At 39.1% G+C, this 72,089-nt stretch overlaps 3 protein-coding genes and 1 pseudogene across 3 annotated transcripts; 3 read left to right on the top strand and 1 right to left on the bottom strand.

Annotated features, from left to right (window-relative positions):
* Nucleotides 1–10,201: 10,201 nt before the first annotated feature.
* Nucleotides 10,202–11,201, top strand: LOC117080624 (olfactory receptor 8B12-like). The gene has a single exon (XM_033205818.1). It carries the CDS (start codon nucleotides 10,266–10,268, stop codon nucleotides 11,199–11,201), a length of 936 nt encoding a protein of 311 aa, XP_033061709.1. The 5' UTR covers nucleotides 10,202–10,265.
* A 21,470-nt stretch (nucleotides 11,202–32,671) lies between these two features.
* LOC117080351 (40S ribosomal protein S27) lies at nucleotides 32,672–33,037 on the top strand. Its single transcript, XM_033205338.1, has one exon. It carries the CDS (start codon nucleotides 32,708–32,710, stop codon nucleotides 32,960–32,962), a length of 255 nt encoding a protein of 84 aa, XP_033061229.1. The 5' UTR covers nucleotides 32,672–32,707; the 3' UTR covers nucleotides 32,963–33,037.
* Nucleotides 33,038–43,680: 10,643 nt separating this feature from the next.
* LOC117081385 (olfactory receptor 8B12-like) lies at nucleotides 43,681–57,104 on the top strand. The gene is made up of 2 exons (XM_033207201.1): nucleotides 43,681–44,455; nucleotides 56,986–57,104. The coding sequence occupies exons 1-2, from the start codon at nucleotides 43,681–43,683 to the stop codon at nucleotides 57,102–57,104; spliced, it is 894 nt and encodes a 297-aa protein (XP_033063092.1).
* An 85-nt stretch (nucleotides 57,105–57,189) lies between these two features.
* LOC117081384 lies at nucleotides 57,190–68,734 on the bottom strand (annotated as a pseudogene).
* Nucleotides 68,735–72,089: the final 3,355 nt, after the last annotated feature.

Raw genomic sequence — 72,089 nt, 5'->3', positions numbered from 1 at the left:
ATAAGGAACGTTTTGGATAGTAAAAGGACTAAAAAAGTGTAGAAACTCATTAACTTTGGAACCATACCAAATGATATAACATAGTTTAATTGGACAATCCACAGAATGGGAAAAAATATTTGCAAACTACCCATCTGACAAGGTATTAATAATCAGAATATGTAAGGAGATCAAACAACTCTATAAGAAAAAAATCTAATAATCTAAATAAAAATGGGCAAAAGATTTGAATAGACATTTCTTAAAAGAAGACATACAACTGGAATACAGGTATATAAAAAGGTGCTCAAAATCATTAATCATCAGAGAAAGGCAAATCCAAATTACAATCAGATATCATCTCACCCCAGTTAAAATGGCTTATATGCAAATTACAGGCAATAACAAATTCTGGTGAGGATGTGGAAAAAGGGAACCCTTGCACAATGTTGGTGGGAAGGAAAATTAGTACAACCACTATGGAGACTCCTCAAAAAATTAGAAATAAAGCTATCATATGATCCATCAATCAATGAAAAGAAAGGAAATCAGTATATCAAAAAGATATCTGCAATCCCATGCTTGTTGCAGCACTGTTCACAGTAGCCAAGATTTGGAAGCAATCTAAATGTTCATCAACAGATGAATGGATAAAGAAAATGTGGCATGTATACACAATGGAGTACTATTTACTGATAAAAAAGAATGAGATCCTGTCATTTGCAACAACGTGGATGGAACTGGAGGTCATCATGTTAAATGAAATAAGCCAAGCACAGAAAGACAAACATCAATCACATGGTCTCACTTATTTGTGGGATCTAAAAATCAAAACAGTTGAATTCATGGACATAGAGAGTAGAAGGATGGTTACCAGAGTCTGGGAAGGTAATAGGGAGAAAAGGAAGAGATGGAGATGGTTAATGTATACAAAAAAAATTAGGAAGGATGAATAAGACCTACTATTTGATAGCACAACAGGGTGAATATAGTCAGTAATAATTTAACTGTACATTTTAAAATAACTCAAAGAATGCAGTTGGATTGTTTGCAACTCAAAAGATAAATGCTTGAGGGAATAGATACCCCATTCTTCACAACATGCTTATTTCACATGGCATGTCTATATGAAGTCATCTCATGTACTCCATAAATATATACACCTACTATTTACCTATCAAAATTGAAAATAAATCAATTTATAAAAGGAAAACAAACAAAAATAATACAAGTTCTAAAGGAATACATAGAAGAACAAAAAAGCTTTTACAACCTTGGGCTAGGCAAAGAATTTTAGACAGAACAAAAGACATCACTAACCACAGTATAAATGGGACTTCATAAAAATTTAAAACTGTTTCTTGCAAATACTACTAAGACAATGAAAAACAGGCCACTGACTTAGAGAAAGTATTTTCAAAATGTATTTGACAAATGACTTCTATCTAGATGCAATAATAAGAAAACATAAGAGCCATGTAAGAAATATATAAATAGCCAAATTGGTCTACAAGAACATGAAAATAGGATTAATATCACTAATAGTGAGAGAAATGTAAAGAAAATTGTGACACCATTTCATACCCAATAGAATGGCTAAGTTAAAAATACTGACAACACCAAGCGTTGGTGAGAACCTGAAACTCAGTTATTGCTTATAGGAGTGTAAAATGGCACAACCACTTTGGAAAACATTTTGGCAGATTTTTACATAATTAAAAGAACACATTCTAGCTCATCTAGCAATTCCGCTGCTAAGATATTTATCCAAGTGACATGGAAGCATATGTCCACCAAATGACTTACATATGGATATTTGAGAAGCTTTCATTTACATTAGTCCCAAATTGGAAAAGATCCAAATTTCTCTCAATGTGCAAAGGAGTAAACAAATTGTGGTCTATTAATATGAATGACTATTATTCAACAATAAATACATTCATGTTGTTGGGTATTGATACACCCAACAACATGAAGGCATCAAAAATATTTATGGTGAGTGAAAGGAACTTGACAGAAAAGTGTACATACTGAATGATAACATTTTTACAAAATATGATAACAGGCAAAAACAATGCATAGTGACTGAAATCAGGCAATAGTTGGCTCAGACCAAGCTTGAAGGTCATTTATTATACCAGGGAAATTTTTATGGCAATGAAAACGCCATATATCTTGACTGAGTGCTGGTTGCATGAATATATACATTTGTCAAAAATTACTGAATTGTATACATCAATTGAGTTCACTTTATTTTACTTCAGTTATACCTCAATAAAGTATATATTTTATTTATTTTTATTAATTACTTTTAAAACTTATAGTCGACATATAATAATTGTATATATTTATGGGGTACAGTGTGATGTTTCAATGCATATATACATTTTATAATGACCAAATCAGGCTAATCATCATATTAATCACTTTAAACATTTATCATTTCTCTGTGGTGATAACATCCCAAATCTTTTCTTCTAGCTATCTTGAAATATACATTACATTGTTATTTGCTATAGTCACCTTACATTTTTAGCTTCCACATTGGAGTGAGAACATGCAGTATTTGTCTTTCTGTGCCTGGCTTATTTCACTTAACATAATGTCCTCCAGTTTCTTCCATGTTGCTGCAAAAGATAAGATTTCATTCTGCTTTATGGCTGAAAGGCATTCCATTCTGTATATATACCATATTTTCTTTATCCATTTTTTATTAGATGGGCATTTAGTTTGATTCCATATCTTGACTATTGTGAATAGTGCTACAATAAACGTGGAAGTGCAGACATGTCTTCAATATCCTGACTTCATTTCCTTTGGATATTTGCCCAGTAATGGGATTGCTAGATCATAAGGTAGTTCTATTTTAAAATTTTTGAGGAATCTCCAAACTGTTTTCCATAATGGCTATACAATAAAGTAGATTTAAATATTACTATAATGTGTGTAAATGGGTAAGTTCAAGAAATATAAAAATAAATTCCTAAAGCCTAGCATATAATCAAAGAAGTATGAATTAAAACAATGTGATGGCATTTTTAGTATGTATTGGATGTATTAGGAAATTGTTAGAAAAGACACGGAGAAAAAGATATACTCAGACACTGCTGGTAGGAGTGTTATTGCAAAAGCCTTTCTTGAGAACATTTCCGCAATCTTCTTAAAGAGCATATTTTTAGACTTAGCAATTTGACTTCTAGGAATTTATCCTCAAAAAATAAATGGTTAGGTTTCCAAAAATGCATATTCATCGCTACTGTGTTTATCATAGTGAAAACTGGACATAATAAAATGTCAAACAAAGAATTGACATACGAAATGATAGTACTCCCATTGAAGGGTATCATAAAGCTATTAAAAATAATGTTTAGGTTTATTTATTGACATAAGGAGATGCTGATCATATATAGTTTAACAAATATTTCAAGATACCATGTACAATATAATCTAACATCAAACATAATGCACCTAAATCTTAACAGTGGTTATTTGTGGGTGGTGGAAATATGAATAGTTTTTATTTCCTGCTCTATTGTAAAATACTATGTATAAAATACTACAAAATACTTTGTATTTTATAATTTTTCTAATGCATATGTATAGTACTTGTAAGAAATAAGTTGTTAAAAGGGATAACGAAGTTTTGCAAATTGCTCATTGTTGAACTGGGTTTTGATAAATTGTCCTGTTGGTAAGTTAACAGTTCAATGAACTGATTTTCAGGGAACTGGCCTGACTCTTTTAAAAGTTAGAATCAAATTGACTTTAGTATTGATGTAGGTGATTCAGCAGCTGGGAAAATGGTGTTGGTTGTTAAGATGGGATTACTGAAGGAGAAGTTTTTGGAGGAAAGATTGTGATATCAATTTTTTAATGTGTTGAATTTTAGATGTCTGTTGAGTGTTCAGCTGTGGACAGACATACAGATCTGGAAGTCATCAGCAGAGGGTAATAGGAGACAGGAGAGTAGACAATATTTTGGAGTGCGTAAGTAGAAAGCCAAGAGAAGAAGACTGAGGCTAGAACCCTGAGGAATATCCAACTTTTGTCCTTGAAGGACACTGAGAAGTAGCTAGAAGTTGAAGGAAGACCAGAAGGATGATGTGCCTTGAAAGAAGGAAGATGAGTGTTTTAAAGAGTTAGCTGTCCTCTGTGTCACGTAAAAAGAGACTGAAAAATGTTCATCGAATTTAACAACTGCTGGTTTCAAGAATGTTGTGATATATATAAGGCAGGTTTTTTGTTGTTGTTGTTGTTGTTGTTTTCCTGGTGAGCACACTTTTATTTATTTTCAAGTTAGAGTCCTCAGAATAACCTTGGGATCCTCATAATTGTCAAAACATGAGATCACAACTCAAAAAATCAATTTAAAACTTCAAATTTGAATTGATTTTTTACCTAGTAAGGGAGGGGTCTTGTCCAGCAAAGCAAACCATTGACCTTACAGGGATTTTTGAAGAAGAGTTTGTTGTGTCAGTGAGAGAAGTGGGAGTGGAATTATCTCAGCTTTATTTTGGATGTTGTAGTTTTCATACCTAGATCTTCCATTTGACTCTTTCTCATTTCTTCTCTCTGTTCATGTTTTCCTTTAACTTCCTGGGAACAGTTATAAGAGTCTTTTAATTTTTTTTTTTTTTTTTTTTTGAGATAGAGTCTAGCTCTGTTGCCAGGCTGGAGTGCAGTGGCACGACCTCGGCTTGCACATAATAGACATTTAATTTAATTTTATTATTAGTCAATTAAGATGTCTCTGTTATGCTTAGAATAATTTCCCTGCTTCTACTCATCAAACCACGTACTTCACTTCCAGTAAATTGCTTGAAGGTTTTTTATAGGTTTGTCCTGATTAACCCCACCATATTGTACTTTCTAGCACAGTCTTGATTTCTTTTGTACTCTTTACACTCCTCGTAAATGATAGATTTTACAGTATCTTTGCATACATTAGCACTTTTCCAGAATTTTAAGTCCCCTAGGAAAGAGAATTCAGTTTTGAGAAGTTTTAAGTTTCTTGGCAGCTCTCTAGCTAAAGCCTTCGAAGCAATTTCTGCCATTTAGCTACTTTCTTTTGCCAGCACCTACAAGAAAGGGGGAGATGTCTTCTACAAACACTTTGACCTTGACAGACAGAAATCTTCTGACATCATTGTCATTTCAGTGTCAATGAATGTCAGTATCAATGTTAACATGGTGAAGGCTTCTAACTTAGTTTCAGTAAATTTAATTATGTGTAGCTCATATGACTTTTTTCATGAGAATAAAATGTTTATCAAAACCTGTGGTTAATTATTTCAGGTAGTTAAGAAAATCCCCAGAATTATGGTTTTGCAATATGGATTTTTATTGCATTATAGTTACATGCAAGTTAATTACGTTCATCATTTTTTTGAAGATCATCTATAAAGTAGTCATCATCTGATAATGATTATGTTAGTGTACCCCCAAAGCTATAGGATTTAAAATTTTCCTTGAAGAAGTATTTAATCTAGTTGGGCCTTATGAAATATAGTCTTGAAATAATCAATGAATAGTATAAAATTTTATTAGACTAAGCACAGTAAGAGTAATATGGAAAAATGAGTCAATAGATACATGAGACAATGACTTAGTTTAAGCTCATTTTTCAGTTTTTCTTCCCATGAAACTCTTGGTAACATATATTCCTTACTCTTGAAATTCTGTCCACGTCTGGCTTCTGTGACATTTTATAAATTCCACGAAATTTACTAAGTGAATATTCTTTGGGGCACAATTTAATTCTCACAAACATCTGCAAATTCAATATTGTTATCCCTATTTTTTTTAGGTAGGATCACTGAGTCTTAATTGGGTTAATAACTTAGTCAAGTTCACCCAGGACATGAGCAACACAGTTGGAGTTTAATTCCCGATATTTTTCTTCTCAAATGCTTGCTCTTAGTTACTGCATTTGCTTTTTTATTTTTATTTTTTGACATTTCCTTTGGTCAGTTTCCTTCTTCCATTATCTATTTGTTGGTGTTTTTGAAAGAGTCAAACCTTGTCCGGATTATTCTGTCTTTAAACACTCCTCCTTGTGGCTATTTCCCCATTTTTCCATGACCACTTCCGCTCAGATGATTCCTCTATTTGTATCTGATCCCTTTACCCAAGTTCTGATTTTTCAGTTTTCTACTTATTTCTGATCCTTGTCATTTGGAGGTCCTGTTAATATTTCATATTTTTGTCTAAAACTCAGCTCTTTACCTTTCTCCCTCCTTGTTTCTCCATTCTTGTCATTCTGCTCCTGTTTCCCTGGGCTTAAAAATGTAATCAAACTTGATGTATGTCTCCTCGTCTCTGTTTTTCTCTTTCCAAGCACAGAGATGCCAAACCCTATTTTGCATTTCATCATAATATCATAACATGTGGCACTGTTCATCCTCTCTGTTTCTACTCTTGTGTAAAGCCTCTGGGCTGATTTCCCTGCCCTCAGTCTCTTCCTGTTCTAGCCCAATCTGCAATTACTTTTATCGAAGGAGATAGTAATTGTTATTATTTCTAGTAAATGATAAGTAAATTTTATTTATTTAATAAAATTAAATAAAAGTAATACACCTAAAAGAATTATTTATGAAATAATAATAAATAATAATAGATAATTTTCTGTGTGTCTTCGTGCCAGAAGGTGCATTATTTATTCATTATAACAATCCTTTGAATTACCAATATTTTTCTCATTTTAAGATTACAACACTAGAAACTCATAGAAGGGTTAAACAAACTTCCCAGGATCACAAGTTTGTAAGTGTCAGAGATTTGAGCTGAGTTCTGCCAGATTCCAAAGTTCATGCTCTCAACGCTTATTCAACTAGGACATATTTCAGAATGAAAGGGGAGATACTAGTAACTTTTCTGAGATAACAGGCATAAACTGGGATGGTTCTAGAAAAGCCAGGACTTAGATTAACTTTATAAGTTCTACATTCTACTTTCTCCTCATCGATTACAGCCAAATAAATAAAGAGAATGGTTGAGCGGATATTTACTTTTGGGGTAAAGAGTCGTATACTTATCTTTGTACTCAAGTTCAGGGATGATTGGAGAACAGCCTCTTAGAAATATCCAAAATAAATGTGGGATACACAGGAAACGAGCCTAACAGGAAACTGAGAACTAAAGACACAAATTTGGCAGTCATCCATATAGAGGGTTTGTTGAAGCCATGAAACAAAGTAACTCACTGAGAATTTAAGGAAGCAGAAAAAGCATGGAAAAAAGGCACAGAATTGAATCCTGGTAAATGTGAAATATGAAGGGACAGAAGTAGAAAGATGAGCCAATATGGGAGGTGTTTTCTTTCTGGCACAAACCATGCCTTTTGTATCCCTGACCTCGCATGTTACTGTACATGCTAAATACACTTATTAAATCAATTTAACATTAAGGACATTGCAGACTTATATGACTGGTGTTAGATGAATTTAATTTTGTCTTCTTTCTCAGGAGTTAATTAAGGCTATTTAAAGTATTGAAATGACTATTTCAAGTGCTGTCTCTCCTCTCTGTCCAGGTTTGTGCTTCTTATTGTGGTTGGGAAACTAGTAAGTTTAGTGATTGACCCCGTGCCATACGGTCACCACTTGATGATCTACCAGGAGTCTGAGCGCTAACACACATGCATGAGACATATATGTAAAGATATTTTATTGTATGTAAATGTTCACATGCTTTGTAATGTAACGTGTATAATACACAGTTTAAGTAAGAAATAGATACGAGAAGAAAACAAATTTTCAGATACGTTTTTTTTCTTTTTTTTTTACTTGCTGCTTGTACTGAAGTGAGTCATCAGGTAACACAGCTTTAGAGAAGCCTTGCCAAAGATGCATTTGGAAATGCAGTTGTCATGGCAACTGTCTCTGAAGTAACAGACAAAATCCCCCATCGAGCTTCCAGAGAACCTCCAATGTCTTCTTTGCACTTGGATCTCAAGGAAAGCCTGCTTTATGGATTTACGCACATTTTGTTTAATGAATTGTTTTTCTCCCTTTGTAACTTTTGTGCAGTGGGACTGAGACTGGGATTGGGATCCATTAGGGTCACTCCGGGGTGTGGACAAGTCTACGTGTATAGCGACAGATGAGGCAACCTCATTGCTGAGAGTGAGCAAGTCTTCACTGACATGTGTGCACTTCCTCACAAACACACGGGCTTGTGTGTGGTGGTTTCCCTTTAACTTGCCTGAAGATGGACTTCTGCTTTTGTGTTAAGATTTTATAACTTCTCCAAGAATATTTCTGCCATCGAAGCAGGATCAAAAACATATCTAACCTGTGGCCATACTGAAGCGCTAATTTCCCCAAATAGAGATGTATTTCTTGGCTATGAAATCTATCATCCTTAATGCACAAAAGCCCCTGGTTAGGGGTGTGAAAGGCCAGTTGCCACAGGAAACTATATTAGTCCCTGTATGAATGAGATCCTCTCCTGAAAATGGTTTTGACAATGTTTAGAGGAGCCAACTCTGGTGTCTGGAGACAAAATTGGGTGTTGTCAGTTATGCACATTAAGTGTCTTGTGATTGCTTAAGAAGCTCAGCAGAGTCCCTTGCCCCTGTGACATTTGGAGCTGGACAGACCAGGATTCTAGAATCTATTGGCTGCGTGTACTTCTCACTTTTAAAGTGGAGATTACATGTCTAATTTATGAAGGTACTGTGAGAAATACATGAGGTAAAATCGTCTGGACATTGTTGTTGGATCCTTGGTGTCTGTATGAAGGTGCTGGGTCAGATACAGTGGTTGCTACACAGTAAGCTCTCAATACAAGGTAGCAAGAAAAATTGTGCTTAAAACCATGTGACCTGAATGAAAGATCAGGTCATTAAAAGCCCCATGGAGCATTATCAAGTGTGAAAACAAACATTTCCTTTTCCTTAGGGAACTTGATCTCTGGCAGTGGCCCTGAGGGAGCCTGTAACTACTCTGAGGTCTCTACTCTAGAATAAAGCTCTTCAGATGCTTGTTATCCATGGTATTAGGAAAGACTGTTGTGTCATCTCTGGAAGCTGGGCAGAAGCCTCGGGGCAAAGCCACAATCAGAGATAGTGTTCTTCATCTCAGCAAAAGAACCAAGATAAATTGGAGGTTTTGATCCTCCAAGTGGAGAAGCAGAAGCAGTAGGGGTCTGGACTCCAAGCTGTCACATTCTTTTCAGCAAGGCCAGTTGGATTTCTGCAAAAGAGATGGGAGAGAGGCAGTAGACAGCAGCCTTGTGGCTCCAAGCTGAAGGGAGTGAGTGCCTGTCTGAGCCACTGGGTGCCACAGCAGAGTGGTTAAAAGCTCAGACTAGGGGAGCCAGACCACGGAGTTTTCCTGCTGCTGCAACTCATTTGCACTGGGGCTTTGTGCAAGTGGCTTAGCTTTGCTATCCTCATTTGTGCAATGGTGATGGTTGTAATGCCACACAGCATTCAGATACATTTGGTAAATGTTTCTCTTCTTTTTTCTTAGCCTTTAATGAATAACGTTCCACAATTACTCCTTCATTATTATCCTATACTAATTCCATAGCCATGCCAGTAAAGACTGTGGACAATACAACGTCATCTAACTGCTCCGGCTAGTACAGACCCCAAAGTAGAAGGTCTGGAAAGGTCAAGCAGTTCCCATCTCTCCAGAGAAGGGCCGCCGGTTTTACCTACTTGATCAAGGGCTGTAGAGGAAATGAAGTACACAGTGAGAGGGCCACGGCGAGGGTTGGAGGGTTGTCCCAGCACAACTCTGCTGACTGTCTCCTTAGTCACATCAGCCTTCACTCTGCAAATGTCACCCTCAGTTACTAGGATGGCTAAAGGCACTTGGGGAAGGTGAAAACAGAGACAAGGGAATGAGGAAATACCTTCTTGAAGTTCAATAATCTCTGCTCCAATGTCATTCTTCTTTTTTTTTTTTTTTGAGACAGAGTCTTGCTCTGTCGCCCAGGCTGGAGTGCAGTGGCCGGATCTCAGCTCACTGCAAGCTCCGCCTCCCGGGTTCACGCCATTCTCCTGCCTCCGCCTCCCGAGTAGCTGGGAATACAGGCGCCTACCACCACGCCCGGCTAGTTTTTTGTATTTTTTTTTAGTAGAGACGGGGTTTCACTGTGTTAGCCAGGATGGTCTTGATCTCCTGACCTCGTGATCCGCCCGTCTGGGCCTCCCAAAGTGCTGGGATTACAGGCTTGAGCCACCGCGCCCGGCCCCAACGTCATTCTTAAGAAGGGGGGGATTCTCTCTTTCTTGTTCTCTCAGTGACTTTTTCCTTCACAGCTCTTCCTAGAAGAGAATGGCTGCTGATAACTCCTCCTCCGTGACAGAGTTTATCCTCTCAGGCTTAACCGACCAGCCGGGACTCCAGATCCCCCTCTTCCTCCTGTTTCTAGGTTTCTACATGGTCACGGTGGTGGGGAACCTGGGCTTGATAACCCTGATAGGGCTCAACTCTCACCTGCATATTCCCATGTACTTCTTCCTCTTCAACTTGTCCCTCATAGATTTTCGTTTCTCTACTGCCATCATTCCCAAAATGCTGATGAGTTTTGTCTCAAGGAAGAATATTATTTCCTTCACAGGGTGTATGACTCAGCTCTTCTTCTTCTGTTTCTTTGTCTTTTCTGAGTCCTTCATCCTGTCAGCGATGGCGTATGACCGCTACGTGGCCATCTGTAACCCACTGTTGTACACGGTCACCATGTCTCCCCAGGTGTGTTTGCTCCTTTTGTTGGGTGTCTATGGGATGGGGGTTTTTGGAGCTGTGGCTCATACAGGAAATATAGTGTTTCTCACCTTTTGTGCAGACAACCTTGTCAATCACTACATGTGTGACATCCTTCCCCTTCTTGAGCTCTCCTGCAACGGCTCTTACATAAATGTCCTGGTCATCTTTATTGTTGTGACCACTGGCATTGGGGTGCCCATTGTTGCCATTTTTATCTCTTATGGTTTTATTCTTTCCAGCATTCTCTGCATTAGTTCTGCTGAGAGCAGGTCTAAAGCCTTCAGTACCTGCAGCTCCCACATAATTGCAGTTTCTCTTTTCTTTGGGTCAGGAGCTTTTATGTACCTCAAACCCCCTTCCATTTTACCCCTGGACCAGGGGAAAGTGTCCTCCCTGTTCTATACCATTGTGGTGCCCATGTTTAACCCATTAATCTATAGCCTGAGGAATAAGGATGTCAAACTTGCCCTGAAGAGAACCTTTTCCGGAATAAGCTTTTCTTGAAAAAAAATTTTAGAAACTGAGAAAAGAGATACTAGGATTTTTAAAAATCAGATTGTTTTTGTGATGATTTTTTTCAATGAAGAATCTAAGATTCCAGTGCTTTCCATCCTGTATACAGAGAAAATTTTAACTCTCTTTTCCGAGTGGATTTATTCTTCCCCACCCTCACCCTCATCTCTTCCTTGTTTTATGAAGAAGTGTCTACACCTATGGAATATTCAGTGTTGAATGGGACTTAGGAATAATTTTATCTTTCCCCTTTATATAATACACCACACATTGGAGACTCAGAAGTATTTGTGTATTTGCCCAGGAACATAAAATTACCTAGTGCCAGACCTGGGATTGGAATCCCAGCTTGAATCCCAATCCACACTGTTTTCCTTTATGCTATTCTTTATTGTCTCATCTCTTTTTGGAAGATTTCATTTCACATGCTAGTTGACCTAACCAATTTAAGTTCTAAATATATTCACAGTAATTTCATGCTATTTTTCACAGGATAATTTTAATGTATCACTTTTTGCAAGAACGTAGGAGGTGAAACGTTTTGTTGAGGTGGTCTTGGCAAAATGACAAGATCAGTGTTTGATGAATTTTATAATGGGTAAGTGGGAAGTATGTTAGGTTTCATATAGAAGGAAGCGTGGGGCCCACCGACTTGGTGAGTGGAGCCCTAGGGTTTAGAACTAGTTTAATGGTTTAGAACTTCCAAGAGAGAGATTTAAAATTTGAAGGGATGTAAAGATGTTGGGTGGAGGTGTCGTATGTTATTTTAAGACCAACAGAGACAGCATTTGGAGTTTCATTTCAAGGGTTAACTTGGGTGTTAGAGGTCTTCTGGAGAAGTATGTAGTTCGAGATGATTGGGAGCTGCACTATCCAATATGGCAGTGACTAGCTGTGCATGACTATTGAACACTTGAAAAGTGATCATCCATATTGATACATACTGTAAGTGTGCAACGTAAGTATAAAATACACATTAGATCTTTGAAGAATTATTATAAAAATATAAAACATCCCATTGATAATCTTTTTTTTTTTTTTTTGTATTTTAGTAGAGACAGCCATGTTGCCCAGGCTGGTCTTAACTCCTGAGCTCAGGCAATCTACCTGCCTTGGCCTCCCAAAGTGCTAGGATTACAGACTTGAGCCACTGAGACCGGCCCCCATTGATAATTGTTATATTAATTATATGTTGAAATAACATTTTGGATATATTGTGTTAAATAAAATATATCATTAAAATAATTTTCCTTCAGTTTTTTAATATATGTACCAGAAAATTTAAAATTATATACATGGTTTGCATTATTTTCTACTGGATGACACTGGTCTAGAGGAAGTAACAGAGCAGAAAATACTTTGCAGCACATATCAGGGAATCACCAAGCAGTTGCTTGCTTATTTATTTATTTATTTATATTGAGTCGGAATCTCGCTCTGTTGCCTAGGTTGGAGTACAATGGCGCAATCTTTGGCTCACAGCAACCTCTGCCTCCTGGGTTCAAGCAATTCTTCTTCCTCAGCCTCCTGAGTAGCTGGGATTAAAGGTGCGCATCACCACACCCAGCTAATTTTTGTATTTTTAGTAGAGATGGAGTTTCACCATATTGTCCAGGCTGGTCTCTTGGCGAGGCTGGTCTCAAACTCCTGACCTCATGATCCACCCGCTTCAGCCTCCCAAAGTGCTGGGATTATAGGCGTGAGTCACTGTGCCCGGCCGTAGTTGCTTATTAGAAGAGGCAATTGATATTAAATTTTCAGGCCTTGCAGAAAGCCATTATATTTCAATAATGGGACATGTGGTGATGCAATGGTGCTCTCTAGATAAGCTGATAAATCCCCAATATTATGTAAAGGGACATATAGCTGTATATAAAGAATCTGAACCCACCAGGAGTAGTAAACTTTCTTTGAGAAGCAATGATAAGTGAAATGCTAGGGAAATATTTTTACTTAGGAACTTTTCTGTAGGGAAGTCTCCTTCTACTGGTAAATAAGGGAAGTTTGCAGAAATGTTTAGTTTGCACTACAATGATTCTATTCAATGTTGGTGAAATGAAACGAATTAGTGTACAGTGGCGGGATTGTGGTTTAGATGGGATTGAACAGACCACTGAATCTAAGGGACCTATAATTTGGGAGTGGGGTGGGTGTGGTGGGTATGCAGTCCAATATCAGTAATAAAATAAAGTACACACTACCTTTATAAAATGTAGGCTACTTAACAGTAAAGTGTACAAATTTTAAGTGTATTGCTCATTGAAATTTTTCATATATATGTGCCTGTGTAACCACAACCTGGATTAAGATGTAAAATACTTTCAACCACCTTAGAAGGTTTTCTCTTGTTCATTCCCAGTGAACACTACCCTCTCTCAACGCCCACTCCCAGAGCTAGCCACTGTTCATATCAACATGCACTGTACTGTTTCTGGTTTCTTTTCCCCAACATGAAGGCTGTGATACTCATCTGTATTGTTGCATGTATGCAGAGATTAACATTATTATTTTGTCTTTGTGTAGTATCCCATTATGTGAATATACAGTTATTTATCCTGTTAATGAACAGTTAGTTTCCAGCTTTTGCTTATTATTAATAAAGCTTCTATGAACATTTGTGAACATGTATTTTGGTTGAACTATGGAAACATTTCTTTTGGGTATATAACTAGATGTGGACTTGCCCGATAATAGGGTAGACATAATATTTAGTTTTTATAAATACTGCCAAATGGTTTTCAAAAAGGTTTGAGTCAAAAAAGGATTCAAGTCCTTTATCAAGTTTTATTTTATTTTTATTTCAAATTTTATTTTAGGCTCAGAGGGTTTATGTACAGGTTTGTTATATGGGTAAATTATGTGTCACTGGGTTTTGGTGTTGGATTATTTTGTCATGCAGGTAATAAGCCTAATATCCATTTATCAAATTTTAAATTTTCAAATAGTTCATGGCTTATCTTTTAATTCTATTAACAGAAGTTCTTAATTTTAGTGAAGTCCAATGTATCGCTTTTTAAATTCATGAATTGTAGATTTTTTGTTATATCCAAAACTTTTTGTTTAAGAAATGTTAAAAAGATTTTCTCCTACACCTTATTGCAGGATTTTTGTATTTTTTTTTCACATTTGTATCTGTAACCCATTTTGAATTTATTTTTGTATGTATTGTGAGGCATGGATTATTAATTATTATTATCTATAATAATAATAATTTGTTTGCACGTAACTTTCCTGTAGTTGTTCATCTTAGTTAAAATTCAACTGATCCTATTTGTGTGTGTCTGTTTCTGTTCTCTCCTGTTCCTTTCATTTATCTATCTTGAGAGCAATACCATACAGTTTTGATTACTGTAGCTTTAGATTAATTCTTTTTTTTTTTTTTTTTTTTGAGACGGAGTCTGGCTCTGTCGCCCAGGCTGGAGTGCGGTGGCCGGATCTCAGCTCACTGCAAGCTCCGCCTCCCGGGTTCACGCCATTCTCCTGCCTCAGCCTCCCGAGTAGCTGGGACTACAGGCGCCTGCCACCTCGCCTGGCTAGTTTTTGTATTTTTAGTAGAGACGGGGTTTCACCGTATTAGCCAGGGTGGTCTCGATCTCCTGACCTTGTGATCCGCCCGTCTCGGCCTCCCAAAGTGCTGGGATTACAGGCTTGAGCCACCGCGCCCGGCCTAGATTAATTCTTGAAATCAGTTAGTGTAAGTCCTCCATCATCATTTGCCGTTTAAAGAGTTGTTTTGGCTATATTAGGTCCTTTGAATTTCCATATTAGTTTATAGAATAAACTTATAAAGTCCAACAAAAATAACCTTCTGAAATTTTAATGGAATTGTCTCGAATCTGTGTATCATTTTGGGGAGAACAGGCATTTGTATTCCCTGTAGCAGTGAACGACAGTGCCTACTTTCCTATAGTCTTTCCAACCCAGCATCTTCTCAGAATTTTCAAATTTTCCAACCTGATAGGTGAGAAACAGTTTTTGTGTTGTTTATTTTTGCATTTCTCTTATTATGAGAAAGATTGGGGATGTTTTCATGTTTTTAATGGCTATTGGTATTCCTATATGGTCTATTTTTTTTACCTTTTCCCCACTTAACTATTGGGATTTTGATCTTTTCAAGTTTTAAGAGAGCAGTATATTAGGAATAATCACTTTTTACCTGAGGTGTAAGTTGCATGTATTTTTTTTTCCAATTTGTGATTTGGTTTTTTACTTCTCTCATAATATAATTTTTTAAACTTAAATGTATTAATCTTTTATTGTTTCAGGTATTTTAATCAAAGTTAGAAGTATTTTGTTGCTTCTTAGGTTATGAAGAAAATTCATTTTTTAATAATATTTTTATGATGTCATTCTTTTACATTGGAGTGTCTCATCTATTTAGAAATTATACCAGTGTATCATGTAAGGAATAGATCCAACTTTGTCTTTTTTCTTATGGTTATCCAGTTATTTTATTGTCATTTATTAAATAGTCCCTCTTTTTTCTACTTTTGAGTTCCTGCCTTTATCTCGTACTAAATTTCAAAGGCAGTTGGGCTATTTCTGTGCTTTTCCATTCTGTTCCATTGGTCTATTTATCTATCTACCCATAATCCAATATCACACTACTTTAACTGTAGAAGCTTCATTATGTTTTCATATCTTGAGGGTAACCTCCCACATATTGTTCCTCTTTTTTAGGGTTTTGCTGACTATTCATGTTTAACCATCATCTTTATAATGAATCTGTCTAGCTCCAGAAAAAAACCTGATGGCATATTTGCTGCACAGATGCATTTAAGATTGCATCTTAAATTTAGAAGTAAATTTAAGGAGAATCAAAATCTTTGGATCTTGAGGCTTGCAATCATAAACTGTGACATGCCTTTCCATGTCTTGGGGGTCTGCTTTAATATCTTTTAAGCGTGTTTCATAATTTTCCTCATCTATGTTTTGCATATTTCTTATTATAATTGTGCTTGGGAATTTTGTTTTATTTTGTCTTATCTTTCATTAGATATGATTATTACTTATATATATGCATTTTATGTATTACTCTGTTAATTATCTACTTTGTAATGTAACTGTTATTATTCGTAGAGATTTTTCCATAGATTCTCTCAGGCTTTCCAAATACATAATAAATTTTCTCTGTATAAAGACAGCTGTAAATTTTCCCTTCTGATTCTTCTTCTTTTTTTTTTTGAGGCGGAGTCTCGCTCAGTCGCCCAGGCTGTAGTGCAGTGGCACGATCTCAGCTCACTGCAAGCTCCGCTTCCTGGGTTCAAGCGATTCTCCTGCCTCAGCCTCCCCAGTGGCTGGGACTACAGGTGCCTGCCGCCACGCCCGGCTAATTTTTTGCATTTTTAGTAGAGAAGGGGTTTCACTGTGTTAGCCAGGATGGTCTCGATCTCCTGACCTCATGATCCACCCGCCTCGGCCTCCCAAAGTGCTGGGGTTACAGGCGTGAGCATCACACTCGGCCCCTTCTGATTCTTATGCTTCTTATTTCTTTCCCATTTACAACTGCATTTTCCAATAACTTTAATACAATATTAAATAATTGCTTACAGTGAAGGCTGTAAGCATCCTGGTTTTGACACTAGTGTTTTCAAACTCAGTTGCTGTATTTGGGCTGATATTTATATATTTTGCCATCTTAAAGAAGTATCCATCATTCCTTGATTTAATGAATATTTTAAAAACATGAATGGAAACAAGAGGGCAAGATGGCTGACTAGATGCAGTCAGGTGGAGCACCTTTTACTGAGGGACTGAGATGACTGGCGTGCTCCTAACAGATCTTCAGAGGGAAGGCACTGAGGGTGGATGGAGGGAAGACACAGAAGCTGGGCTGAAGAGGAAGAAAACTGGGAATGCGCATGAGGCTGCCATGCACGAGGACTCACTCCTGGCCCCCAACAGCTCTAGGGGAATGAATGAGTTGAACTGGCAAGGAACAGCCTGCTGTCACCACAGGGCTCTTGAACCCCAGCAGGAGGAGGCCCTTCGGCCACCATGGACCCTCTAGTTGGCAGGGAGGGCTGCTTAGAGAAGTGGTGGGGGCAGTAAGCCAGATAATGAGCCCAGAGGGTTTGCTGTGGGAGTATCTGTAGCTGAGCATGGGCAGGGACAGCCATTCCTCTAGGCTCAACTTACTCCCATGGGAGACTTTAACCCAAGAAGGACTACTCAACTCTGCAGGGCAGTCTTGCCCATCAGACAGGGCTGGTTTGACCTGAGCAACCCTTGGGCTGCTGGCCTCTCCTGGGTCCTCAGCCTGGCTGTGCCTGCCTGCGAGGCAGTCTCAGGTGCCATGGGGGCTGCACCATAGCTTCTGCACTAGCAGATTGTGTTTGACTGGTGGAGAGCTCCCACAGGGCAGCCTCTATGGCCACACACCAGTCCATATGCTCCCTCTCTCCTCATATGGTAGCTTCCGTCAGGCCCATGACAACTCCCCACATTACTTTGCTGGTGAGTGCCTACATGGGCAGGTTTTGCTTTCCTTGCCCTGCCAACGTGCAGAAGTGCAGTCTGCCCTGCCATCCCCTGACTGCCTTTGCAGACAGAGCCTTGGAAGCAAAGACCCAGCCAACCCTACTCCCGCCAGTGCCCCACCATTGTGCTAACAGTGGATCCTCCCTTGTCCTGAGTGATCACTACTGCTTGTGGGTCACAGAGGAAGCACCCAGACTTGTGCCTACAAGTTCCCCACCCCCAAAGTAACACCACCTTCAGTGTGACTGTGCACACAGTTGCCAGCAAGGCCTGCCCCCTGCACCCCCTGGCTATGTTGCCTCTGCCACTGTGGTGAACACCTGCAAGGGTGAACACCTGCTGCAGCTGCCGTTACCTCTGCTGCTGGCATGTGTGAACAAAGACAGATCATACTGTCACTGCACTATGAAATGCTTTGGCTGACACCACCCATCAGAGTGTAGTGACCAGCAGTCCAGGAACACCTCACCTGCAACCAGTGCAATGGATTACTAACCATAAGGAGCCAGAAAACAAAGTTGGGGCACAATACAAGTCCCCCAGAGTTAGAGCACACAGGAGTTGGCCCCCTAAAATCTTTCAGATAGAAAACCTGTCAGCTGCATCCACCTTATGCCACAAACAAACCGTCAAGGTCATCAAATAGGATAAAAGGAAAAAAACAATCCATCTAAAGTCAGCAACCTCAAAGACTGAAGGTAGATAAGCCCACAAAGATGAAAAAGAATCAGTGCAAGAACCCTGACAACTCAAAAAGCCAGACTGCCTTCTTTCCTCCAAGCAACCACATCACCTATCCAGCAAGGGATCAGAACTGGGCTGAGATGCTTCAAATGACAGAAATAGAATTCAGAATGTGGATAGGAATGAAGGTCATTGTGCTATAGGAGTACATTGAAACGCAATCCAAGGAAGCTAAAAATCATGATAAAACAATGCAGGAGCTGACAGACAAAATAACCAGTACAGAAAAGAACATAACTGACCTGATAGAGCTGAAAAACACACTACAAGAATTTCATAATGTAATCAATCACAACTATTAATAGTAGAATAGACCAAGTGGAGGAAAAAATCTCAGAGCTTGAAGCCAAGCTTTCTGAAATAAGATGGTTAGACAAGAATAGAGCAAAAAGAATGAAAAAGGATAAATAAAACCTCTGAGAAATACGAGATTATGTAAAGAAATCAAATCTATGACTCATTGGTGACCCTGAAAGAGATGAGGAGAATGGAACCAACTTGAAAAACAGATTTCAGGATATCATTCATAAGAACTTCCCCAATCTAGCTCTCTCCCAATCTGCCTCTAGAGAGGGCAACATTCACATTCAGGAAATGCAGAGAATCCCAGTAAGATACTTCACAAGAAGATCATCCCCAAGAGACATAATCGTCAGATTCTCTAAGTTAAAATGAAAGAAAAAAATGTTAAAGGCAGTTAGAGAGAAAGGTCACGTCACCTACAAAGGGAAGCCCATTAGGCTATCAGTGGACCTTTCATCAGAAGCCCTAACAGCCAGAAGATATTGGGGGCCAATATTCAACATTCTTAAATAAAAGAAATTCCAATCCAGAATTTCATATCTGACAAAATTAAGCTTCATAAGTGAAGGAGAAATAAGATCTTTTTCAGACAAGCAGATACTGAGGAAATTTGTAACCACCAGATCTACCTTAACAAGAGCTCCTGAAAGAGGCACTAAATATGGAAATGAAAGACCACTACTGGCCACTAAAAAACACACTGAAGCACACAGACCAGTGACACTCTAAGGCAACTACATAAACAACTTTGTAAACTAATCAGCTAACATCATGATGACACAATTAAATCCATACATATCAATACTACCTTAAATGTAAATGGTCTAAATGCCCCAATTAAAAGACACAGAGTGGCAAGCTGGATAAAGAACCAAGACCCATTGGCTTGCTGTCTACAAGAGACCCATCTCACATGCATTGAAGGTCAAAATGAAGAGATGGAGAAAAATCTACCAAGCAAATGGAAAATAGAAGAAAGCAGGGGTTACAATCCTAGTTTCAGACAAAACAGACTTTAAAAAGCCAAGGACCAGATGGATTAACAGCTGAATTGTACCAGATATACAAAGAAAAGTTGGTACTCTTCCCGCTGAAACTATTCCAAAAAATTGACGAGGAGGGTCTTCTACCTAACTCATTCGATGAAGCCAGTATCATCCTAATGGCAAAACCTAGCAGAGACACAACAGAAAAAGAAAACTTTGGGCCAATATCCTTGATGACCATCAATGCAAAAAGTCTCAACAAATTACTGGCAAATACAGTAGCATTTCAGGAAGCTTACCCACTATTATTAAGTAGATTTTATCCTTGGGATGCAAGGTTGGTTCAACATATGCAAATTAATAAATGTAATTCATCACACAAACAGAACTGAAGACAAAAACCACATGATGATCTCAATAGATGCAGAAAAGGCTTTGTATAAAATTTAACACTGCTTCATGTTAAAAACCCTCAATACACTAGGTATTGAAGGAACACACCTCATAATAATAAGATCCATCTGTGACAAACCACAGCCAATATCATACTGAATGGGCACAAGCTGGAAGCATTCCACTTGAAAATTTGCACAAGACAAGGATGCCCTCTTTCACCACTCCTTTTCAAAATTGTATTAGAGTCCTGGCCAAGGCAATCAAGGAAGAGAAAGAAATTAAGGGCATCCAAATAGGAACCGGTCAAGCCAATGGCCAAATCAGCAATGCAATCCCATTCACAACACCCCCCACACCCACCTCCACACTACCTAGAAATACAGATAACCAGGGAGGTGAAAGATCTTTACAAGGAGAACTACAAAACACTGCTCAAAGAAATCAGAGATGATACAAGCAAATGGAAAAACATTCCATGTGCGTGGATATAAATAATCAATGTTATTAAAATGGCCATACTTCCCAAAGCAATTTATAGATTCAATCCTATTCCTATGAAAATACTACCATTGGCATTCTTCACAGAACTAAAATAAACTAGTTTAAAATGCATACGAAGCAAAAAAAAGCCTGAATAGCCAAGGCAATTCTAAGCAAAAAGAATAAAGTTGGAGGCATCATCTTGACTTCAAACTATACTAGTATTACAGTAACCAAAACAGCATGGTACTTATAAAAAACAGACATATAGGCCAATGGAACAGAATAGAGAACCCAGAAATAGGCCGCACACCTACAACTATCTGATCTTCAACAAACCTGAAAAAAACAAGCACTGGGGAAAAGATTCCCTATTCAATAAATGGTGCTGGGATAACTGGCTAGCCATATGCAGAAGATTGAAACTGGACCCCTTCCTTACACCATATACAAAAATTAACTCAATATGGATTAAAGATTTAAATGTAAAACCCCAAACTATAAAAACCCTGGAAGGCAACCTAGGCAATACCATCCTGGACATAGGAATGGGCAAAGATTTCATGACAAAGATACCAAGAGCAATTGCAACAAAGCAAAAATTGACAAACAGGATCTAATTAAACTACAGAGCTTCTGCACAGCAAAGGAAACCATCAACAGAGTGAACAGAAAACCTACAGAATGAGTTGCAAGCTGTGCATCTGACAAATGTCTAGTATCCAGCATGTATAAGGAACTTAAATCAATTTATAAGAAAAAAACCCATCCCATTAAAAAGTGGGCAAAGGACATGAACAAACACTTCTCCAAAGAAGACATACATGCAACCAACAATCATATAAAAAAGAAACTCAACATCACTGATCATTAGGGAAATGCAAATTAAAACCACAATGAGGTACTATCTTATACCAGTCAGAATGGCTATTATTTAAAAAGCCAAAAAATAACAAGCAATGTGAAGGACAATGTGGCGATTCCTCAAAGACCTAAAAAGAAAGATACCGTTTAACCTATCAATCCCATTACTGGGTATATACCCAAAGGAATATAAACTATTCTTTTATAAAAAGACACATGCACTTGTAGGTTCATTGAAGCACTCTTCACAATAGCAAAGACATGAAATCAACCTAAATGTTCATCAATGGTAGGTTGGATAAAGAAGATATGGTACATATACACCATGGAATACCATGCAGTCATACCAAAGAATGAGATCATGTCCTTTGCAGCAATGTGGATGGAGCTGGAGGCCATGATCTTTAGCAAACTAATGCAGCAACAGAAAACCAAATACTGCATGTTCTCACGTATAAGTTAGAGTGAAATGATGAGAACACATGAACATATATGTGGGAACAACACACACTGGGGCCTATTGGAGGGTGGATGGTGGGAGGAGAGAGAGTATCAAGAAAAATAACTAATGGATGCTAGGCTTAATCCATGGGTGATGAAATAATCTCTACAATAAACTCCCATGACACAAATTTACCTGTGTAACAAACCTGCACTTGTACTCCTGAACTGCCTGTTGTGGGGTTGAGGGGGAGGAGGGATAGCATTAGGAGATATACCTAATATAAATGACGAGTTAATGGGTGCAGCACACCAACATGGCACATGTATACGTATGTAACAAACCTGCACATTGTGCACATGTACCCTAGAACATAAAGTATAATAAAAAATAAATAAAAAATAAAATAAAAGTTAAATTTTTAAAAATTAATGGGTGTTCAATTTTGTCAAATTCTTTTCTTTTTTGGGATTTTATTTTCTCAAAATCTCCCCATGTTTCTTAGACCATCAATCTCTTCATCTTCACTGAATCTTTTACCTCTAAACTTGTGCAAACCTGATTTATCCTTAAAAATTTCGCTTGGTACTTCTTCTGTCTTTCTCCTTTTCCTCCCCAAATTAAGAAAAGTGACCAATGCTTCTTTCCTCTCCACATTCACATTCTCATGGCTATTTTTGTTTGTTTGTTACATATACAGTTTATTCCCCATGTTTCCTTTTGTACCCTAGTGCAGGATATAATACCCCTGTACTTGTATTTAAAAATCTGATTTTTCTATGCCGTTGAGGACTTTTTGTTCAGTTTTCAGGGCATCTTAAGCCACAGGTTTAGCTTCTGTTTATGTGCCTTGATTACTGTCCTGCCATTTAGGCATTAAGTCAAGAGGTGGAAGGGGCCACTCTGTCTGATCTAAATTTATTTATTTATTTAAATTAAATGTTTGATATAATTGAAGATTCACATGTAGTTGTAAAAAACACTGCAGAGATTCTATGTACCTTTTACCCAGTTTCTCCCAATGGTAATATCTTGCAAAACTATGGTGCGATATCACAACTGAGATACATTGGCACAGTCAAAATACAGAAAAGTTTCGTTCCCATAAGGATCCCTCACGTTGCCTTCTTATAGCCATGCCTCTCTCCTCCAAAATGGAATAAATTGTTTATATGCCCAACAACTTAGTAAATCACAAGAGAATTATGCTGCATGGAAAAAGCCAATTTCAAATATTAAATTCTGTATGATTCCACTTATGTAACATTCTTCAGATGGCAAAATTGCAGAAATAGAGAATAGATTAGTGGTTATCTGGCCTAAACTTGAAAGTGTTATGTCCGCTCCAGTTTTTCAAAACTGTATTTTATTTCAAATATATGAGGAAAATAAATAGTGTTATTTAAGAAGGTAAATTATAGAATATTTACCACCATTCAATGAACACCATGCTTTGAAGGAAACTTTTTATAGCAATTGGGTATAATTTAATTTTGTATTCTTTTCCAAATGTAGACATTATGGAATTATGGAATCGTTATTGAATAAAGATATGAATCATTCATATAGTGAACTTCTGCCTTAGCCAAAATAATAGAGAATATGTACTGATTCCTGCCTCAAAAGTGAAGTATCTTTAGAAAAATGTCACCATGGTTATGTGTGATTCTTCCCTGCTGTCCCTGCAAAGCTCATCACTGCTCCCGTACAGCCAATGGTAATATGACATTTACTTCTCTCTCTCCTTCACGAACAGGTTTCAAGCCCTCGTGGGGCAGCTTCCATTGTTATTTGAATCCCCATTTTTTTGGTAACTTTGAAAGCTTCTAGATAATATTTCCGAAAAAGATAATATGATGCTGGACTTTGCTATGTTGGACATGTTAGGAGCCTAATCAATTGCCAGGCTCACAAATTGTGTTCTTGAATATTTGTCATTATTGCAGGGAGTCAGTCTAGGGATTCCCACTTAGAGTTAATCCTGCACCCTATCCAGGGCTCTGGAAAGAGGAGCTCCTGATTTTACTCTGGAGATTAGAAGTCTTTGTGGGAAGTCGAATTTTGTTGTTGTTGTTGTTGTTGTTGTTGTTTTGAAATAGGATCTCTCTCCATTGTCCAGGCTGGAGTGCAGTGGTGTGATCACAGTTCACTGCAACCTCAAGCTTCTGGACTCAAGTGATACTCCTTCCTCAGCCTCCTGGGTAGCTAGGACTACAGGTGCAAGCCACCATGGCCAGCAGATTCTAAATTTTTTTTGTAGAGATGGAGTCTCACTATGCTGCCTAGACTAGTCTCAAACTCGTGGGCCCAAGAGATCCTCAGCCTCCCAAAGTGCTCGGATTACAGGTGTGAGCCACTGCACCTGGCCATGGGAAGTAAAATTCTGGGCAGACGTCAAAATGTGCTCTATTTGTAAAAACTATGCATTTTCTTGTTTATTACAGAAACTCTTCCGAGGAGAGTATCTGAGGGAAGTTTCTTTGGGTTTCCAGTCAGATCTCTGATCTATACACATGTAAAAGATAACGCCTTTTAAATATCATCTTATGGCCCTAATGCCATAGATGGATTTCTTTTTTCTTCAATTGGAGAGGAGTATTTAGACACAGACTTGATTTGAAACCATGGTTTTTAGACAAGAACTGATTCCAGGATAATGGAGGCTTTAGTTTTCTTACCATTACAGAAAAAGAAAAGAATATATGCTAAGGATTTCCCCACCCAAAGACCGTCCAAGCCACCTCCCTTCCTAGGAAGTGGGAGCACAGGGGCTGAAAGACTGTGTAGAGCAGACCCTAAGCTGAATAAGGGAGTGTGGCTGCATGGTAGCATTGTGTGCCTCTTTGTATTCTTCCTAATATGGAGGCCTGAAGACTGAGTATTTTGGAAACTGCCTCCTGGCCTAATTTGATTCTGGTGTGGGGGCGACTGAAGCAATGAAGACGGAGATCATGATGTCTCTAGGTCTCTTGCCAGTTCTCATTTCTGATTCAGAATGTGGTTCCTGAGCAACCTGGGCAGCTACTGAAGCTCTCTGAGATACTGCTTCCCCGTGTTTTCTGTGAGTACTAGGTTTCCCGTGTGCACTCTTAGTATAGCCCACCCTGCGGAGCTGGTTGTATCAGGACGTTTCAAACCTGGGAGTGACTGACATGGGAAGGGCTCAGGAAGGTTCAGAAAGACACAGGAAGAGACAGGCATTCCTTCACTACTCATCTGTCCTGTGTTAAGGCTAGTCATTCTCTTGTGAAAGCAACAGAAATTCTCATTTCAGAGTCATGGAATCTGTTTGGTCCAAAAAGAGGCTCTTCTGTCCTACCTGCAGAGATGACTCCCCAGAAGTGAGTAACTGTGGGAAATATCTCAACAGAGGTTCCTTTTATTTTTGTTTGTTTCACAAACAGACAACAATTCCAGCCTGTATGCGTCTCCTCATTCTTAGTGCTTGGCCACTTAAACTGGGCTAAGTTCTCTCCTCCACATCCTGGTGAACTTGTCTTCAGCTTGTTGTTTGTTTGTTTTTGTTTTTTAGATGTCCTACTCCTTTGTCATTTTAATTAAAATGATAACGAACTCTGTATCTGAGAGGTACATCACCACGAATTTGAAGTGCAAGATTCTGCCCTTGTCTTCAGCTGCTTTGCTATCAGTGAGCACTCTAATACTTTTGGCCTGAGGTCACTGTGGGATATGTGTGCCTCAGGTCTGTTCTCTGCCAATGCTTGCCTTGCACTGGGGTAGGTATTGATGGCATTATGGCCCACACAGAGGCAATGGTCAGTCTGTCTTTCTGTGACCACAGCGTCATCAACCACTGTGTGTGGTACACTTCTTTTCGTCAAACTCCCTTTAGAGCACCTGCTTCACAAGCTGGTGATTTTATAGTCGTAGCGTAATGATTGATCATCTTCATCTCTGACATACTATCCTTTCTGCCATCCTCCATTGTCTCTTTCCTGAGGCAAATTCAAAAGCTTTTCTTTCTCTTTGGATTAGGTACATGCATGTATCTTAGTTCACTTTCTGGGACCAGGGGCTACACTAGTGGTCTCCTGAAGGCTTGTGAAAATGCGGATTCTGGGCTCTGTTCACAGTTTCTGCTTCGGTAGGTTTAAAGTAGCACTCAGGAATTTTTATTCCCAGGAAGTTCCCAGGTGATACTTTTGCTGTTGCTCTGGGAATCAACCTCTGAGAACCACTGGGTTACCCTGTTATCTTCTACAGCCAGTGGCAGCCATGCTGGATTCAACAGCCAGTTTCCTGAGATGAGAACGCTGAGATTTTTCCTGTGATTTGAAGATACAGTGATATAAAAAGTGCAGTTTGCTTTTGAATTCTTTCATGATATATTCTGCATTCTAAACACTTTCCTTCTAAAAAGTGATGGTTTAACATTCTTTCCTCAAATGGTTTTTTTTCATCTTCTTTCCTCTCGGTACAATCTTTATTTGGTTTTCTTCTTCTCAGTTACGGATTGAGTTTATCAGAAGCCCCAAGGATGAAGATTCCTATTAAAGTGATTTCTTTGAAGGCATTTCAGGCAAATCTAGTGGAGGGATGCACATATGAGTCTGAGGAAGACTGAGAAAGTGTGCAATGGCCAGCAAATTCTGATAATAGGCAGCTCTGGCTCAAACCTGCATGGAGTCTTTGAAGACACGTGACTCAGAATTATCCTGGGCAGGGGCCAGGCTTCAGGAATATTTTTGCCCTGACACACGTCAGTCATGGGTTCAAGGATGTTCCAGAGAATATACATTTCCTGGCTCTCCAGAGCAGGAATCGTGGGCTCTGGCACCTGGAGTAGGACTCTCTGGCAAATAAAAGTAAGTGCTGGCTGTTGGGAGTTTGTGAAAGCTTACTTGAAATTGGTGTGCATCAAAATGAGAACAGGATCTGAGCTCATGGGGGTGGAGCACTAACAAGTATCTGGTACACCTACAACTGGCAGAGGTGTTTCTTTGTTACTGATGTAACATTAAGGAGAGAAGAATTGCATCTGAATTGGTCATTTATCATTCATCTCCTGAGCTTCCCTCATTCTGGATGCATTTTCCGCTCTTGATATGTGAACGTAAACAAAACTCATAATAGAACATATCTATCTTTATCCTGATGCTCTACCTATTGAGGAAAATTTTGATTTTGCTAATTGTGAGTGGATTACTCCCCCTTGGAATGGAAGAGAAGTCTGTTTTGCTGTTAGTAGTATCTTGGCTTCCTATGCCTTTGCTCTTCCCAACATTTAGAACTGGAACCACTGACTCCATGCCATTTATCCTGGCCCTATTTCATTATAACAAAAAGCCTAGCAGTTTTCCAGAGACCTTACCCTCTTGGAGGGCTTGGATGACTTCTTGCTGCTCCCAGCACTCCTGTCTAATAAACCCAAGATATTTGGGTGGCCTACATTTTATCATCTTACTCTTCCTATCCATTTGGGCCTCATTTGTAAGGTTGTGTTTCTGACTATGATGTGATGATTGTCCCCTTTTTTCGCCTCTTTTTTTTTTTCTTTTTTTTTTGACATGGAGTCTGGCTCTGTCATCCAGGCTGGAGCGCAGTGGCATGATCTCGGCTCACTGTAACCTCCACCTCCCAAGTTCAAGGGATTCTCCTGCCTCAGCCTCCTGAGTAGGTGGGACTACAGGTGCATGCCAGCATGCCCGGCTAATTTTTGGTATTTTTAGTAGAGACAGGGTTTCGCCCTGTTAGCCAAGATGGTCTTGATTTCCCAACCTTGTGATCCGCCCACCTCGGCCTCACAAAGTGTTGGGATTACAGGCATGAGCCACTGTGCCTGGCCCTTCTGTTTGCCTCTTAAATGAATTATCTGCACTTATCCATCCTGCTCCATCCCCTGGGAGTCTGGTGAATATGGACTGCATTAGCAGACTCTTTTGCCCTTTGTCTTAGCAAGAAATGCAGGGAAAGAAGAGAGCATGGCAGTGCATTCATTCCTCTGGCCTCTCACTATGGGAGTGCTGAGAACTGTATCCATCCACCAGGAGTCACACTCATGCCAAGTGCCTCTCCCACACAGCTCTCCTTACCACTTCAGCCTGCACGTCGTGATGGTGCCTCCTTTACTAGTCCTGGGATGCTGAACACTCTCTCGTGATTTTCCTACATCCTACACATACTTTGAAATTAGTTTCTATTCTCTGCCTAACCACATCATATAACATCATGTGCACCAGAGGGCCTAGCTGGTGGCCAGTGGGATTAGTTTTCTAGAACCTCTTCTGGCCATCTCTGTCTGTCTTTACTCACACAAATAATGGCAGAATGGAGTGCCCTGTTACTGCTCTGAATTCAAGAATGTTATCACAAGTGGGAAGTGCTGGTGAATTGTTGCAGAATAATGTCTACCCTTTTTCCTCTTGAAGTTGCATATGGTGTGGGAAAGCAGGCTTCTAAAACAGCTCACATTTTGCTTATGTGTCCAAAGATTGCATAGAATAATCTGGTTCCCCAGAAGTAGGTCGGGTCACCAACCAGTGTAGGGAAACGTCTGGGCTGAAGAGGAAATAGTTTTTGAGAGGTTGCCCTCTTTACATTTTCTAGTTACTTTTTCAAGATAATTCGAAAAATAAATATATCAGCAGTGAAATAGTTCTTAGCTATATTTATGGGGTGTTGGAAGCAATAATTTAACATGCAACTATATACTTATATGAGATAAGCAATTACGTGTTTTTCACAAGAGGAAACCTGGTTTTGGCAAATGATTTCCCTTCTTTCTAAGTGGGCCAATTATTTCTGGCCCAAAGCAGATGATTCCTTTTAAATGGGCACCTATTTTTCATGCCCTAGCAGAGTAAAGAATGATAGGAATCCTTTTATTTTACCCATAATTCCGCTCTTCCCTGCTGAAGTTGGGTGACTGAACTGGAGATGAATGGCCTGGTTTCCATAGGCTGTTCTTTTTAGTACTGGCCTGTCTTCTGGTCCAGCATTTGTACCCTCTTCTATGTACCCCATCCCCCTTGGTAGGGGAGGCCTGATATTGTTTGTTTTTTTTGTGCCTGGGTTCATTTGGGCTATCTGGGAAAAGCAACGAGGAAATCAGAAAATCCCAGTGTGGTTGTAGATTTAAGCTGTGTCCTCCAGTTAACTTTATCAGTGTTAAAGCTGAAATTTTGGGCCAGGTGTGGTGGTTCACACCTGTAATCCCAGCACTTTGGGAGCCTGAGGCGGGCAGATTGCCTAAGGTCAGGAGTTCGAGACCAGCCTAGCCAGCATGGTGAAACCCCGTCTCTACTAAAAATACAAAAATTATCCAGGCATGGTGGCAAGCACCTGTAATCCCAGCTACTCAGGAGACTGAGGCAGGAGAATCGCTTGAATCTGGGAGGCAGAAGTTGCAGTGAGCCCAGATTATGCCATTACACTCTAGCCTGGGTGACAGAGAGAGACTCCATCTCAAAAAAAAGCTGAAATTTTGATCTCCTTCTGTGATTATCCTATGTCTTATTTCTCAATTTGTCTTCTAGCAAGGGTGTAAAGAATAGGATAAATGATCATCATCTTTAACAACCTCAACTACTGCCTTCTTACCCTTCCATCCATTCAGCATTGCAGCCCACAGTATCACGCGCCTTTGCCCAAATATGCAGGGCTTTACTGGGCTTCCATTTCCAATTTTTGCTTTTTGTGTTTTGGTTTTTTTTTGAGTTCCTCTTCCTGCAATGCCCCCCTTCACCCTCTGCTGTTAACCTGCTTATCATTCATGACTCATAGTAATACGCTCCTACTGTGTTATAAATCTGACAATATATTTTCTTAGAAACAATGTAATAGTAACATATAATGAGACATGGTTTCTGAGTAGAATTTAAAGTAAAATTGGCCAGGCATGGTGACTCATGCCTGTAATCCCAGCACTTTGGGAGGCCAAGGCAGGTGGATCATGAGGTCAAGAGATCAAGACTATCCTGGCCAACATGGTGAAACTCCGTCTCTACTAAAAATACAAAAATTAGCTGGGTATGTTGGTGTATGCCTGTAATCCCAGCTACTCAGGAGGCTGAGGTAGGAGAATTGCTTGAACCCGGGAGGCGGAGGTTGTAGTGAGCCGAGATCGCGCCACTGCACTCCAGCCCGGGTGACAGAGTGAGACTCCATCTCAAAAAAAAAAAAAAAAAGTAAAGTAAATGAAAGTTATGATCAGCAATATGTTATCAAAGCAAAAATTCACTATATTAAAACATGTAATTGTGTTTCATCGAAGTCTCTAATTTTACAAAATGTGGGATGACCTACTTTCTGAATTGATTATCTAGGGAAACTCAATAGACAATAAAACAAAGTTACCCGGCCCATGAAAAATAGACCTTTATTGTGATTTTGACTACTTAAAACATAAACGTATGTTAAACAAATATTTAACAATAATGTAATTAACTTTAATAAACATTAACATGAATTTAGAGATATGTTGATGACTTTTGCTATTTTATAAACCTGTCCAGAAACTTTTGAAGTGACACACATATTCAGTATCCATCTGTGTAGTATGTAAGCCATGTGTAATATTTTCTATTACTATCAGAGCTGCATCATCCAACCTTATTTTCAGAAATAATTATTGTCATAAAATGAAATGGAGAAACAAACTGTATATTAATACAATGGTATAATACGCAGAAAAAAAACCTCCAAAGTACTGTTGCGTGTAACAACATAGACACATTGATCTCACAGACATAATTATCAAAAAAACCAGGGAACAAAATATATCAAGTTCAAGAATAGGTAAAGTTGGTCTATAAAGGTAGAATACAGAATAAGGGAACTTCTTGGGAGAGTGGTGTTGCTGTTGACTGAAGAGGGGCACGAAGGAAACTTCTGGGTGTTGGAAATGTTCTGTACCTTGATCTGAGTGGTGACTGCAGAGTGTGCTGCTCTCTGAAGATTTTTGCACTTTAAGTATGCTATCCATAGTGTAGGGTGAAGAAACGCGGGTATATTATAAACGGATAAAAAAAGAAATTCTGGGTATGATCGAGCAAAACTCTACCAGATGACACCCCACATGAAAAATTAAATGCAGACATAATTAAAGAGAAGCAAAAATCCCTGAAGGTGCTGTAGAACGAACAGAAGCAGACTGATTCTGGTAGGGAATGAAGAATCACTTGGAGGAGGGGAGACGGGGAGCAATATTAAGTAAGCGGCCATCTTGGTAGCTCTTTCCTTGGCACCAAGTGCAGCCTATACAGTGCCCATGTGGAAAAATTCACAGCCTCTCTAGCTCAGGAAGCCAGAAAAGCAAAGTCAAGAAATTCCAAATACTGAAGGGAGTTGGGGAAGTTCTGGAAACAAATGAACCAGCGAGGAGATCCCCAAACCAGATTCACTCACATCTTTGACCTAAATCATGCATGTGCAGCACAGACTCAGCAACTCAGGCAAACATGAAATATCTGGACTGGTATCAGACATGCTCAAGAAAGAAAAACTTGCATTTTAAGCCCAGCCAAGAAAGTTCTGTGTTAAGGGAAGGCAAACAAAACTCATTGGAGAAAAAAAAAATACAAACCCCAGACTCTTCACTTAACATTTACGATGTCCAGGATACAATCTCAAGTTACCTGACATACAAAGAACTATGAAAATGAAAAAAATTTCTCAAGAAAAAAATCAATTCATTGGCACACAAGAGGAACCAGATGTTGAAATTAACAGATAAGAATGTATAAGCAGTTATTATATATTGCTTCAATAAAGTAAAACAAAACTTTTGTTTACCAAATGAAAGTCTCAGATGAGGAGTGATAAATCTCAACATACAAATACCAACACTAAAAGAAGGAAGTTCTAGAATGGAAACATACAATTTTGGAAATAACAGAGGCAATGTACTTAATAGCCATGACAGAATAAAAGGTAGGCAAACTTGAAGACTGACCGATGGAAATCATGTAAGGTGAAACACAGAGAAAAAGGTTGAAGATCATGAACAGAACCTCAGAGATCTGTCAGATGGTATCAAATGGTCAAACATGTTTAATCATAATACCAAAAGGAGAGAAAAGAAAGAACAAGGTACAAATAATATCTGAAGAAATAACCCATCTGAATTTACTAAATTTCATAAACGCTAGATATTTTTCTATCTTTTATGAAATTTAGGCAATTCAGAGGGGTTATAATGAATCACCAAGCCGAATTAATTTAAAGAAGCCCTATGAAAAAAGATCATCATGAAACTGAGTCTAACATGAAGAACAAATTTTAAAAATCAGCAAGAAAAAATATTACATATGGAGTACCATGATTTCTCAAAAAAAAACCAATGAAATACTGAAGAGTATACCGAGATATCTTTAAAGTGGTAAAACATACAAACGAATCAAACACCACTGTCAACCCAGAAATCTATATTTAGCAAACGTATTCGAGAACAAAAGCAAAATAAATACACTTTGATATAGAAGAAAAACAAGATAATATATTGCCAGCAGACTTAAACATAAGAAATGATAAAGGAAATTCTTCAGCATGAAGAAAAATTAATCAGATTAAAAATGTGGGTCCTAAAACTATAATAAAATAAAAACAAAGAAGGGCACCAGGAATGGAAGGTATCTGGATAATAAAAAATATTATCTTTTCCACTTCTGGATATATGCCAAAAAATTGAAAACAAGATCTGGAAGAGATATTAGCGCCACCAACTTCACTGCAGCATTATTTACAATAGCCAAGAGGTGGAAGTAACCTAAATGTCCTTTGGCAAGAAATGGATAAAGAAATGTGGATACTTTCCGGCGGTGACGACTTACCCACACGAGAACATGCCTCTCGCAAAGGATCTCCTTCATCCCTCCCCAGAAGAGGAGAAGAGGAAACACAAGAAGAAACGCCTGGTGCAGAGCCCCAATTCCTACTTCATGGATGTGAAATGCCCAGGATGCTATAAAATCACCACGGTCTTTAGCCATGCACAAACGGTAGTTTTGTGTGTTGGCTGCTCCACTGTCCTCTGCCAGCCTACAGGAGGAAAAGCAAGGCTTACAGAAGGATGTTCCTTTAGGAGGAAGCAGCACTAAAGGCACTCTGAATCAAGATGAGTGGGAAACCATCTCAATAAACACATTTTGGATAAAAAAAAAAAAAAAAAAAAATGTGGATACCTACGATGTCATGGTTTTCTCTCAACTTACATAGAAATGATATAAAAGTTTAAATAGAAATTACATGTTATTGTGGAATTTGTAGTGTATGTTGATGTATAATATGATATGTAACTATAATATAAAAAAATGAGTGATATAGACCCATGTATTGCAAGATTTCCATATTTTACATGGAGTGGTACATTATTAACTGCAATGACTGTGGAAAGTTAAGGATGTATATCGCAATAGAACAATTCTTAATAGGACAATCACTAATAAATTAATGCAAAGAGCATGGCTAAAATAATGAACAGGAAAGTTAAAATCTAATTATAAAAAATATTTGAATTAAATTCAGCCCAGGAGAAAAGAATTATATCTGAAGGATAGGAGTTACCTAAAAATACAGCCCACATGAAGCACTGATTAGTGGAATCCTCTTTTTGACCAGTCTGGCCAAAGTGCACTGTGTCCTGTCAGTTTAATACATTTTAAGTTTGAAGAAAAGAGCCAAGGATCACTAGACAGTGAAAAGAGATTATAACATAAAGAAAGATTCAGATGAAACTGAGAATGTTATGAGGCAGTTACTTTACCACATGGCTCTGTTTCTGTTGTGGGTACCTCTATCTAACATACATGCTGGAAAAAAAGCTTGTTTCCAGGTTTTTCATTGAAAAATTCTGGAAGCAATAATAAGTTAGGCTGAACCTTCTCACATTTTTCTTTTGCCTCTTCCTTGTTGGTCTCCAAAGTAAATGCTTCATATGGGGTTTTCAACTGTTGGCTGCAATTCGAAAGTGGACAATGGCAGCAGCTCTCTCAAGAAGAGTTTGGGAAAATGCCCGAGACATCAGCAACAGGGGGAAGCCTGTAGCTAGAAACTTGACCATCCCATCCAGGGGCCACTCCAGGCTCAGCCTCCTGAGGTGACACCTGTGTGATGAGGCAGCAGGGCACCTAAGAGCATGTGCTCTGCAATTGCATGTGTAAGGGATATGACACTACTGAGTGTGGGGTGTGCAGATTCATGGGGACGGAATCCCAGGATAGGCAGAATGAGGATGCAACAGCTTCAGGCAGCTGGTTCTGAGCAGAGGGTGCCTGTAGTTTCTGTCTTTAGGAGGATCGGTACTAAGAGCAGGAGATGATTCTCTAAATAACTCATCAGGCTATGTGCCAGTATCTTGGTAATTACAGGGAGGCTTGCCCTTGATTGTGGATGGGACTTCAACTGGTGATGGTGCCAGGCTACTCTCCTGAAGTAGGTGGAGTCCTGTGGCTTTACACTGCCCACTTATTAATGAGTCTGGGTGGCAAGAGGGAGTCCCGTGAGCCCAGGCCACCCATTAAATTGGTGTTGAATTTAGTTTGAGCTTGCTTACATGAGTTGAAGGTTTTCATTTTGTTGTTTGGAGTGGGATTAGAGATCCAAGTCTTGACTAGGATTGCTACATCAGCATAATAGTCTTTTATCACCATGACAGATTTAGCGTTCATTCCTGGTTCATTACCCTAAACTGCTCTGCATTTGGTGTTAAATTTTTCTCCCTGTCATATATCATTTTCCAAAATATTTCAATCACATTATTACAATTCCTTTTGAGACTCGCAAAGTCCTCTAGAATAGTTGGAAAATGCATACAGTAGTAGAGTAGTATTATATCTTTGAAATTTGAAGGTAAAAGACTTCCATAGGAGGCAAGTTATGCTAATTTCTTGCTCTGTTGCTTTGGGCAAGTCATATGTGCTCTGACTTTATTATCTGTAAAATGGGAAAATGAAAACAGTTTTGGGAGCTTTGTGACTTCAACTACTTGACCTCGGCCTACTACTCAGGTTGAAGATAAGAATTTCTTTGTAACTTGTCAAAAAGGTACTGGGCTTAATTCCTGGGTGACAGATTGATCTGTGCAGCAAATCACCATGGCACAAGTTTACCTATGTAACAAACCTGCACATCCTGCACATATACCCCGGAACTTAAAATAAAAGTTGAAAAAAAAGTACATACAACTTCATTAACTGGCATGAAAACAAAAACAAAAGGTGCTCTAACTCTAATACTTAGCTATTAACTATTCATTAATGACCAATGGTTAATAGTCTTTCATTATCTGTCTGCCAGTCCACTTAGCACTAACCAGCCAATTCTTTTGCCTCCGAAGATATTATTTTCAATGATTTAATCAATCCACCTACAACTGTGTTATATCCACAAGGACATATTCTTAGGTGGTCCCCAATGAAATCTTTAGCAATTAAGCAGTCACTGTGTGCCAGACACTATCATGCCCGACCTATCAGCTAGGATTGCAATCTGTTCACCCACAAGACAATCAGTTGAGTCAGTCTCTAGTTCTTATTTTACGGTATTTTTGATTGGATCACATTTGTTATCACTTGCATTGGTCAAAGTCCTCTGAAAAGCAGATATTAAGACAAGATTAGATATTTAACACCTGTTAGGCAAAATAAGGAGCTGAAAGAAGCTGAAAGAGTTAGCAAACTGGTCAGGCTGATGGAAAGACTGACAGAATTTTTGAGCCAAATTTTACGGGAGAAACCTCATGTCTAGTAGAAATAGACCTGCTTTAATATCTCTGTTCCTTTTAGTCATTGGCTGGGTATAGCCTTTGGGAAGCATGGCCTCAATGCAAATATGTTAATTGATGTTAGAGTGCAGCAGCCAGGGTGATTAGTCATTCACACTTCCTGAAGGGGTATATCTGAGAAATGATTTCCATGATCACCTTAAAAAACCTAAATATAATCTACCAATGTTTATTTCATTAAAAAATTCCTTAGTATGTAATTTACTGTTTATAGCAAAGATTAGAACCACCTATTATAGGGTTCACAGCATGATAAAATAAAATGTATAACAATGATGGCATAAAGGATAGAAGGAGCAATGGAAATATACTCTTTATACCATGCATAAAGTATTAAAATATTAGTTGAAGGTATTTTGATAAAGTTGCATATTGTCAAGGCTACTAGAAACCACTAATACAATGAGATATAGTTAATAAGACAACAGAAGAGATGAAAAAGAATACTAAAAGGTACTCAAATAAACCAAAAGAAGGCAAGAAAAGAGAAGAAAAAAGTAACAAAGACCAGACCAGATGGGACGGGTAGAAAACAAATGGCAAGAGTGTAGGCTTAACTCAATAATTACATGGAATATAAATAGTCTAAACATGCCAATTAAGAGACAGAAAAAGCCACACTGGATTAAAAAAAAAACCTAAAACTCAACTAAACGCAATTTAAATAAACCACACTTTATATATAAAGACAGATATTTTATTTCAAAGAAAGTTGGGAAAAGATACACTGTATAAGAACTAACAAAATCTGGAATATCTATATTAATTTCTGACACAGTAGACTTGAGAATTTGGAATATTAACAAAGATCATCACAGATATTTCATAATAATTCAAGTATCAAGTTACCAAAGATACACAATTTTAAATGTGTACCCAACTAATAACAGAACTTCAAATACACAAAGCAAATATTGACAGAACTGAAAAAAGACAGAAAAATTCATCATTCAAGTTGAAGATTTCAACATTCTTCTTTTAGTGCAAGGGGACGGAAAAGTATTATGGACATAGAAGACTTAAATAACACTATCAACTTACAGGAACAAAATGACATTTATAGAACATCTCACTCAACAACAATAGAATGCAGATTTTTTTCAAGTACCAAGGAAAATTCACTAAGAAAGACCATATGCTGAGAGATTAAACAAGTTTCAATAAATTTAGAAGTACTGAAAACACACAGAATATGTTCTCTGACTACTGTGGAATTAAATTAGAAACTAGGAACAGATCTCTGTAAAATCTCTAAATATTTGGAAATTGAACTACACATTTCTAAATAACCCAATTATTGAAAGCCATGATGGAAATTAGCAAATATTTTCTAAATGAATAAAAATGAAAAAAATGCTAGGCCTTGTATGATTCAGCTAAAGCAGTTTTTGAAGATAAATTTATGATTTAAAATTTTCATAGTAGAGAGGAAAAGTTTAAAATCAATAACCCATGACCCTCATTGTAAAAACATAGAAATAGAATAGCAAATTGAACCCAAAGTAAGTAAAAGGAAAGAAATGATAAAGGTGAAGTATAAATTAATGAAATAGAAGATTAACAATTAGTAGAGAAAAATCAATGAAAACAGAATGTAGCTCTTGTAAAAAGTCAATAAAATTTTAATTTTTTAATTAATGAAATTTTAGTTATGTCAATCAAGAAAAAGATCTAAAACTAAAATTAATAATATCAAGAATGAAAGGGTCAATCATTACAGAGCCTACAGATTTTATATATATATAATATAAAAAATGTTATGCCAATAAAGTTGACAATTTAGAAGAACTAGAAAATTCATTGAAAGATGCTAATTATTAAGATTTACAAAAGAGGAAACAGAAACTCTGAACAGCTCTTAACGGATTAAAAAATAAAATTTGTTCTTAAAGTGCTTTACAAAAGAAATTTCAAGCCAAGATAGTTTCAATGATGAATTCTTCCAAACACTTAAGGTTGAAATGCAGATAAATAGTGATATGGAAGAAGAAAACTGGAGTGCAAGGCTACAAGTTACTTAGTCATTTTCAGTTCTTTGTTATCCTCTTGAATATATAGAAATATTAGTTATCCTCACTCTTGAAATTCTCTTTTTTTGGGCCTCTGTGAATTCCATAAATTCAAGAAATACTAAATGGATATTCAACAAAGTCAAATTTTATACCTTATGTACATCTGCAAGTGTGTTATTACTATATCTGGTTTTCAGATAGAAACACTATGTCTTCATGATGCTAAATGACTTTTCCAAATTCACACAGCTATGGAGTTGGAATTTGATTCCAGGTCTGTTTGTTTCTAAATCTTGCTCTCAGTTGTTCCACTTGGCTTTTCTGACATTTCCGTTGGTCAATTTCCTTCTCCCATTTTCTAACTGTGGGTATTTTTGGAAGGGCTTAGTTCTTAATCCTTGACTATTCTGTCTTTAAAAATTTCTGCTTGGAACAATTCATCACTCTTTTGGGTTCACCTATGTTTTGCTGATTCCCTAATTTGTATTTTGATTCCTTTTCTCCCTCCTTCATTGCTGTTTTTTAAAACTTATTATTCCTTTTGAAGGGTTTGAGTAGCATTTCGTCATGTAGACCGAAATTTAGCTTTTTATCTTCCTCATTCCTTATTTGTTCGTTTTCTGCAATCCTACTCAAACTTCCCTCGTCTTAAAATGTTGGTCAGGTTTCACTTGTGCTTTTTTTCCTTTCTGTCCTTCTCCAAACCTGAGATATTAAATTCTGTTTCTTCATGATGTCATCGCTTGATTCTGTTTTTGCTTTACTATTTCTACTGCTTGTGAAACCACCCTAACTGATCTTCCTGCCTTCAGTCTCTCTCTGTTTTAGCTGATCCTGTGTACCGCTGCAGTTTAAAATACTTCTTTCATACACGGGCATAGATTTGAATATAATACTTTTTATAACTTCTGTGTTTGCATGTTCTACATAATAGAAACTGCACCATTTATGACTATTATCCCCATTTTAAGATAAGTAATTTGAAGCTCAGGAGAGGTTAAACATTTTCAAGGTCACATAACTAGTAAGTGGCAGAGCAAGTAATCATAGAGGTTGGTTAGATCCTAAAGTTTATGTTCTGAACACATACAGAGACCGTGCAATTTGTGACCTAAGTGGAATATATTTCATAGCAAAAAGGATTGTTACTAATAATTTTCTGGGACAGTAGATCTAAAAGTGGAGGATCCCAAACAAACCAGGACTAGTAATACCATATTAATACTACCCTCTACTTCCTCTCCAGTAAAACTGGGAAGGTTAGACAGATGTCTATTTTGGGGACAAAGATGATATGTTAATCTTTGTACTTGTTGAGTTCAGGGCGACAACAGAGCATGATATTGGAACATTTTACTAGAGAGATCATATACACAGGACAGGGAATTAACAGAAAGGTAAGAGCAAATTTAGGAACTAACAATGTAGAGAATGTTTTCAAAGTCATGAGATGAGATGCCCAAACATTTAAGAAAGAAGAGGCACAGTTGATTGAGAACTGGTCACTGGGAATTTTGAAACATTGAGTGGGTAAGGAGGATAAAGAGACAGAATGAGAGATGACTCTATTAGACTGCAAATCTCTTTAGGAAGTCAACAATTTCTTTTGCGTCCTTTATTAGCATTTTCATATGCCACACACACATATTGAAAACCAACATACCATTAAGTATAATTGCAAACCATATGACTTCTGGTAGATAAGTCTAATTTTGTGCCCATCCTTAGATCCTAACTGAAATTATTTCATATGCAAACATTTCAGGTGCCATGTTTTCTCTCTGGACAGGTTTTCTTATGGTTTTTGTTGAAACCATGGCTTATTCCTATATTTCTTTTGTGTGGAGTGAAGGGTACTGCCTTTACCACCACCCTTGTGCTGTTTGACGGTCTACGAGACACTTGAAGGTTAATGCATGTGCCATTTTTACAAAGTACATTGTACATACGCTTGCCACATGAGTATGTTATAATCCATGTCTCATATATTTTAATAATGTTAATGTTAGCAATAAATAGAACAAAGAATCCATTATACAGAGATTCAAGGTTTGGAAAAACGGACAGTTCTGTTTCAAAAGTAAATTAAGCAAGAATATTTATTTCTATGCTTCTCTGTGCTTATATTGGAGCAAATCAACAGTGAAAATGATTTAAAGAAACCTTGGTTCATTTGAAATAAAACGCTGATGCATTTGAAATGAAGTTCCCATGGAAACCATCTCTGAAGTGACAAAAACCTCAGAAGAACTTTCCTGGTGTGGCATCAGGAATACAAGAACCCTCTAAACCTTCCAGAAGAAAGTAAATGTTAAATGAACCCCTAAGGTCCTCTTTGCCCTTTGGGTCTCAAGACCCTATATCTTAAGCCAAATTACTGGCTCTAAGGAAGAAAATTATGAAAATAGTAAGAAGATAAAGGGGCAAGAGACCTGCTGAGGATTCAGATAATCACAAGTCACACAATGTTGGTTAATGACTGAGGCTGGTATGAAGGCTAAGAAAGGTTTGTGTAGCAACTTGCATTATTTTAATTTTTATTTTCATTATTTTTTTAATTTTTTGATAATGAATTGTTTTTCTCTATTTCTTAAGTGTGTATAATGGGATTGAGAACAAGGATTGGGGTTCATTGGAACTACTCTGGGACGTGGACAGTTCCAAGTGTACATTGACCAATGAGACACTATCATTGCTGAGACTGAGCTGAGGGTGAGCAAGTCTTCACTGATATATGTGCACATCTGGCCTGTGTGCAGTGGACTTGCCTGGAAGAAGACTTCTGCCTTTGTGTTATGATTTCATAACTTCTCCAAGAGGATTGCAGCCTTTAACTCTGGCTAAAAGCATGTATAATCCGTCTGCTAACTGAAGCTTGAATTTCCCCAAATAGAGACTTATTTCTTGGCCACGAAATCTGTCATCTTTAATATATAAAAGTCCATAGTAAGGGCTATAAAATGCAAGTTGCTACACAAAGCTTTTTTAGCTTTCATACCAGTCTCAGTCATTAACCAACATTGTGTGACTTGTAATTATCTGAATCCTCAACAAGGTCTCTTGCCCCTTTATCTTCTTACAATTTTCATAATTTTCTTCCTTAGAACCAGTAATTTGGCTTAAGATATTGCATTTAAAGTGAAGGATGAAAATGTGATGCCTTGGAGGGCTGCTGGTTAAGCCACGAGTGCCTAATGTTTTAGAAGAGTAACCGATCTTATCAAGCAAACACTTTTCAAATCTCTTCTGAGTCATTGCTGAAATGTCAGATTACTCTATTTAAAATTAAATCTGTGACCCTTCCTTTTCTACCCCTCTCCATGGCTTTTTTTTAAATAGCATTTTTAGTTTTACATGTTTTTTCTTTTATTTTTTTCGTCTTCTCCCACTTGAATGAAAACTTCATGAGGGCAAGAATTTGCCTGTTTTTTTTTTCCCCAACTAAGAACTTAGAAGAGTTTCTGGGACACAGTGGATGCTCAATATGTCTTTGCTGAAGGAATATTATTTTTGTTTACATCTTTCTTCAAGTCCCCATCATCTGACATATTAGCTGTGGAATCCCTTCCCTGGCCTTCATATCTTGACAAAAATTGATATTAGTTATCTAATTAGTATTTGTTTCTAACTATCAAGCTTAATTTGCATGAACAGGTAGTGCAGGAAAACCGGGGAAGATTTCTTTATTTTTTGAGCTTGGAAAAGTTCATATTGGATGTGAGTGAAATAATGACTCTTCTCCTCTGAAGTCCAGTACTCCCTAATTTGACCTTTCCTGGCTCTAATACTTTCTTTTTTTTTTTTTTTTTTTTTTGAGACGGAGTCTGGCTGTGTCGCCCAGGCTGGAGTGCAGTGGCGCGATCTCGGCTCACTGCAAGCTCTGCCTCCCGGGTTCATGCCATTCTCCCGCCTCAGCCTCCGAGTAGCTGGGACTACAGGCGCCCGCCACCACGCCCGGCTAATTTTTTGTATTTTTATTAGAGACGGGGTTTCACCGTGTTAGCCAGGATGGTCTCGATCTCCTGACCTCTTGATCCTCCCGCCTCGGCCTCCCAAAGTGCTGGGATTACAGGCTTGAGCCACCGCGCCCGGCCTACTTTCTACCCTTGTCTTATTCCACATACGTTGCTGTGAAAGAATACCTGAGACTGCGTAATTTATGAAGAAAAGAGTTTTACTCGGCTCACTGTTCTGCAGGTTGTTCAAAACACATGGTGCCAGCATCTACTTCTGGTGAGGACCTCAGGGAGTTTCCACCCATGGCGAAAAGCCAGGGGAACTGGCATGTAGAGATCACATGGCAATAAAGGGGAAACGAGAGGAAAGAGAGGTGCCAGGCTCTCTTGAGAACTAATAGAGTGAGGATTCATTCATTACCACTAGGATGGCACTGACCCTGTATCTCAAACACCTCCTCTTAGACTCCACCTCCATCACTGGGAATCAAATTTCAACATGAGGTTTGGAAGGTCAAGTATCCAAACTTTAGCAGCCATCCTTTAAGACTGCTTGTTTTTATCTATCAAGAATCTCATGAAACCCTTGTAAGTAAAAATACTTCAGAGAATTCATTATCACAGGGAGGTAGTACAGCCCGTGGAAAAGACCACGAAAACTGGAGTTAGACCAGCGTTTGACTTAAGATTCTGGAATCTGTTAGCTGTGTGTGTTTCTCACTTTTAAAGCGGAGATTAACATGTCTAATTCATGAGGTTGTTATGAGAAATGAGGTAAAATCATTCGTACATTGGTGTTGGATTCTTGGTGTCTGTATGAAGGTGCTGGGTTGGATACAGTGTTTGGTATACAGTAAGTGCTTAATACAAGGTAGCAAGCATTGGTTTTTCCCATAGTGCCTTGTCCTTAATTGTGCTTAAAAAGATGTAACCTGAATGAAAGAATAGGTCATTAAAAGTATGATCAAGAGTATAAACAAATATTTTATTTTCCTTAGGGAAGGTGGTCTCTGGCGATGGCTCTAAGGGAGCCTCTGTTACCTACTCTGAGGTCTCTATTCCAGAATAAAACTCTCCAGATGCCTGTTATCCACGGTGTTAGGAAAGACTGCTGTCTCATTCCTGGCAGCTGGGCTGAAGCCTTGGGCAAAGTCACAATCAGAGATCGTTTTCTTCAGCTCTGCAAGAGAACCAAGATTCTCAAAGAGAATAAAGATTCTCAAAGTGGAGAAGCAGAAGCAGAGGGGCCTGGGCTCCAAGTTGTCATGTTCTTTTCAGCAGGGCCACTGGATTTTTGTGAAAGAGATGGGCGACAGGCAGTAGAGAGCAGCACCGTGGCTCCAAGCTGAAGGGGGTGAGTGCCTGTCTGAGCCACTGGGTGCCACAACAGAGTGGTTAAAAGAAAACTCAGACCACTCTCAGCTGTCAGAGCCCTGGCTTGTCACTGAAGGCTCAGTGTCAACTGTTAGAAGATAAGAGGAGTAATTTCGATGTTCCTGTGAAGCTCACACTAATTCATATTATTGTTCCTACCTCCAATCTGCATTTATTTACTGATGAGTCATGTTGACAATATTTCCTGTGTCCTTTGGTATTTTTTTTTCTATAGCACTGTGGATATTTTCCTCTGTAATTGAGTATCATTTAATTACAAGTTTTAAATTGTTAATTTGTGTTAAAAAAAAAACAAAACAAAACAAAACTAAAAACCAAGTTAGCACTGAGAATATACAGTGGAAAATAAAGACTTTACCCCTGCCCCACCCCCCACCAAAAAAAATTCAGACCAGGGGAGCCAGACCACAGAACTCTCCGGCTGCTGTAATTCTGTAGCCCTGGGACTTCGTGCAGGTAGCCCAGGCTGGGTGTCCTTATCTGTGGAACGGGGATGAGTGTAATGCCACACAGCATTTAGAACAGTGCCTATTCCATAGTTAGTGCTCAGTAAATGTTTCTTTTCTTCTCCCTCCCACTCCCTTAATTTCCATTAACTTCCCAGTGTGTGTAGCCTTTCTCTCTTTCTGAGTGACTCCTTCTTTTTCTCTCACAGACAGTCCTAGAGGAGAATGCCTGCCAAGAACTCCTCCTCCGTGACAGAGTTTATCCTCTCAGGCTTCACCGACCAGCCGGGACTCCAGATCCCCCTCTTCCTCCTGTTTCTAGGTTTCTACATGGTCACGGTGGTGGGGAATCTGGGTTTGATAACCCTGACAGGGCTCAACTCTCACCTGCATATTCCCATGTACTTCTTCCTCTTCAACTTGTCCCTCATAGATTTTAGTCATTCCGCTACCCTCGCCCCTAAAATGCGGATGAGTTTTGTCTCAAAGAAGAACATCATTTCCTATGCAGGGTGTATGACTCAGTGTTTTTTCTTCTGTTTCTTTGTCTTTTCTGAATCCCACATTCTATCAGTGATGGCGTATGACCGCCACGTGGCCATCTGTAACCCGCTGTTGTACATGGTCACCATGTCTCCCCAGGTGTGTCTGCTCCTTTTGCTGGGTGTCTATGGGATGGGGGTTTTTGGGGCTGTGACTCATATGGATAACATAATGTTTATGTCCTTTTGTGGAGACAACCTTGTCAATCACTATATGTGTGACATCCTTCCTCTCCTTGAGCTCTCCTGCAACAGCTCTTACATAAATTTGCTGGTGGTTTTTATTATTGTGACCATTGGCATTGGGGTGCCAATTGTCACCATTTTTATCTCTTATGGTTTTATTCTTTCCAGCATTCTCCACATTAGCTCCACAGAGGGCAGGTCTAAAGCCTTCAGTACCTGCAGTTCCCACATAATTGTGGTATTGTTTTTCTTTGGGTCAGGTGCTTTCATCAGCACCCATCAATTCATTATTTATATCATGTATAACTCCCAATGCAATCCCTCCCCCCTCCCCCCTCCATGATAGGCCCCAGTGTGTGATGTTCCCCTTCCCGAGTCCAAGTGATCTCATTGTTCAGTTCCCACCTATGAGTGAGAACATGTGGTGTTTGGTTTTCTGTTCTTGTGATAGTTTGCTAAGAATGATGGTTTCCAGCTGCATCCATGTCCCTACAAAGGATGCAAACTCATCCTTTTTTATGGCTGCATAGTATTCCATGGTGTATATGTGCCACATTTTCTTAGTCCAGTCTGTCACAGATGGACATTTGGGTTGATTCCAAGTCTTTGCTCTTGTGAATAGTGCCGCAATAAACATTCGTGTGCATGTGTCTTTGTAGTAGAATAATTTATAATCCTTTGGGTATATATCCAGTAGTGGGATGGCTGGGTCATATGGTACATCTAGTTCTGGATCCTTGAGGAATCGCCATACTGTTTTCCATAATGGTTGAACTAGTTTACAATCCCACCAACAGTGTAAAAGTGTTCCTATTTCTCCACATCCTCTCCAACACCTGTTGTTTCCTGATTTTTTAATGATTGCCATTCTAACTGGTGTGAGATGGTATCTCATTGTGGTTTTGATTTGCATTTCTCTGATGGCGAGTGATGATGAGCATTTTTTCATGTGTCTGTTGGCTGTATGAATGTCTTCTTTTGAGAAATGTCTGTTCATATCCTTTGCCCACTTTTTGATGGGGTTGTTTGTTTTTTTCTTGTATATTTGTTGAGTTCTTTGTAGATTCTGGATATTAGCCCTTGTCAGATGAGTAGATTGCAAAATGTTCTCCCATTCTGTAGGTGCCTGTTCACTCTGATGGTAGTTTCTTTTGCTGTGCAGAAGCTCTTTAGTTTAATTAGATCCCATTTGTCAATTTTGGCTTTTGCTGCCGTTGCTTTTGGTGTTTTAGACATGAAGTCCTTGCCCATGCCTATGTCCTGAATGGTACCACCTAGATTTTCTTCTAGGGTTTTTATGGTATTAGGTCTAACATTTAGTCTCTAATCCATCTTGAATTAATCTTCATATAAGGAGTAAGGAAAGGATCCAGTTTCAGCTTTCTACTTATGGCTAGCCAATTTTCCCAGCACCATTTATTAAATAGGGAGTCCTTTCCCCATTTCTTGTTTCTCTCAGGTTTGTCAAAGATCAGATGGCTGTAGATGTGTGGTATTATTTCTGAGGACTCTGTTCTGTTCCATTGGTCTATATCTCTGTTTTGGTACCAGTACCATGCTGTTTTGGTTACTGTAGCCTTGTAGTATACTTTGAAGTCAGGTAGTGTGACGCCTCCAGCTTTGTCCTTTTGACTTAGGATTGCCTTGGCAATGCAGGCTCTTTTTTGGTTCCATATGAACTTTAAAGCCATTTTTTCCAATTCTGTGAAGAAAGTCATTGGTAGCTTGATGGGGATGGCATTGAATCTATAAATAACCTTGGGTAGTATGGCCATTTTCACGATATTGATTCTTCCTATCCATGAGCATGGTATGTTCTTCCATTTGTTTGTGTCCTCTTTTATTTCACTGAGCAGTGGTTTGTAGTTCTCCTTGAAGAGATCCTTTACATCCCTTGTAAGTTGGATTCCTAGGTATTTTATTCTCTTTGAAGCAATTGTGAATGGAAGTTCATTCCTGATTTGGCTCTCTGCTTGTGTGTTACTGGTGTATAAGAATGCTTGTGATTTTTGCACATTAATTTTGTATCCTGAGACTTTGCTGAAGTTGCTTATCAGCTTAAGGAGATTTTGGGCTGAGACAATGGGGTTTTCTAAATATACAATCATGTCATCTGCAAACAGGGACAATTTAACTTCTTCTTTTCCTAACTGAATACCCTTGATTTCTTTCTCTTGCCTGATTGCCCTAGCCAGAACTTCCAACACTATGTTGAATAGGAGTGGTGAGAGAGGGCATCCCTGTCTTGTGCCAGTTTTCAAAGGGAATTTTTCCAGTTTTTGCCCATTCAGTATGATATTAGCTGTGGGTTTGTCATAAATAGCTCTTATTATTTTGAGGTACGTTCCATCAGTACCAATTTATTGAGCGTTTTTAGCATGAAGGGCTGTTGAATTTTGTCAAAAGCCTTTTCTGCATCTATTGAGATAATCATGTGGTTCTTGTCTTTGGTTCTGTTTATATGCTGGATTACATTTATTGATTTGCGAATGTTGAACCAGCCTTGCATCCCAGGGATGAAGCCCACTTGATCATGGTGGATAAGCTTTTTGATGTGCTGCTGAATCCGGTTTGCCAGTATTTTATTGAGAATTTTTGCATCGATGTTCATCAGGGATATTGGTCTAAAATTTTCTTTTTTTGTTGTGTCTCTGCCAGGCTTTGGTATCAGGATGATGCTGGCCTCATAAAATGAGTTAGGGAGGATTCCCTCTTTTTCTATTGATTGGAATAGTTTCAGAAGGAATGGTACCAGCTCCTCCTTGTACCTCTGGTAGAATTCAGCTGTGAATCCATCTGGTCCTGGACTTTTTTTGGTGGGTAGGCTATTAATTGTTGCCTTAATTTCAGAGCCTGCTATTGGTCTATTCAGGGATTCAAATTCTTCCTGGTTTAGTCTTGGGAGAGTGTAAGTGTCCAGGAAATTATCCATTTCTTCTAGATTTTCTAGTTGATTTGCGTAGAGGCATTTATAGTATTCTCTGATGGTAGTTTGTATTTCTATGGGGCCGGTGGTGATATCCCTTTATCATTTTTATTGCATCTATTTGATTCCTCTCTCTTTTCTTCTTTATTAGTCTTGCTAGCGGTCTGTCAATTTTGTTGATCTTTTCAAAAAACCAACTCCTGGATTCATTGATTTTTTGGAGGGTTTTTGTGTCTCTATCTCCTTCAGTTCTGCTCTGATCTTAGTTATTTCTTGCCTTCTGCTAGCTTTTGAATGTGTTTGCTCTTGCTTCTCCAGTTCTTTTAATTGTGATGTTAGAGTGTCAATTTTAGATCTTTCCTGCTTTCTCTTGTGGGCATTTAGTGCTATAAATTCCCTCTACACACTGCTTTAAATGTGTCCCAGAGATTCTGGTATGTTGTATCTTTGTTCTCATTGGTTTCAAAGAACATCTTTATTTCTGCTTTCATTTCATTATGTACCCAGTAGTCATTCAGGAGCAGGTTGTTCAGTTTCCATGTAGTTGAGCGGTTTGGATTGAGTTTCTTAGTCCTGAGTTCTAGTTTGATTGCACTGTGGTCTGAGAGACAGTTTGTTATAATTTCTGTTCTTTTACATTTGCTGAGGAGTGCTTTACCTCCAATTATGTGGTCAATTTTGGAATAAGTGATGTGGTGCTGAGAAGAATGTATATTCTGTTGATTGGGGTGGAGAGTTCTATAGATGTCTATTAGGTCCGCTTGGTGCAGAGATGAGTTCAATTCCTGGATATCCTTGTTAACTTTCTGTCTCGTTGATCTGTCTAATGTTGACAGTGGAGTGTTGAAGTCTCCCATTATTATTGTATGGGAGTCTAAGTCTCTTTGTAAGTCTCTAAGGACTTGCTTTATGAATCTGGGTACTCCTGTATTGGGTGCATATATATTTAGGAGAGTTAGCTCTTCCTGTTGAATTGATCCCTTTACCATTATGTAATGGCCTTCTTTGTCTCTTTTGATCTTTGATGGTTTAAAGTCTGTTTTATCAGAGACTAGGATTGCAACCCCTGCTTTTTGTGTTCTCCATTTGCTTGGTAGATCTTCCTCCATCCCTTTATTTTGAGCCTATGTATGTCTCTGCATGTGAGATGGGTCTCCTGAATACAGCAGACTGATGGGTCTTGACTCTTTATCCAGTTTGCCAGTCTGTGTCTTTTAATTGGAGCATTTAGTCCATTAACATTAAGGTTAATATTGTTATGTGTGAACTTGATCCTGCCATTATGATATTAACTGGTTATGTTGCTCATTAGTTGATGCAGTTTCTTCCTAGCCTCGATGGTCTTTACATTTTGGCATGTTTTTACAATGGCTGGTACCGGTTGTTCCTTTCCATGTTTAGGGCTTCTTCAGGGTCTCTTGTAAGGCAGGCCTGGTGGTGACAACATCTCTAAGCATTTGCTTATCTGTAAAGGATTTTATTTCTCCTTCACTGATGAAACTTAGTTTGGCTGGATATGAAATTCTGGGTTTAAAATTCTTTTCTTTAAGAATGTTGAATATTGGCCCCCACTCTCTTCTGGCTTGTAGAGTTTCTGCCGAGAGATCTGCTGGACTTCCCTTTGTGGGTAACCCGACCTTTCTCTCTGGCTGCCCTTAAGATTTTTTCCTTCATTTCAGCTTTGGTGAATCTGGCAATTATGTGTCTTGGAGTTGCTCTTCTCGAGGAGTATCTTTGTGGCGTTCTCTGTATTTCCTGAATTTGAATGTTGGCCTGCCCTACTAGGTTGGGGAAGTTCTCCTGGATGATATCCTGAAGAGTGTTTTCCAACTTGGTTCCATTTTCCCCCTCACTTTCAGGCACCCCAATCAGACGTAGATTTGGTCTTTTTACATAATCCCATACTTCTTGCAGGCTTTGTTCATTTCTTTTTCTTCTTTTTTCTTTTGGTTTCTCTTCTCGCTTCATTTCATTCATTTGATCCTCAATCGCTGATACTCTTTCTTCCAGTTGATCGAGTCGGTTACTGAAGCTTGTGCATTTGTCACGTATTTCTCGTGTCATGGTTTTCATCTCTGTCATTTCGTTTATGACCTTCTCTGCATTAATTAGTCTAGCTGTCAATTCTTCCACTCTTTTTTCAAGATTTTTAGTTTCTTTGCGCTGGGTACGTAATTCCTCCTTTAGCTCTGAGAAGTTTGATGGACTGAAGCCTTCTTGTCTCATCTCGTCAAAATCATTCTCTGACCAGCTTTGATCCGTTGCTGGCGATGGGCTGCGCTCCTTTGCAGGGGGAGATGCGCTCTTATTTCTTGAATTTCCAGCTTTTCTGCCCTGCTTCTTCCCCATCTTTGTGGTTTTATCTGCCTTTGGTCTTTGATGATGGTGACGTACTGATGGGGTTTTGGTATAGGTGTCCTTCCTGTTTGATAGTTTTCCTTCTGACAGTCAGGCCCTCAGCTCTAGGTCTGTTGGAGATTGCTTGAGGTCCACTCCAGACCCTGTTTGCCTGGGTATCAGCAGCAGGGGTTGCAGAAGATAGAATATTGCTGAACAGCGAGTGTACCTGTCTGATTCTTACTTTGGAAGCTTCCTCTCAGGGGTGTACTCCACCCTGTGAGGTGTGGGTTGTCAGACTGCGCCTAGTGGGGGATGTCTCCCAGTTAGGCTACTCAGGGGTCAGGGACCCACTTGAGCAGGCAGTCTGTCCGTTCTCAGATCTCAACCTCCGTGTTGGGAGATCCACTGCTCTCTTCAAAGCTGTCAGACAGAGTCGTTCGCGTCTGCACAGGCCTCTGCTGCTTCCCCTGCTGTTTTTTAGCTGTGCCCTGTCCCCATAGGTGGAGTCTACAGAGACAAGCAGGTTTCCTTGAGCTGCTGTGAGCTCCACCCAGTTCGAGCTTCCCAGTGGCTTTGTTTACCTACTTAAGCCTCAGCAATGACGGGCGCCCCTCCCCCGCCTCGCTGCTGCCTTGCCGTTAGATGGCCGCAGACTGCTGTGTTAGCAATGAGGGAGGCTCCGTGGGTGTGGGACCCTCCCGGCCAGGTGAGGGTATAATCTCCTGGTGTGCCCGTTTGCTTAAAGCGCAGTTTTGGGGTGGGAGTTACCCGATTTTCCAGGTGTTGTGTGTCTCAGTTCCCCTGGCTAGGAAAAGGAATTCCCTTCCCCCTTGCGCTTCCCAGGTGAGGTGATGCCTTGCCCTGCTTCAGCTCTCGCTGGTCAGGCTGCAGCAGCTGACCAGCACCCCGACGCTGATGCCGGCACTCCTAGTGAGATGACCCCAGTACCTCAGTTGAAAATGCAGAAATCACCGGTCTTCTGTGTCGCTCGCGCTGGGAGTTGGAGACTGGAGCTCTTCCTATTCGGCCATCTTGCTCCTGATGAGTGCTTTTTCAGACACACACATTGCAGTTATCTTTACTCAGTCTCTGGCTTTTCCCATGACCACTCATTAATTATGTCCTTTGATAATGATATTTTAATTTTAATAAAGTTCATTTGTCCACTTTTACTGTTCATGCTTTATTCTGTTTAATTTTTTCCTACTAAATAGTCACAAAGTCATTCTCAGGTTTTCCTTTAAAAGCTTCATGATTTTTCCTTTAATATTTAGATTTTAGATCAATTTTAAATCAGTTTTCATGTTATGGTATGCGGTAGTAAGTTTTACTGCTTTCATAAAGGTGTTAAGTTGCATCAGCATCATTTTTGACAGACCTTCTCTCCTCCCTGAATTGTATTGGCTGTATTTGTATGTGTGTATTTGAAGATCAAGTGACAATAATTTAGTGGTACTAATTTGAGAGAAGTTGATTTGCAGCCAAAGTGGCTGTATTCTCCCATTACAATGGTGAATAGTGATGAGGAAAACAGATATGCTTGTCTTGTTTCAAAGTGGAATTTCATAACTTTCATACCTTTCACTTTATTTTAAATAACTTTTTAAAATTTAATTTTCAATAGTTTATTAGTAGTATGTAATAACACGGCTGTTTTTTGTAAATTGAATTTGTATCTAGCAACTTTGTGGATTGTTAACTAAACTTGACAAAAGAGAAAATAAAAATTTGTACTTTATTTTTTCTACACATATTCATGTAATCTGCAAAAAAGACAGGTTTGATTCTTCCTTAACGGTCTTTATCCTTTTATTTATTTAATGTTTTTCATTGTCCTGTCTAAGACTTCCAACACAATGATGAATAGAGACGAGAATGGATATCCCTGTCTTGTTTCTGAACTTAGGGTAAAGGCATTAAGGCTTTCACTGTTGAATAAGACGTTGCTGTAGGATTTGTTTTCTTCTGCAGAAGGCAGTAATTAGATTATGGGTGGGTGGGCTGGCACAGTGGCTCATCCCTGTAATCCCAGAACTTTGGGAGGCTGAGGCGGGTGGATCACAAAGTCAGGAAATCGAAACTATCCTGGCTAACACCATGAAACCCTGTCTCTACTAAAAATACAAAAAAATTAGGCAGGCGTGGTGGCGGGCACCTGTAGTCCCAGTTACTCAGGAGGCTGGGGCAGGAGAATGGTGTGAACTGGGAGGCAGAGCTTGCAGTGAACAGAGATTGAGCCACTGCACTCCAGCCTGGGCAACAGAGCGAGACTCGTCTCAAAATAAAATAAAATAAAATAAAATAAAATAAAAAGATTATGGGTGGGTGATTAACAGCTTCACTTAAGAAGGAATATATTCTTCTTGAGAATACATGTCATGGTAAAAAATTAAACAGTACAAAAAATTATACAGTAGAAATAAGGTTTCCTTTCATGTCAGTTCTTCCATGCTTATGTTCTTCCTCCTGGATGCAACTATTCCCAGAAATAGAATAGGCATATACAAGCATATCTCTGTACCTTCTATCTATCTACCTACATATTTATATATTTAGAGACCCTTTTTTGTTTTGAAATTTAGTAAAAGGGGATTTAGGGTTGTATCTTCCAATGGAAATGACTTAAAGAGGAGGGAGCACAGGACATTATTAGGCAAAAAGAAGAGAAATCAAACACAGAAGAGGCATGGGTTAGAGAATGAACAGGACAGAAGAGGAGAGAGGAGACGAGAGGAAGCAACACAGCTAACCCGTGGTAATTTCAACTCTGGCAACATTTTGATTTCTTCTGATTTTCCATCTCTACCCCATGATTTGATCACCTGTATCTTTGCTTGATTGTTGATTGTTGCTGTCCTGGAGGAAGAGACATTGAGTGCTTAAGATGCCAGAATGGCAAACATTTTCAATTCAACAAACATTTATGTATTAACTTATATATCTATTTTAAAAAATAAGAGATGGTTTGAGCTCAAAGAGGTTGGAAGTTATAACTCTTATCCTCACGAGTAAAAAGCTAAACAAACTGAAAATCAACCACTTTTCTTAGAGCCATCAGATAATTGAGGTCACGGAACAAACTGACTCCCTGAAAACTGTAGAAAGAAGTGAGAAGAGAATAACAGCTTATCCAGAGCAGAAGCTACTGGAGTTAGTATGCATGTGTGTACATGGCTATATGAACACAGAACACTGTAGAGGTAGTTGATGAATTGCTGGAGTCGGAGTGCGGACCACCTTGAAAGGTAAAAACTCCAGGGAACCCAGTCTTGGTGGGGGTGTCCCCACATGGTTGGGCGTTCTACCTCCAGGAGCCCCACTGTGTTCTCATGGTGAAGATCAGAGACTATTTCCTCTAGTGTTGGACAGGCAGAGGGGAAAAGGAACATTTCAAAATACACTCGGAGCTTTTTGTTCTCACTTGACTTCCCAGAAAACCATACTTCAGTCTACGCAATATTGGGGAAGTAAAATTCTCAACTTCAGTCCCCTCCTGTTCCTGCTAGTCTTTCTGTCTCACATAATGGGTAGAAAAAGCTGAGAAGCACTTGTGAAGGTCACAGCCCCAGGGAATAGGCCAACTAAAAGGCTGAGACATAATCATAGCAATAGAGAATGTTTTGCCTCCCGCCCACACTTTACTATCATCCATTAATCTCCTTTATAAAAACAGGGGGTTAGAGCACGGCTCAGACTCTATTTAAGAGAGTTTCTAGGGAAATCCTGAGACAACAAGAGGAGTCAGGAAGGTACTAGAGAAAGTTGAAGTTTTAGACACCTACAGCTACCACAAACAGTAAACAGATAAAACAAGCAACCATACTAAGATATAAGGGAGGATATTGGAAATATCAGACTGGGAATTTAAAACAGCTATGATTAATACTCTCAGGACTTTAATAAAAATAGCAGACATCTGGCAAGAACAGATGAGCAATGTAAGCAGAGATGGAAACTCTAAGAAAGAATCAAAAGGAAATGCTTAAAAAAACAAAAACCACTGCAAGATAAATGAAAAATGCCTTTGATGGACTCATAAGTAGACTGAGTATGGTACAGGAAAGCATCAGTTGTCCTAAAGATATGTTAACTGACATTTCCCAAACAGAAATGTCAAGAGAAAATAGAATGAAAAAAATGGAACAGAATACGCAAGAATTGTGGGACAATTATAAAAGGCATGACATATGCATAATAAAAATACTAGAAGAGAGAAAAAAAGAAGAAATCAGGAAGAAATATTTAAAATAATAATGGCTAAGAATTTTCTAAAATTAATGACAGACATCAAAACTATAGATCTAAGAACCTCACTGAACAGTGAGCAGGATAAATATTAAAAAGTCTCCACCTAGCCATATCATATTCAAATGGCAGAAAACCAGACAATGAAAAAAATATTGAAAGAAGCCAGAGGAAAAATGTCCATCTTACTTATCTTATCTATAAAAGAATAAGGATAAGAGTTACATTAGACTTCTATTCAGAAGCCATGCAAGCAGGAAGAGAGTGAAGTAACATATTCAAAGTGCTGGAAAAACAACAGCAACAACAACAATTCACCAATCTAGAGTTTTGTATCTGGGGAAATTATCCTTCAAAAGTAATGAAGAGTTAGGTGAAAACTTTTTTGGACAAACAAAAGCGGAGAGAATTTGTTGCCGGTACAACTGTCATGCAAGAAAGGAGTTCTTCAGAAAGAAGATGTAGATCATAAACCAAGATCTACACAAAGAAAAGGGAAGTCGTTAGAGGAGGAATGAGCGAAAGTTAAATAAATTCCTTTGTTTTTCTTAGTCTTAATTAATCTAACAGAGACATGATTGCTGAAATGATAATAGCATCAACATATTGGGTAACCATAGCTTATGAACAGGTAAAATAAATGACAGCAATGTTATAAGGGATGGAAGGGAGGGATTGGGAATACTCTGTTCTAAAGTACCTGCACTACCCAGGACGTGATATGGTGTTATTTGAAAGCAGACTTATATCAGTTGTAAATGCACACTGCAAACTTTAGAGTACCCACTAATTTTTTAAAAATATAATTGATCTGCTAACAAAGGAGAAAAAGATAGAATCAATATAAAATGCTTCATTAAGACCAGAGAAATTTAAAGAAGAAAAAAAAGACAGGATCTTATCAATAGATGCACAAAAAGCACTTGACAAAATCCCACACCCATTCACGAAAGAACTTCCTGAAAAACTACGAATAAAGGGGAATTTTTGTATCTGATAAAGAACCTCTACAAAAAAACCTACTGATAGCATCATATGTATTGGTGAGAAACTAGGTGCTTTCCTCCTACAATCAGAACAAAGACAGGATGCTGCTTCTCACCACTCCCATGTAACATGGTATTGGAAGTCCTGGATAATGCATTAGTAAAAGAAAATGATGTAAACAGTATACAGATTAGGAAGGAAGAAATAAAACTTTGTTTGCAGTTGACATAAATGTCTGTGTTGAAAATCGCGAAGAATGAACATAAAAATTCCCATGGAACCGATAAGCAATTATAATGAGTTTCAGAAGACAAGGTTAATGTAAAAGTAGAAAAAAATATAAAAAGTTAATTGCTTTCATGTATGCCAGCAAATGGAGAAGTGGAATTTGAAATTAAAAACACAAAACCATTCACATTAACACTCAAAGTGTTTAGGAATAAACAACAAAATATGTACAAAATCTATATGAGGAAAACTATGCAATTCTGATGAAATAAATGAAAGATCTACATAAATAAAGAGCTATTCCATGTTCATGAATAGAAAGACATAACATTACTAAGATTTAAGTTCCTTCCAACTGATTTATACATTCAATGCAATCACAATCAAAATCCCAGCAAGTTATTTTATTTATATCAGCAAGCTTATTGAGAAAGTTATATGGAAAGGGAGAAAAGTCGGAGTAGCCAACACAATTCTGAAGAAGAAGAATAAAGTCAGAAGACTGATACCACTTGATTTCAACACTGACGACGAAGCTATATTATTGAAGACAATGTGGTATTGGTGAAAGTATAGATACATAGATGAAGAATATAAATTAATTGAGGGCATGGTTACCTAAACATTGCTTGGAAGAGTGACTGGCCGTGGATGCTTAATAACTATTTAGTTGGTGAAAGAATGAAGAGTCTAGGAGGTTGAGAAAATTATTTTTTTTACAAGGCCATGTTTGATTTCCTGAACCCATGAATTTAAACACATTCAAAGAGAATAGATAGCATCTCAAAATACAGGTGAATGGCCCATACTTTCCACAGTGGTTGCTCTCTGTTCTTCAGAGTTCATTCTACATCTACCCCTCTGCCTTCTTTATCTCTGAATGAGAAGGATTATTTCCTAAAGGTACTCAGGTATAAGTGGGAAGTGTAGTGCACACAGTAAGAAATTAGCCTCATTAGGGCAGCACTTTATAAAAAGTGGAGATTCCATTTAAATGTTTTTTTTCTACTTAAAGGTTTTTTTTAAATTTTTTAATTTTTATTTATTTATTTATTTATTTTTTTGTCAGTTCTCATCTTCATAATCTTTATCTAGCAGTCGATTAGGGTTCTCAGAAAACAGGTATCTCTATGTAGCAAAACCTGAAAGAGCACTTTAAGTTTGGACTTCATAGGGACTGCCAAACTTTTTATTTAGAAAAATTGAGGGCCGGGCGCGGTGGCTCAAGCCTGTAATCCCAGCACTTTGGGAGGCCGAGATGGGCGGATCACGAGGTCAGGAGATCGAGACCATCCTGGCTAACACGGTGAAACCCCGTCTCTATTAAAAAATACAAAAAACTAGCCGGGCGAGGTGGCGGGCGCCTGTAGTCCCAGCTACTCGGGAGGCTGAGGCAGGAGAATGGCGTAAACCTGGGAGGTGGAGCTTTCAGTGAGCTGAGATCCGGCCACTGCACTCCAGCCTGGGCGACAGAGGGAGACTCCGTCTCCAAAAAAAAAAAAAAAAAAAAAAAAGAAAAATGACTCACGCCTGTAATCCCAGCACTTTGGGAGGCCGAGACGGGCGGATCACGAGGTCAGGAGATCGAGGCCATCCTGGCTAATACGGTGAAACCCCGTCTCTACTAAAAAATACAAAAAATTAGCCGGGCGAGGTGGTGGGCGCCTGTGGTCCCCGCTACTCGGGAGGCTGAGGCAGGAGAATGGTGGGAACCCGGGAGGCGGAGCTTGCAGTGAGCGGAGATCGCGCCACTGCGCTCCAGCCTGGGTGAGAGAGAGAGACTCCTCCCAAAAAAAAGAAAAAAAAAAAAAGTTGAACTCATCTTTGCTGGGAGAACTATATATATAGAAATGACACATTGTAATATAAACACTGTCCAAAGGATTTATTCCTAATTCAAAATCTCTTTCCTTTTGGTGAAGGAACTGGGGATCCCACTTGATCATGTATGGAAAGGAGGGGAACATAGCCAGTGAATTGGAAAGGGATTCTGCAATGAGTCAATCAAGCTAGATTTTTCTTTAGGGTGCTGAGAACTTGCTCTCACTTTTCACTTACCTCTTTCTATTTTTGTAGGTGGCATCTTGCTTTTCTGGGCTCTTAAAGGGTTTTTAGGCTTTGCTCCTGCTCGAAGTCTGAATTTTAAGAAATATACCATAGATATAAAAGAATACATATCTAGCAGTTATGTATGATTTAGAAGCTCTAAATTCAGTTCAGCTCACATGCTGGAGTTGTCCTTGTCAGTGGTAGTGGGGCTAGAGTATTTATGCCTTCACACTAATCGGTCATTCCTTCTGGGTTGCCTCCAACCAAGTGCAAATTTCCAAGTAGTTTTGCATCTCCTGTGTAGGTAAACCACGCTTTAGCACCCTGAGGCAAGCTCTCTGGAAAAGAGAAGCAGGAACAGTTGTTAGAATTTTGTGAAAACTTACTTGAAGCTGTTGTGCATAAAAATCTGATAAGAGGCCAGACACAGTGGCTCATGCCTGTAATCTCAGCACTTTGGGAGGGTGAGGTGGGCGAATCACTTGAGGTCAGGAGTTCGAGACCAGCCTGGCCAGCAAGGCGAAACCCTGTCTCTACTAAAAAATACAACAAAAATTAGCCAAGCATGGTAGCGTGTACCTGTAATCTCAGCTACTGGGGAGGCTGAGGCAGGAGAATTGCCTGAACCTTGGGGGCGGAGGTTGCAGTAAGCTGAGATTGCACCACTGCATTCCAGCCTGGGTGAGAGAGTGAGACTCCATCTCAAAAAAAAAAAAAAAGAAAAATCTGATGGGGGAACATAGGAGGAACACTGAAAGGATGTGGTACAGCTCCCAACTGACAGATGTTTTTAGGTTGCTGCTGTGATGTTAGTGAAACCCACCTCCCCAAATCCAAACGGCATTACATTTGAATTTTTTGTCCCTTGAGCTTTTCCTTTGTTTGGTACACTTATTTATATTTTTAGTTTCTATTTGTTGGGTAAGGGTTTGGTTTTGCTCATTGGAATCAATTATTTCTCCTTAGAATGGAAAAGAGGCCCATTTTGCTGTTAGTGATATCCTTGCTTCCTCCGTCTTTGCTCTTCCCAGAGCTACAACCACTGACTCTGTCCCACTTACCCTGGCCCTGTTCCATTTCTGATGAAAACTAGCAGTTTTCAACAGATCCCACCCCCCTGGAGGACTTGGATGTCTTCATGCTGCTCCCGGCCTCCTGTTCCATATGCCTGAGATAGTTGGGTGGCCTACATTTTATCATTTTACTTGTCCTATCCATTTGGGCCTCATTTGTAGGGTTGTGTTTCTGACTATGCTGATTGCCCTCTGTCTGACATTCAAATGCAGTCTCTGCACTTATCCATCCTGCACGTCCCCTGGGAGTCTGGCTGATCTGAACTGCATTAACAGACTTTCTTGCTCTTTGTCTTAGTGAACAATGCAAGGAAAGAAAAGAGCAAGGCGGGATATTTATGCCTCCGTCCTCTTCCTGTGGGAGTGCTATGAACCGCTTCCATCCACCAGGAGCCACATTCATGCCAAGTGGCCCTCCCACACAGCTCTCTCCTTGTCCACTTCAGCCTACACTTTGTAATGGTGCCTCCTTTACTAGCCCTGTACTAACCCTGTGATTTTCCTACATCCCACTGACAACACTGTAAACCATATGGATTTATTCTGTTCTGTAGATTCTGCACCAGAAAGCTGAGCTGTGGAACCAGAAGATCCATTTCCAAGCTCTTGTCTGGCCAGTGTGGGTATATTCACCTACTTTACCAGGCTGTAGGATAGAGGCTCAAAGGAAAGATGAAGATTATGATCAGCAGTTACACATCTCTCTTCTCTGCTTGCTTAAGGAAAGAATGGTGGAGTAGAGTTTCTTGTCCATGATCTGAATTCAGGAATCTCATCCTAAGTTGGAAGTGCTGGTGAATTGCTTCAGAGGAGTGTTTCTCTTTCTCAAAGTTATCTACAGGGCAAGAAGGCTTGTGATATAGCTCCCAGAGACATCCCAAATAGGGTAGGATGTCTCTGAAGTGTTTTTGATTTGATAAACATTTTGTTAAACTATCTCGAAAAATTATACCCAAATATCCTGAGCTCCCAGATCGCAGTTCATATCACTGACTAGTACAGGAAAATAGATGGATTGAGGGGAAGCTATGTTTTTAGACTTTCTATTTACTTCTTTTACTTCTTTGGGGTTTTAAAAAATTAAATATTTTGCACTCAAACACAAGGAGATTTGAGTTCTATTTATAGAATGTTGGAAACAGGTTTTTACTTGTGGCTATGCACGTACATGAGATTCATGTTTCTATGTTGGTCCATAGAGGAAATATGACTTTGTGCAAATAAATCCTGCGAAGGGGATGATCTTTGGTTTAAAGCAGTTGATTCCATTCCTCTTTGACTGGAAACCTATCTTTGCATGCCCTAGGGGAACATAGAATGAAAATAATTCTTTCTTGCTCACATTTCCTTCCTCACTCTTTCTAAAGGGGTTGTTATGCTCCAGACTGCTGGACTGGGAGACCAAACTGAGCATGTGATGTGCTCTTGCCCAATTTGTAGGGCAGTGATCATAGCTGTAAAATTTACTCTGTGGCGTTAGAAGGCATTAGAGAATTCTATTAGCTGCAGATCCAGCCTGCCTTCCAATCAACTTTTATCCACATTAAATCTCCCCTTTCGATCTCCTTCCGACTGCTGTATCTTATTTCTCCATTAGTTCTACCCTCAGAGTGCTGAATGGGGACTGATTGTCCCCGTTACCATTCCTCTCCCCCAAATATTCTATCGACCTCTTTATACACTCAGTGATTCATCTCCTAATATCACTTCGTTTTCCCCAAATATGTAGGGTTTGGGACTCTGGTCATTCCTCTGCCTGGAAAGGTCTGCCCTCTCCTCTACTGGTCAGCTTCCACTCATCATTCAGGACTCATAGCAGTATGTTCGCAGCATAACATAAACCTGACTGTGTATTTCTATAGTAACAATGCTATAATGAGACATGGTGTCTGAGGGGAAATTTAGTGTCAAATAAAAATATATCAATGATCTGTCATAAAAGTAAAAAGATATATACAATAAGCAATAATTATTTTATAATTAAAATCAGATCTCCAATTTTATAAATGGACAATAAACTACTCCCTGTATTGATTACATAAGGCATCTCAATAGCCATTAACCTGTAAAACATAGCCAGTGAAAAACAGATCTTTGTCATAACATAGACCATTTAAAATCTAAATGCCAACTACTTTCATTTTAATTAAACATTAAATTAATAACTATGTCATTAGATTTAATAAGCAATAACAACTTTAGTGGATTAACTGATGGCTATTATTTTACAAAACTGTCCAGAAAATGTTCAACTGATATATATATATATATATATATATATATATCAGTTGAACATTTCTATCATCATGAAAGCACCAAAGTTTGACTTACTCTTTTTATTTTATTTTATTTTTAAGTTTGGGGGTTCGTGTGCAGGATGTGCAGGTTTTTTACGTAGGTAAATGTGTGTCCGGGTGGTTTGCTGCAGCTATTAATCCATTACGTAGGTATTAAACCAAACATGCATTAGCTCTTTTCCCTTATGCTTCGATAAAGACTTACTCTTTTAAGAAATATCCATTGTTGTCAACAGCAGATGGATAAATAAATGACATATTTACACTTAGTGTAGGTGCAGCAATAAGAAGGAATGATCTACTGCGTCACCCAACATGGATGATGCTCACGGACATAAGGAGCCAGGCATAAACAACTATGTATTAAATGGCTCCATTTATTTAAAGTGCAAGGACAGGGAAAAGTAACTGTATGTGATAGAAGATAGAAAAGACTGGGGAGGGGATGAAGGAATCTTCTGATGTGTTGGAAATATTTTGTATCTTGAGCTGGATAGACATTGATTTGGATACTTGAAATTCCTGCATTTTACCTTTTTTGTTCTTACATTGTATTCCTGCATTATACACACTCTAGAGTGCAGGAGTATATGTGTGCATATCTTACAATGATAAAGAGCTTAAGAATCCCACAAAGAATTTTAGGTGTGAGCAGATGAAGAATGGCCGTCTTTAGAATTTGATCTTTTAATCCACTTTTTTCCTCAAACTCTATCAAAAGCATCCTGGGAGGTTTAAATACATCCAAACAGAGCACAGTTGTTTTTTGTGTGTGGGAAGCAAAAGGACAGTCTGTCACCCCGTCGCTAAGGCGATGACATATGGGGTTTAAGGGAAACCTCTGGGGCATGAGAGAGCTGCTGCACAGCCTAGACACTGGCATCCTCCCACCCCTTCCTCAGCCCTGTGCCAGGCCAGCTTCCACTGTAACCAGTCAGGGTTCTTAGGTGCAAACAACTGTATATGATGCTGGTTAAGTCGCACAAGATGGGAGTGTATTGGAAGGAAATGGGCTATTGGAAAGAGCTAGGTTTGAGAACAGGCAGGATTCAGGAGAAGGCAGACAGCTGGAAACACAGCCAAGTCACACCGCAGAAACTGTCAGGATGCTGACGGGCACTACCAACACCACCTCCACAGGCAGCTGAGCACTGCTGGCAGCAGCCCCACCCCCAAATCTCACCACACTCCAGAGCTGTTGCTGGAACATGTTGCCTCTGCCTTCTCCATTATGAACTCTACTTTTCTTCAGAGACATAGTCTTGAGTGGAAGCACCCAAGTGGCTGAGGCTGGGTCATGTGTTCTATGGTGGCTGCTTCCATCATGTGGAATTAATATTTAAAGTCTCACTTGAGTATGTCTGTCTCAAAGTCCAGGTACACAGGGAGGCTCGGTTTTCCCTCCTCAATCTATGTAGGGCTATCTTTCTCAGTGTTGGCTTTTGTTTGAGAGTCTATGTCTCCCTTGGGACACTGACACTGCCAATGCCTTTGACTTTGCATAAGAAATCCTACTACCTAGCAGAGTTCATCATTGTTCTCACAGTAAATGAGGGAGTTAGAGTTTGAAGCAGCTTGGACTGGCCTTAAAACCTGTATTTTTGCACTGAATGATATTGCTGTATCATCTTAATTTATCTGAGAACAAGAGAACTAATTATTGCCTGGATCCCACCTTGTTATAACCACAACCTACTAATCAGTTATAATTTTTAATCTGTTATAAGTTTGGTTATATTTCAGCCTGGTATACTGATAATAGCATACTTTTCTCAGATATAGTAGGCATGAGTTTGTAGCTCTGCTCTTTTACTAACCAGATGTATTGGAGCTAATTATTTTACCTAAACTCAGTTTAGGTCCTTGTAAAATAGGAATAATGCCAGTCTCATATGGCTGTTACATGAATGTATGTAATTTATGGAAAGCACTTTTCTTAGTATCAGACACTTCTTTTCAGTTGATTTCCTTCCTCTCTAAAGGAAATATGAAGTTTTATATTTGAAATTCAATTTAGTAAAATTTATTTTTGAGGTACTATATAATAGGTAAGAACATAAAAGGGAGCCACTTCTTGAGTTGTACACCAGTGACAGGTAAGTTCTCTTTTCCCATTTAACAGACAGAGTAACTGATGCTTAGAGACTTTCAGTAACTTGCTACTTACAGCTAACATTCCAGAAAAGTTGTGGAAATATTATCACATGTTTTTTCTTTTTTCTTTTTCCTCTCTTCTCATAGAAACAGTTTTGCAATTTTTCTGCCCTTCCCAAGCCTGGCAGAAGTCTTAAAATTTACTCTTTAGGGAGTTTGAAAATTTACTCTTTAGGGCCCCTGGACTCTGGATACAAGGCACAGTTGAGGGTAAGAGGACTGAGCTCAAAAGACAGGGATTATGTGAAACTCTTGGAGTTAATCACAGAACTCTCTTAATATGGCTGACATCATTATTAAGGCCACTTTATCTCTACTCCATAAATTAGGAGACTGTGGTCTCCTTTCTGGGGAGACTTACCAGCCTATAAAGAAAGACCTAGAGGTGCTGAAATTGGTGTTCCTCCAAAAAATAGCCCACATGAACCACGATGAGTGACATCCTCGTGTCCATGCATGACCCAAGCCCACTGAGTGGCTATCAATGTCTATAGTCATTTCCCAGAAGGAGAAATTAGAGAAAACTAAGGATATTCTTAGTTTTGAGAAAACATTTAGGGATCATTGAGCATTTGAAGAAAGATTACAAGATGAATAAAAGAAACTCAAATGAAGCAGAGAATGTTATGTTCTGTTGCTGTCTATCTAATGGCATGAGAATCTTGAGACTGCTGATCTAATGTGGGAGACCAGAACTTATCTTGTCTTGACCAGTCTTATCATGTTTGTGGTCACTGGGAAGTTCCTACCTGGGATGACCATGAAGGAAGCCTGCCTGTTGCTGAAGTTACTGGGAAAGAACTCCTGATAGGAAGCTCTGGAACAGGAATACTCTTTTCCATCAGTGCTCTGCAGGAATGGAGAATGAGAGCTGCAACACAACCAATAAGGAATTTTCTGGAGACCACACTTCACTTCTTTAGAAACTTTTGCATCTGGCAGGCACTGTCTGCCACTTCCTGTGCCCAGGTTTTCTGGTGGGGCCCTGCTGAGCCATGGAAGGAATGGAACAGCACTCTGCCATCTGCCCCAGGCCAGTCAAATGCACTGACTCTGGATTCTGCTCTGGGAGTTCTCCTTCCACACAGCTACTGAGCCAGACAGGCCAGCTGTGGGTGGCATCAACTAACCTGCATTTTGGCATCAGGCTGTTATAGTTTTGATGTTGATATCTAACCTGGGATAGGTGACATCTTTTAGAAGATTTATGGCCTGGATTTTGAGCCTAGATGCAGGCTGGAGGTGGTCTTGAAGGAAAGGAGAAGGAACAGGAAGAAAGCCTTTGGGATTGGTTTCCCATGATCATTTCCCACAAGGAGAAACTACAGGAGCTGAAGCATTCCTCATTTTGTGGTGAAAAAACAGATGACATGAGATTGGGGCTCCCTCCATGGATAATTTAGTATGCAAATCACATCACAAGAAAAAAGAGGGCCAGGTCTCCCAGCTCGCTGTTGTTTCACATTCTCTCTCTCTCTTTTTTAAGAGTTTGTTCTTTTTCAGAGCAGTTTTAGGTCACAGCTAAATTGAGAGGGAAGTACAGAGAGTTCCCACATAGCCCCTACCCCAACACATGCACAGCCTCCCCCACTATCATCATTCCCCAGCAGAGTGGTACATTTGTCACGAAATTGATGAAGCTGCACTGACACCACATTACCACCCAGTATCTGTCATTTACAACAGGGCTCACTGCCTATAGTACATTCTGTGGGTTTGGACAAACGTATGATGACATGTATCCACCATTAGTGTATCACACAGAGTAGTTTCACTGCTCTGAGAATCATCTGTGCTCCGCCACTTTCTCTGTAGTAAGATTTTGTAGTGGATGTAGTTGAGAGCTCCAAATTATACATGTAATAATGGTTTGGATGGGGTTTATAAGGAGATGGAAAGGAAAGTAGAGCAGAAACAGAAGCCACATTTATCCAGCACATACTGTGTGCCAGGCAGTGTTGGACACCAGTCATGTGTAATTAGAGCTTTGGAGGTAGGGAACAGAAAGCCACTCAAGAGAATAATGCCTCGCTTAAGAACTTTTGAAGCTCTGAGCCCTGAAAGGATTATTGTGGCCCAAATTCCAAGATCCATATGATTTAAAATGTTATTTTTCAAGGTAATAAAAAAAAAAACCTGAAGATAAAATAGCTTATTTCTAGGTCTTCCATTGAATATTATGGAGACGATAATAATTCATGTTAACTTTCTCACAGTTTGTTTGGTCCCTTCTTTTTTGGTCTCCAAAATACAAGCTTCAGACACAGATTTTTCGAACCGTGGGTGATAATTCAAAAGTGGACCACTAGGGACATCAGGGCATCAGCAACAAGGGGAAGCCTGCTGCTATGAGCATGACTGTCAGATCCAGGGGCCACTCTTGGCTCAGCCCCTGGAGGTGGCACCTGTGTGGTGAGGCAGCAGGGCACCTGAGAGTGTGTGCTCTGCAATTGCATGTGTAAGGAACATGATATTGCTGAGTGTGCGGTGTGCAGAGCCAGTGGGTTGCAAGCCCAGGATAGGCAGAATGAGGATGTAACAGCTTCAGGCAGCTGGCTCTAGGGAGAGGATGTTTGCAATTCCAGTCTCAGGAAAATCAGTGCTAAGAGCACAAGACAATTCTCCAAATACAGCAGTTCTCCGTTATCAGCAGGGGATACCTTCCCAGACTTCATGCCTGAAACTATGAATAGTTTTTTTCTATACATACATACTTATAATAAAGTTTAATTTGTAAATAAGGCACAGCAAGAGACTAACAATAATAACAACCAATAAAATAGAACAATTATAACGATATGCTTTAATAAAAGCCATGTGAATGTCTCTCTGTCTCAAATTATCTTACTGTGCTGGACTCACCTATTTTCTGACCATGGTTGACCGTGGGTAACTGAAAGCAAAGCCATGGGGATAAGAAGGGACTACAGTATCTTGCCAGGCTGTGGACCAGAACACTGATAATGATAGGGAGGTTTGCTCTTCAGTAGGTCGCTGGATGAGGATGCAGATGCTGCCTTCACCGGGGACTGGTGCCAGGATGCTCTCCCTGTGCTGGCCCTGAATAAGTGGAGCCCTGTGGTTTTATGCTGTCCTCTCATTACTGAAGTGTGGGAGGTGGTGGGGAAGGGGAGTGCTCTGGGGCCAGGCCACACATTTAATTGGAATGGGTGTGGAATTTGGTTTGAGTTTTTAAAAAATGCATTGCAGGCCTTCATTTTGTTTTTTGGGGGTGAAATTGGAGACACAAGACTCAGCTAGGATTGCTTCCCTTCATGGAACTCTTTGTCCCAGGGATGTTTAGCTCTGGGCCCTGATTAATTCCTCCAAACTGCCTTGCATTTAGTACAAACTTTATTTCTGTGACCCCAATCTTTTTCCAAGTGTTTCAATATCATTGTTAGAATTTTCTTTTATACCCATAAGTCTTCTGGAAAAGTTAGGAGAGGCTTGGCCAGGTAGAATATTGAAAAGATGATGAACTTTGAAATTTAAAGGCAAAAGATCTCTACTTGAGTTAAAGAAGTTACATATGCCCCAGTTTCCTTTTATGTAAAATAGAAAAATAATACACTCTTCCAGGATTGTGAAGATTGATTAAAATATGGCATGAATTTATTTTAAAATATACAGTACAGTACAAGGGTCAACTCTTGCTTTAAATGTGGGCCACACTGGTGTCAACCTGTAGGTTTTGGACTTAGTGGGTCAGGGTGATAGGGTAGGCAGCAGTATGTAGAAATATATCCTCGAGGGCAGGAAGACAATTATTTATGCAAGACACAAAATTTTGCAGTGAAGTGTATTCCTGCCCTGATTATACGGAAGAAACTATCTCTAAAGGAAGGAAGTTGTGGGCAGACCAGTGGAAGGAAAAGATCTGAAGTTATTTTTAAGGAGCTATTGAAATTTGAAGTACATGTTTATGGCAAAACCAACAAGCTCAGAGGAAACGGATTACCAATTGACTAAGAATTTGGTAACTAGAGTAAGACAATTTGGATTGCTTCCTGGGGCTATCACTTCTGTAAATGCCAGAAAATTACCAATCTCTGTAAATTTTAGTTTCCTCATTTGTAAAATTAGTTAATAACAGAATCTATTTCATTAAGAATTAAATGAGATAAAGCATATAAACAGTAACATCTGGCTTGAATTAAGCATCCAATACATGTTAACCATTCATATTGTTACTATGAATTTTAAAAAGCTCAGCTCTTAAATATTTATTCATTATTAGAACATGTCAAAATTACATTTCATTTATTAATGAGGCAGCCACCAGGAAGACAAAGAAGCTAGTTCTAAGAGCATTTAAGATATGGGGACATACCTACAAGATTTTATATATGTGTCTACAAAATCAAACACATACTTGCACATAGTTAGAAAAATCATGCTGAAATAAGATTACTTGTTAGATATGCGAATGGTTAGCGTCCTACAGAGCAGTACAACCATACTCCTTTTAGAGTCAACTCTTCTACTGAGCTATACAAATTATAATGACTTACCAATTTATGCAAAACTGTTACCTTATAAAGTTGTAAAATGTCTTGCCCTTTATCAGTTGAAATACTACAGGATCACAGGACATTTGACTAAAGAGTTTCAGATTAAAGTCAAACAGACATTTTAGTAAGTGATCTAGCTTGATATTCAAGAATCAATGATCTTATTTACATTTTTCCATATGGGGATAAAATTTTATTTAACATCACTCAAGGAAGTTTTTGAAGATACTGAGTGGAAATGAGATACTAAAGATACTGAGATACAGAGATACTAGAAGATACTGAGTGGAAATGAGATAACTGATGATAGGAGATAGGGAAATACGGAACGGAAAGAAGGAAGAGGAAGGATTCATTATGGTGAAGGACTGGGGTGGGTGGCTGGGGTCAGTATATCTAAGGAACATTTGGTCAGAACCAGGGAAGAGAGAGGACTGAGAAAAAGTAATTTGCTTCTGGACTCCCAGGAGTATGCTTTCTGAATATAGGAAGGGAAGAATTCTTCGGCACTTCTTGTGAAAGTCTCCTTCTACCACAATTTACAGGAAGCAGTGGGAGATGAGGGCTGTGTACACTCACGTGGGTTCTAAGATGAGAACGATTCTCACCTGGAGGTACAGGCGGGACAATGTTGGAGGGCACTCTTAGGAACAGCTGGAATGCATCTGAGAAGACTGCTAGAAGTATGACCACTAGAAAATTAGAAGGAAAGCCACTTATGGTTTTGTAAATCTCCAGAGAGCTTCTTTCCTATATTGACATCATATTGGGTTGATTGGGAACTCAAGATAAATAATTACATCTGCAACAAAAATTACTCCTTAGTGTTTTCTGCATGGCAGCTTTTACCTCCTTGTTTCTCAGGCTGTACATTAGGGGATTCAGCATGGAGATTACCGTGGTATAGAACACAGAGGCCACATTCTCCTGGGCCAGGGAACTGGTTGTGGAGGGTTTTAAGTACATGAATGCAGTCTATCCATGGAACATCTCCATAGCTGCAAGGTGGAAGCTGCAGGTGCTGAAGAATTTGGACCTGCCCTCAGTGGTGCTGATGTGGAGGATGCTGGAGAGAATGAAGGTGTAAGAAACAAGAACTGTTAGGATCATGATTCTGAGGTTGAATCTAGCAAAAAAGAAGACTGCCATCTCAACATCATAGGTACTAGATCAGGAGAGCTTCATGAGAGGGAGGATATCACAGAAGTTGTGACTGGTGAGGAGTTCACAAGAGGGCAGTTTTAATATGAGGCCAATCTCTATTGTGGAGACAATGAGTCCATGGTGTAGACCACAGCCACCAGCAGGGAGCAGGGAGCATGAGAAATGATGATCTTGCAAAGCAAAGGGCAGCAGATGGCAACATAGTAGTCACAGGCCTTCACCATCAGCATGTAACAGCAATGACAAAAACCAGGAAAAAGTAGAACTATGACGTGTACCCTGCATGAAAGATAATGTTTTTCTTTGACACAAAGTTCACCAGCATCTTAGGGTTAGTAATGGAGGAGTAGCAGAGATCCAAGAATGACAGATTGCTGAGGAAGTAGTACATGGGAGTGTGAAGCTGAGAGTTCAGACAAATTAGAATGATCATGCCCAGGTTCCCCACCATGGTGACCATATGGATATCGAGGAAGAGGAGGAAGTGAAAGAGCTGGAGGTCTGGCTGCTTTGTTAATCCCCTGAAAATGAACTCTGTCACTGTAGAATGATTTTTGACAGTCATTCTCCTCTGGGTGGGATGTTTGTAGGAATGGAAAAGAAGAGCCCTGTGAAAGGTCATATGTGCATTTGCCTGTTGAAGCCAGGCAGGAACATCTGCCCGTGCTTGAGCAGTCCTGGACTCATTCCTGTTCCTTCTTCCTTCCTTCCTTCCTTCCTTCCTTCCTTCCTTCCTTCCTTCCTTTCTTCCTCCATTTCTTTCTCTCTCTCTTTCTTTCTTTCTTTCTTTCTTTCTTCTTTCTTTCTTTCTTCTTTTTCTTTCTTTCTTCTTCTTCTTCCTCCTCCTCCTCCTCTTCTCCTCCTCCTCCTCTTCTCCTCCTCCTCCTCTTCTCCTCCTCCTCCTCTTTCTCCTCCTCCTCCTCCTCCACTTCTACTTCTTCTTCTTCTTCTTCTTCTTCTTCTTCTTCTCCTCCTCCTCCTCCTCCTCCTCCTCCTCCTCTTTCTCCTCCTCCTCCTCCTCCTTCTTCTGCTTCCGCTTCCGCTTCTGCTTCTCTCTCTCCCTCTTCTTCTCTGACAGATGGACTTTCGTTCTGTCACCAGACTGGAGTACAGTGGCGTGATCTCGGCTCACTGCAACCTCCACCTTCTGGGCTCAAGTGATTCTCCTGCCTCAGGCTCCGGAGTAGCTGGGATTACAGGTGCGCGCCTCCATGCCCAGCTAATTTTTGTATTTTTAGTAGAGACGGGGTTTCACCATGTTGACCAGGATGGTCTCGATCTCTTGACCTCGTAATCTGCCCACCTTGGCCTCCCAAAGTGCTGGGATTGCAGGCGTGAGTCACTGGGCCCGACCCTTCGTTCTCCTTTCAGTTGAACCAACCAGAGTCTTCTTGATTTCAGAAACTAAGAATGTGAGAGGAAAAAGGGCCAAGACCTGAAGCTTTTACCCCCTGCAACAGTGACTCTCAACCTTAGTTGCCCATTGGTACCACCTGAGGAACTTTAAACATTACTGCTAGCAAGGTGCATCTCAAAATTTCTGATTTAATAGGTCTGTAGTATGGCCTGAGAATCAGGATTTAAAAAGAGCTTCAGGTGATTCTACTGTGCAGTCATGTTGAGAACTTTTGGGCAAATAGTGTAAAAGGTGAAAATCAACCTATTTCATTAGTTGAGTCTGCTGATGTAACTTACTTCAGAAATCAATTCTCTCTTTTCATCTGGGCAATCCTCAAATGCCTGCCAGGGTATAAAAAATATGGCTCTACAATCTCAAATTCAGGTAATGATAGTGTGGCATGGTTGAGAGAGACTGGTATTTATGTTTAAATGACTAGCCCTTGAATCTCAGTTTTAACTTTTATGGAGTAACGTGTCAATTTCCTTAGTTGTAAAATAAAGAGAAATCATAAATTTAAAGTTGTTTTAAGGACTGTTTAAGATAATAAATATGGAAATTTTTTCAATTTTTACTATGCTTTTTAAACGTGGATTGTCATTCAGACATTGGGTTTTATTTTTGACTTTTAACTGGATTTGTAGTTTGTAGTCCAATACAGTAGAGGACCCAGAAAATGTGGGGGGAAGTCAGATAACAACTAGAGTTCGGGGCATAAATTGGGGTAAAAGCATTGTTTATTGATACTTGAGCCTCACTTTAGGAAAGATATGAGGATATCAGCATCACTGGAACTTGGCTGAAAGAAGTCAGATATTAAGGAAATCATTGAAAAACGTGCTTGTTTTAGACCCCTCTGTAGTATCTGTGCTGTGGGCAGGATGTCCTTAAAAAGACTTTTCAAAAAGACTGTGATATTTTTATCATCTTCTACTCACTTCATTTGAGAAAGAAGGATTCCTGCCCTATGGTTATCAAGAGGGCTGAACACAACAACACTCAGCAATGGACAGAAGTTTATTAGTCATTCATACTCATAGCCCAGGGGAAGAAAACATTTTGCCATGCAGGGCTACACAGGCGCTGTACTAAGAAACAGGGTGAAGAACCAGGGGCTGTGGGAAAAGCCTTTGAGGGCGGGGCGGCGCTGGTTTTTATGAGAGATAGAACTGGTTTATTTGAATAATTCTGCAGGCTAGCAGGAAACTGAAACTCTAGGACAGGCAGGAATAAGCAGGGGTATCTTCCTGATCTCCACGGTAAAGAGGGTTGTTTGGCTAGTACATTTTATCGGTGGGACCAGAGTCGGGAGGGGACTTGTGGTGAGGCCATTTGAGGCTCTCTTAATTTCCCCCAAATGTCAACGCATCACATAATGTTGGGCCTAAATTTTAGGCCTTATACCACATACCACATGCACATATTCGCAAAAAGCCACATATGTATTCCCATTTATGCAAAGTTATGCATATATATGTGGGTATATATATTAAGAATTAAATTTAAAAAATCAAAAAGAAAGAGATATAGCTCTTTGATTATTGATGCCAAAAGACCAGTTTTGCTTTACATATGGTAACGAACTAATGAATGACAGGTTTTTAAAAAATCATAGCTAGTAAGGCAAGCTTTGGGTTAATCATAAATATCGATAATTCTGGTTGGATAGGGAGGTCATATCAAGAACAAAAAGATTGTGTTACATGTGGTTGTTAATTTTGTGTCTTGAAGAGTTGGCATAACTAAGCTGGGGATACAATTTATTTTGCATGCAACATAGGAAATGAGAAAAATGTTGTCTTTTTTTTTTGGTGGCTAGAGCAGCCCAGATAATGTTAATGTCAGATGAAGACTAGGACTCGTGGACTTAGAAACAGAATATGGAGCTTTTGCAGACTGGGTGTGAGTGGGGAACACGCTTCCTCACTGGCTCCCCCATCTTTGTGTGCTCTTTGATGTTGGGGTCTCCAGGCTTCTGTCTGTCCATGGTCTTCTCATTCTACTTGATTTTCCTGAATAATCTCAACTGCTTTCATTGCTTTTTATTCCCTCTATTTTTATACTGTTGATTTCTATTTCTAAATGTATACTTTTTTATAGTTTTCAACTTCAGTGTCAATTGATGCATAACACACAGAAACATGCAACCAACAGACATTATAGGTAGATGGCAAAGCTACCTGGAAGTAACTGGACCAAAACAAAAAAGCAATTTTAAGTTCGGTCTTTAGATATAATTGTTATCACTGTCTTTGTGACTTCTGACAACTCTATCTTTATTTCACCTTTGCTATTGAATGACTAGAAGACATACAAAAATACAAACTGAAACTTTCTTCTAAAAAACTACTGGAATGAAGTGAACTGAGTGTTCTTGTTGAGTAGAAAACAAGAAGCTAAGGGTGATAGATTACTGGACAAATGGGCAATTGGATAGAGTTACCAATTATATCATTTTTATTTATTAGATATTATGATTTTAAAATATGACTGGCAAGGAAGGGTGTGAGTGGAAAAGACATCGTCTATA

Source organism: Trachypithecus francoisi, unplaced genomic scaffold (genome assembly GCF_009764315.1).
Source record: "Trachypithecus francoisi isolate TF-2019V2 unplaced genomic scaffold, Tfra_2.0 Lachesis_group8, whole genome shotgun sequence".
In the NCBI taxonomy this organism is placed as follows: domain Eukaryota; kingdom Metazoa; phylum Chordata; class Mammalia; order Primates; family Cercopithecidae; genus Trachypithecus; species Trachypithecus francoisi.
This window is presented reverse-complemented; position numbering and strand designations above follow the sequence as displayed.

Bases quoted from the DNA above. Each gene is read 5' to 3' on its own strand.
- LOC117080351 (XM_033205338.1), top strand. From the start codon at position 32,708: ATGCCTCTCGCAAAGGATCTCCTTCATCCCTCCCCAGAAGAGGAGAAG.
- LOC117081385 (XM_033207201.1), top strand. From the start codon at position 43,681: ATGCCTGCCAAGAACTCCTCCTCCGTGACAGAGTTTATCCTCTCAGGC. The intron at 44,456-56,985 runs GCACCCATCAAT...CTATTTTTGTAG, and splicing joins TGGGTCAGGTGCTTTCATCA to GTGGCATCTTGCTTTTCTGG.
- LOC117080624 (XM_033205818.1), top strand. From the start codon at position 10,266: ATGGCTGCTGATAACTCCTCCTCCGTGACAGAGTTTATCCTCTCAGGC.